The sequence below is a fragment of the Phyllobates terribilis genome, unplaced genomic scaffold, assembly GCF_046119375.1.
Source record: "Phyllobates terribilis strain yellow unplaced genomic scaffold, ASM4611937v1 Scaffold_2__4_contigs__length_985480577, whole genome shotgun sequence".
Classification (NCBI taxonomy): domain Eukaryota; kingdom Metazoa; phylum Chordata; class Amphibia; order Anura; family Dendrobatidae; genus Phyllobates; species Phyllobates terribilis.
The window spans coordinates 541,653,372-541,725,460 of NW_027362762.1; the positions used below are offsets into that span (position 1 = coordinate 541,653,372).

At 43.3% G+C, this 72,089-nt stretch overlaps 1 protein-coding gene across 2 annotated transcripts; it reads left to right on the forward strand.

Moving 5' to 3' along the window:
• Nucleotides 1–5,897: 5,897 nt before the first annotated feature.
• On the forward strand, nucleotides 5,898–42,547 carry LOC141220401 (delta-type opioid receptor-like). 2 transcript variants are annotated; one of them, XM_073666334.1, is made up of 4 exons: nucleotides 6,380–6,512; nucleotides 7,896–7,981; nucleotides 26,362–26,714; nucleotides 36,778–42,547. In XM_073666334.1, exons 3-4 carry the CDS (start codon nucleotides 26,372–26,374, stop codon nucleotides 37,308–37,310), a joined length of 876 nt encoding a protein of 291 aa, XP_073522435.1. In that variant the 5' UTR covers nucleotides 6,380–6,512; nucleotides 7,896–7,981; nucleotides 26,362–26,371; the 3' UTR covers nucleotides 37,311–42,547. The 2 variants fall into 2 exon arrangements, with proteins under 2 accessions (XP_073522432.1, XP_073522435.1); XM_073666331.1 differs by lacking the exon at nucleotides 7,896–7,981 and having other exon boundaries at nucleotides 5,898–6,512.
• The last annotated feature ends 29,542 nt before the right edge of the window (nucleotides 42,548–72,089 follow it).

Sequence of the window (72,089 nt, forward strand, 5' to 3'; positions counted from 1 at the left end):
CTAGTGCGCTTACAGGTGATAGCCTCCCTCGTCACGCTGCGCTCATCGGGCAGGGGTTCAGTCCACCTTCAAGCAGCTTAGGGGTGCTTGGCAGAACCCCACTTTCAGATGTGCCTAACTTGACCTTCTTCACACTAGGTCCTTCTCACCGTTGCCCTACGCTGCCCACTCTCAGTCCCGCTCGGGTATGCTGAAGTACTTCCTGTACGTTGGATCCGGGACCAACCTGACCCCCTGGGGTTTCGAATGCGGCAAGCACGATCCCTCCTGTCTCCTGGCAGGAATGGGGCGTACGGGTGCCGTCCTGCACGCGCCGTACCCCCTGGGATCCTTTTAGTAGAATGGAGCCTACTCCCTGCTCCCCTCCAGGCCTCTATCCTGGGCCCTAACCTGTGGAGCAGAGCTCTGACTGAGCCTCTGCTCCCGAACTGTCCTGAACTGACTGAACACTAGACCTAATATGGCTTCCTATTATATACTTACTGTATATGTGCTCCGTGTAACAACTTCCTCCACCCACACCCACTATTGGTTCCCCCTACCTTTGGGTTCCCCCTACTCCAGCCAGGGCCAGGGCTCAGCAGAAAACTACATTGCGTCTTGCCCCTCCTGCTGGCCAGTGTAGTGTTGGATGTAGGTGGTTAGGGTTCTGTGCAGCACTCCCATCTTACCTGAGAGAAGGGAGACACCACACCTCGGGGTGAGGTGCAGTATCTCTGTGGCGACTGAACCCTCAGGGGCGCCACATTCTCCCCCGGTAAAACACAGCACGTCCTTGGGCTGGAACAAAGCAAAAGAGGGGTAAATGACTTGCAAAAATTTTATACAACATTTCTTCCCTTTATGGGAGGTATACTTTCTTTAAACGTTACATTGCAAAAATACTTTTCTCATAAAACATTATAAGAGCATTTTTCAAGAAAGTTCCTGCACCAGGGTGCAACAGTAGTAGCATGAGGGACCTGCTCCAAACCCTCAACGTAGGCCCTGGGCGTGGCTGCAGGGCATAGATGATCCAGATACTGGACCTCGTCTTCAGCCACGCCAAATGGGCTTTTGTTCTGAGGTATATTTGTTTCAAATATAAAACCAGTAGGGTGCACTTAAAGAAGTGCTAACTATGTACAATGTTAATGTCAGGCTGCTCACAGTCCTCAGCCTGTGTACCCTGACGGGTATTTATAGAAAACTTCACACTGTGAAAAATATTATTTTAAAGTCAACCTGGCAAACTTAGCAAAAAGAAAACAACACAGCACCCGAACAGGTGGCTTTAAACAGTTATTTGTAGTCCCAGTACTAAGCCTAGTACTGGGGACCCCTCCTGGGGTATTCTTGGCGCTTCCCTGACCCAGCCGGGTCACGGGGGACTTCCTGCAGGGGATCATCCTCAGGGACGCGGTACCCCTGCAGGGCATACCAGCGACGTTCACCATGATGCCGGGTGAATGTGACGTGATCCCCAGGGTAGAGGTTCCGGTCGGGATGGCCTTCTTCCAACTCAGGCTCCACATCTCGTCGGTTCACAAAAATGTCTCTATTAAATTCAGGGCTGCGAATGAAGCCCCATCCAGCCTGGAGATTGAACTTTACAATTAGGCCTTCCTCAAGGGGACTGGGGTTGGCTGTCTCCGCCTGACGGGTCTGCGCCTTGGCGGCCTTGTCTCGAGCCTCCAGGCGCTCACTGCGAGCCGCCAGCGCGCGTCGCTCCCTCTCAAGCTGCCGGAGCTCCCGCCGGCAGAACTCCTCCCTCTGCCGGGCGGCGGACTCTGTTTCCTGGGAGAACCCCATCAGGTCCCCCCCCCCAGTTGTCCCAGCATATCTCTTCTCCGCCGGGGCAGGCAACCGGGGGCGCTGGCATCGGCAGAAGTGGACAGGGCTGCTGGTCTTCATACCGTGCGGACCAGTCGAAGACCGGCGCGCCATAGATCCAGGCCAGAGCCGGAGGTGGCGGGAGGGTTTCTAATAGGGGGCCCGCAGCTTCAGCGTCCGAGACTAAAGATTCCGGAGGGGCGCTGTATAGGTCTTCTTCCGGTGTTGCGCCTGGGAGTGGCAGTTCCGGGACGGCTCCATGTGGGTGGCCTTTTGGTTCCGTGCCCGGGGTCGAAGGTTCCAGGCTGCACACTCGTTCCCACCAGGGCACGGCGGCATATGGCGAGGGCGGGGGAAGGAGACCCAGGAGCAGGTCGGCGCTGGCAGCGCCTGGGGCTGGGGATTCTTTCCTACCTGCTCCTGGACTCTGCGCGGCCTCCTGGTCTTCAGCGAGCTCCGCCGGGGCTGGTGTGCGGCTGCTGGTATCCGGTCTGGCATCCGGCCTCGCTTTCCGGCGGGCTGCCAGTTTTTCCAGCAGCTCACTTTTCCACCGGGCGACCGCTGCCTGCTGGGCTCGCTCAACTTGCTGGCCCAGCTCGAGAATCTCACTCCCGAGGAACTCCACATCCTCCAAGGACAGCTTCTCCATATTTTCCTCCATGGTGCGGGGGGTCACCTGTTGCAGCGGCAGGCCTGAGGCGGAGGCTGGGCTTCCGTGTGCTTCCATCTCGGCTGCCGGGCGCGGTCTGGCGAGACAGGTAAAGACCACCCCCTGTCTCCATTATTTCTCTCCTCCTCCTTTCTTCTTTTGGGGCCGGCCCCATGGCAACTTGCTGTCGGTCACTCCCCGTGACGGCCTCCCCGCTTTGACGGACACATCTATGTGGACAGTCATTGTTGCATGGGGTAGGGCCTGCTTTTGGCGCCATTCTGGGACCCGGCCCACGATGGGAGGCTCCATTTTGTTGCCTTTTGGCATGCAGACAATGGCGCCCGTTCTTCTGGGGCGGGCGCCACATTTAGTGCAGAAAACACTTCTTTAGGCACATAATACCCGCTGATAGCGGGCTGGTCACGCATCCTGTTCGTGACGCCAGATCTAACTCGCCCCCAGGGCCGTGGGGTACTCGGAAGCCGGGCCTCTAGACACCGGTTGGCGGGGAAATCACGGTGGCTGGCCCGGTCCGTGACCCAGGGCGGTCAGTACAAAAAGAGAGGATGAAATAAAATGTATAAAAAAGTTTGTGACGCCACCTGTGGATTCTGGCAAGAGGTTACCAGTGCTGCGACAGTCCACTGAGGCCGGTGTTAGGGGCAGCTTTGATGGGACAGCTCCCCACTGGTGGAGCAGGCCTCAGGGCAGTGTAGAATGAATGGAGGTGGGTGCGCTGGGCGTTGTGGTGCGGTGAGGAAAGTTGGCGCCACTAAAGAAACAGACAGAGGCACTTCATGCAGTCATCCAGGGCTTTACTTACAGTTCTTTAAGGCAATTCACTAGTGCGCTTACAGGTGATAGCCTCCCTCGTCGCGCTGCGCTCACCGGGCAGGGGTTCAGTCTTCCTTCAAGCAGCTTAGGGGTGCTTGGCAGAACCCCACTTTCAGATGTGCCTAACTTGACCTTCGTCACACTAGGTCCTTCTCACCGTTGCCCTACGCTGCCCACTCTCAGTCCCACTCGAGTATGCTGAAGTCCTTCCTGTACGTCGGATCCGGGACCAACCTGATCCCCTGGGGTTTCGAATGCGGCAAGCACGATCCCTCCTGTCTCCTGGCAGGAGCGGGGCATACGGGTGCCGTCCTGCACGCGCCGTACCCCCTGGGATTCTTTTAGTAGAATGGAGCCTACTCCCTGCTCCCCTCCAGGCCTCTATCCTGGGCCCTAACCTGTGGAGCAGAGCTCTGACTGAGCTTCTGCTCCCAAACTGTCCTGAACTGACTGAACACTAGACCTAATATGGCTTCCTATTATATACTTACTGTATATGTGCTCCGTGTAACAACTTCCTCCACCCACACTCACTATTGGTTCCCCCTACCTTTGGGTTCCCCCCTACTCCAGCCAGGGCCAGGGCTCAGCAGAAAACTACATTGCGTCTTGCCCCTCCTGCTGGCCTGTAGCGTTGTAGTGTTGGATGTAGGTGGTTAGGGTTCTGTGCAGCACTCCCATCTTACCTGAGAAAAGGGAGACACCACACCTTGGGGTGAGGTGCAGTATCTCTGTGGCGACTGAACCCTCAGGGGCGCCACACAACTAAAATGCCCAGTGATATACAGACATTCTCTTAATTCTTGGAGTTAAGGAGCATAAAGGTCCCGATTCATTAAAATCAGCATTTTTTTCACCAGTCTTAATAAAGGTGTACTGGAATAAGATGCTACAAATTCATTAAAAGGCGCATGCCAATTTCAAAGAATTTGGAGCATCTTTGAGGCACGTGTGCCTCTGTGCGCCTCGCGAGAAATGTTACTCCAGTTGAGGTCTTGAGTAATATTTATGGCATAAGAAATACTGAATTTGAAAGTGTTTTATGCCAGTTTTGTTTTTACTTGGATAAATCAGTGCCATAGTGTGCAGAGTGGCTTGGAAAACCGCATTTGAGGAAATAGAGTGAAAGAATTAATGTCCTTGTAATGTATCATGACGTTTGTAGCTTCTTTTTACTTAAAGAGAACCTGTCAGTACTGTAATGACGCTCTAATACTGATTAAATTCATACTCTTGGTGAGGAAATTCGCTTTATTGTTTGTCTCTAATCCCTATTTGAAGTTTTCTGCTAATTAGATTTAGGTGCACAGGGGATGGACTGTGCACTTGGTCTTCCCGGTCTGCGCTTCCCTAGCCCCCCTGGTTGCCTACCTTCTTTAAATAACAGGTCAATGCTTTTTCAGTGTCCGGCCTCCTCTGAAATCTCCTCTTCAAACAGAAGAGGCAGGCGGGAAGGAGAAGAACCAGTGCACAGTCCAGTAACTAACATAAATTTCAAATGGTGATTAAAGAAGAATCACAAAAACGGATTTCTTGGCCAAATGTATCAATTTATTCAGTATTACAGCACTAGTACAGCCATGTCTATACTGTACATTACAAAATGGTGCTGACAGCTTCTCTGTAATGTCTAAACGTACCTGGAGTTTCATTTAAAGAAAGATCTGATGGACTGTTCTTTCTGTGGAAAGCACCAGATACTACAGGTAAAGGCTGGAGTCTTTCCAAGAATATTAAGCTGGGTGTTCAATGAGTATGTGCTCTTGATTAAATACCTAAATAAGGGAAACTATAATAGCTCTTTCCATAACTCATATAGAAGTGAATGAAGACAAATACACACATCCGCCTCCATTCATGCATTCTTTTTCCACCTTGACGCAGCAGCCAGATCATCAAGCAGGACTGGATTCAGAGAGCTATTTTCAACATAGGAATAGATCCCAGAGAAGGGATCTGCCTCTATCAGACATTTATGATACAGCTTTTGAATATGCCATTAATATCTGCAATGGGAATACTGTTGAAAGTCTTAGGTGCTGCACAACAAGGATTTACTATAAGTGAATACTGCAATACAAGAGGCTGTAATACAGGGTTGAAAAGATAACATGAATGTAGAAATTCTGATGCTCTGTATAAACATTAGCAGGTAGACACTTAAAATGTAGAATGGAGAGAGATACACTTAAATAATGGGGGTAAAAGACTTTTTAGCAATGACATGTAGGAAACTGCAGATATTCATCAGATACGTGTCTGTGCCCTATGACTATGTTTTACATGTACAGTAGTAGAAGTTTACAGACACAAGCTCTACATTTTGAGCTCACACTAAGGTTGTTTAAAATAAGCGTTTAAAACCATTTCGGATTCGTCAGATACTGGTAGTGAATGGTGCAATCTCTGTCTACACAAAGCATTAAAGAAATGAGAGCGTAGTATAGGAGAATGTGCATTCAAGCTCAATGCAGACAAGCAAGCAAGGTGTGACTGTACTGAAATGAGGTGAAACTAATGCAATACATGGAGACAAGTGAGCAAAATGACATACGTAGAAGACATTTCAGCACAGCTCAGGTGGCATGAAATAAAGGATATGGAGGATGAACTGCAGATATTCAGGCTCCTGCATGTCTAAGTGAGAAGCACAGCTACATCAAGGTGTGCCAGAGACATACATACAGGAAAAATGATTAGCTGTAAGAAATAATAGGTGGTTGAAGGATAGGGGGAATGTCTATGGGGATTGAAGAAATGGAGTAGGAGGAGTGACGGTTTGAGGGAGAAATGATAAGGGAAAGGATGGTAAAAGAAGATCTGCATGTATGAGAGGAGCAGTTTTCTTCCTTCTACTCCCTCCTTTCCTTTCAGTTGCTGAGGATCCAGCATCCCTTCTCAACATCCTTCCTGCTGTCTCCACGGCAACACAGACTCGGGTACCACTTGTCCCTGCAGGAGCAAGTATTAGCCCACTGCTGAATATGGAGCTGGAGCTGTCCACTTCCAGGCTGTACTCAGATGTCCTCTACTACAATGCCACACAGAATCTCTCTTCTTCTGCCCTTCCCAACATCACCTTCAGTGTCCCAGGCCAGGGGGTTTCCAGAAACCATGCTTCCATTATTATGGCTGTGGCCATCACTGCGCTATACTCTGTTGTCTGCGTTGTAGGGCTACTTGGAAATGTCTTGGTCATGTATGGGATTGTGAGGTACGGGATATATTCCAACTTCTCTATTAATATGATTATAGTTGCCTATGATAATGCATAGCTTTGCCTGGTAGATGCATGTAGAGCGTATTTCATGCATAGAAGAAACATTCATAAGGATAGTTGTCCATATGACAATTCATATATACTTGTGGAAAATGTAATATGCATTTGTGTGTAGCAATGCAAAAATCAACTCTAATTATCTGCATGTATGTCCATGTCTGTTTATATGGAGGCGAGAAAAACAATCTATGTCTGTACTTTTCATATCATATTAATATTGCAATTTGTTCTTGATTTAAAGTATATATATAATATATCAGTTTTGCCAGAGCTGTTAGTTCAGTATATTTCTTTCTAAGTATATGGTCAGGACATGTTAACAAAACCAGCAAAACTTACCCCAGGACATCAAGATTTTAATTATTCTGGAGTTTCAGGACTAATAATGAAGAATGGCAGTGCCCCTCATTGCCTTTATAAATAGAGCATAACCTAAAGTGTTTATCTCTCTCTCGCTCTCTCTTCCTTTTCTCTCTCCCTCTGTCGCTCTCTTCCTATCTCTTCCTCTTTCACTCTCTCTTCCTATCTCTCCTCTTTCTCTCTCATTTTCTTTCTCTCATGCTCTCTCTCCCTTTCTCTTTCCCTCTAACTCTCTCGCTTTCTCTCTATTCCACTTGTTCTATCTTCCTCTCTCATTTTCTCTCTCTCCCTCTTTCTCTCTCTCCCTCTGTCTCTCATTACTATCTCTCTCACATTGTAAGTATCAGTGTGTCTAGTATAACAGTAATACTCAATAGAATCCAACAATCTACATAATTTGACAAAATAAATATAAAATCCTGTAATAGCTTCCCAATGAATTGTATTTATATGGGACTCTTCCATTCTACATATCTGCTATAGCTCCTCCAAAATTTCTATATACGTTAATACCTGTGCCTTTCTACATGGTCACATAGCTCTATGTAACAGTTCAGGTTTCAGCATAGCATATGCCTATATACAATTCTTCCTCTTTCTTCACATAAGTGATTTCCCTAACTTTAACTCTCCGCATAACATGTCTCTATAAAATTGCTCCCATCTCCTCAAATAAGCTGGGGTATGTAGGAAGGGGGGTATGTAACCTATGCACCCATTTTGGTTGCTGGATGCCAGGGGCACCAAGCCCCTTGCTTTGGCTGGATTTAGATTAACAGCTGGAACAGTCAACTAAACTTTTTCCCACAGTGAAGGAAGATTAGCGACAGCTTTGCAAAAAAGTATTTTCTACCATATATCTGTTTTTTCATTTATCATCTTTTACATATCTTTCATACCCGTATAATAGATGGCTGACTGCTGTCCTGTTTTGTTTTTTTAAAAACTGCCCTGTAGCTCTTCCAATGATGCCATCATACCCAATTATCAGCAGACCCTTTATTTCTTCATAAGCGCCATCTACTGTAAAAGTTCTCTGAAAGGTATGCCTAACTGCCCAGTATTTTGTTATAGCACAAATTCCTAATAGAATATGTCTTCGCAATAATGCAAGTTATTCATATGCCGAAAAGTAGATATATCACATTGCTCATTTTGTCACATCTGCAAACCAAACCGCGAGCTCTCTCTGTTACTAATACATTGCTTTATAGCCTATTATGACTTGATTTGCTTGAAGCACAAACCATGTTGGGGTACTTGTAAATATATTCTACAGTCATAGGAGAGTTTCCTACTGTTTACACCAGTCATATTAATAACCACACTTGTGAATTAGTGGAGCTGTGGCAGAATAAACTATTGACGACCTATTGATGACACGCAGAACTCCCCCACTGATCAGCTGAGATCTGCTTTCTACAGCAGCTGGATGTAGGCTTAGATACATTCGCTTCAGAAACAGATATCAGCTGATCTGTACAGGTGTTGGGTGTCGGACCCCCACTAATCTAAGTCATCAATAGGTTAGTTCGGGACAACTGTTTAAGATTTGTTCTTCCAAAACTCCACTTTTTTAATTGGTCATTTTATAACCAATTTGGCATTGACTTACTTCTACAGGATGACAGCTGGCATCACTATCTAGGTTGGCACAAAACTTGGCTCTTGAATAATTTGAGGTCCTAGACAAACTGTTTTATTGCTATGTTTTATTCTAGCCCAAATACCTTCAGGGAATTTAATTGGTTTGTAATTGATGAACCATTTTGAAAATGTCATAATGATTAAGTGTTAAATACAAGACTTTCCATTTTTCATAACATTAGTGAAAAATTATTTACCGTAACCTTGTAAGTAGGTACTGGTTTAATAATAAAATCAATTGAAAATATTGGTAAACTAGATTGAGTCAATGAAATCTGAATAATTTAATACATTATTATTACATTAAAACATAATTAAGTAACAATGACTTACAACAACTGCATGACCTTTATAGTTGATCTCTTACCAACGTAGATTCTTTAATAATATATACATTCATCTTCAATGATCAAATAACCAAATAAAGCGATTCATTAAAAAAATTACATATTTATGAATAATCTTTCCATTTGCAGTATTTAAAAATAAATACTTCTCCCCAAGTCAATCAAAAAAACACACTGCACTACCTACAAAACATTGTGCGCAGGACGTCTCATCATTGCCTAATGCTGAATCAGAATTCTTTCAATTGCAAACAGCACTAAGAACATCTGCCAGTGAATCTAATACATTTGACAAATGTTAATTATAAAGTGGGACATTTCTGCCTAGAAATACTAGTTTTGGTTTCCGCTGGAATGTCCAATTTTGCTCAGACCTTTTACCCCTTAATTACAAGGTTTCAATCAATCTGAACATCACCCTTTTCAGAATCCTAGGAGTCAGTAGCTAACTCATCCAGTTCTCCCTTGCTAGGCTATATTAAGCACAAGTAAGGAGGACTTGGTGATTAGTAATACAGTAGCATGTCTTAGAGCATAGCTGCAGTGAAAATGAAGCAATTCTACAAATGATTGGGTCTTGACCTAGCAGAAAAGAAAGGTTGAAGAGATGATATATTTAGGTTCTTAGACCATTAGTGGACATCTCATAAATCAGAAAATGTACGCTGAAGGTATTGGCTTTTATTTTTATTATTAGGAAAATTTTATGACAGGTAGTTACCCCCCCAACTATAAAAGAGATTCATTTTGTTTTTGCACATCGTTTAATTACATGCCATTAACAGAATGTGCTTCAAATAGAGATATTGGGGCCGTTTCAGCATCTTGTTTTAGTTTTTTTGTAAGCGACTTTTCTGTCTTGTCTTGTGCGATTCTTTGACGGATTTTGCACCAAACACTTCAAAATGGTGCACATGGGTTTATGAATTATGTACAAAATAAAACATGCAGGTTTTTTTTGTCCTTACCTTTTTAATTTTTTTTAAGAGCAAAACATTGCAGGATCTTTTAAAATGCTGCACACTAGTCTTCAAAACAGAATAAAAAAAATTAGTACTCCACTAAGTTACTGAAGCACAATTTTAAATATAGAATAAAGTGCAAACATAAAAGTCACCTCCAGAACCATTTTTACTCCAGAAAAAAGGCACAAAGACAATGATAAATCTGGAGACCATTGTCCGCAACTGTGAACATCTTTCTCTTCTATCTTTTAGCCAAAGAGGTAAGCAGTAAAAAGATTGGACAGCTCATATGGATAACAATTTCTCCAGTAGTGGTGGGGTTGCAGGCATACTTGGCTGCTGGGTTCCCATTACAGATGAACATTGGATATATAAGCAGAGGGACTTGGCTTATTACTAAAGTACCCATCTCTATAATAAGGACTTTCCCAAAGTAGACAGACATTTTAAAGAAGTTAGTCAAGATTTTCAATTTTTAATGCTTTTACTGCTGTACAGAAAACTTTGATTCAGCTTGTGACTTGGTTATGGAGTAATAATGGCAAGTCCTACCACACCTTACTAATGTTACTTCTTGTCGATGTATATGTGTTCACTGTTGTCTTGTATGTAATCCAATGAATTGAATTTAGATCTTTAAGGCTGCGTGCCCACGATGCAGATTTAATGCGTTTCCGCGGCTGCATTTCCGCAGTGAAAACGCATTAAAACGCATGTTAAGTTGTCTGCCATGTTTCCCAATGATAATCTGCATGTGCTGTGCACATGCTGCTGACATTTCCGCTAAGGATTATCATTGCGAAAAAATCCGCAGCACGACCATTATTTTGTGGAATCACGGCGAAATCGTCGCCATTGACTTGCATTGGACCACATAACATCCGCATGACTACATGTACACATGCGGATATTATGTGATTCAATGCGCGGCTGGTACCCAGGTCTGGAGAAGAGGAGACTCTCCTCCAGACCGAGGTACTATAGTACCTGTAGTTAAAAAAGAATTAAAATAAAAAAACACATATACTTACCTTCTGATGGCCCCCTGTCTGCTGCCGGGGCTGCGTCTGGTGTCTTCGGCTGCTCGCGGTGGTAAAAGGACCTTCCATGACGTCATTTAGTCGTGTGACGTTAGCGGTCGCGTGACATGTCACATGACTAAATGACGTTATGGAAGGTCCTTTTACACCACTACGAGCAGCCGAAGACACCGGACGCACCGTAGAAGGAGACCTGGGGCCATCGGAAGGTGAGTATAATGGGTTTTTTTTTATATTTTTCACCATTTTTATTTTATTTTTTTAGGTTTTTTTTATTTTTCTTACTATTGATGCGGCATTTGCAGCATCGTAACTTGGTCACACAACATAAATCCATGCCGGTTGCATGGATTTATATAGTGTGACCAAGTTGTCAGGCACTTTTCCAAGTGATGCAAAAATCGCTTTGCAAAATAGCATGTTCAAAACACTTCACAAACGCTTCTACCTGGAAGAAAAAACGAATGTAAAATCTGCATGCGTTTTTTTCTGCCAGGGAGATGCAGAAATGCTCCGCAGCATTTCTGCATCGTGGGCACTTAACCTAATATTAGCTGTTACAACTAGATGGCTCTTTTATAGAAGACACCTGTCAGAGGTGATATAAGGAGGTCATACCAGGAAGTAAATCAGTGTGCGAAATGCAAAGGTCCCTTGTACTGATGAAGGAGGAGAACTAGGTCTTAAACAGAGTGATTCCCAAATGAGGGTGGTGGGTTGTCAAAGTCTAGGCTTCTGAGGAGACTTAAGAATGCTGCAGCTTTGTAAGGGGATGAAGGAGTGAAGAGATAAACACAATAGTGCTTAAGCTAAGTATCTGCAAATAAACATGCCATCTGCTAACAAAAGACGCTACAGAAAGTGAAAGCAGAAATAACTGGATTAGTAGGAACCCAATGGTGAAGTGCATGTCCCCTCATGAAAGAGATTGGAGAAAACACCAGGTCAGGTGACACCTGTGGAGCAGTTAGTAATTATAAAAGTTCCAGGAGGAAAATGAAGTGGAGGAGTTGGCACCTGAACCTGCAGCATGACAGACATGCCTGGCAGTGGAGTTGGCTTATAGCTGCCATTACGAGTAATCAGTAGCGAGTGGAGGACTGAGCACCCAGCTCTGGGAGAAAGAACGAGTAATGAGATCTGGGTGACCAGAGACTAGGGCTGAGAGACTCAAATCAAGTTAACAGAGCCAGAGTTGACCAGACCGCGGAGAGGGACATTTGTGTGAGCCGTTAGTTCCAGTGTAGACGTACGGTACAGCGTGTGGGCCGGGACCGTGCTTCAGGGAACAAAGACGGCCAGTGTAATGAACATACTACATACCAAGTAACTTACCAATCCGGGACTTGTGGCCTAGCGGGAAATACTGGTGACCCCCATTAGGGCTGTGTGACGTTTTGAGCCGTGTAGAGAAAAGGCAACGGTACTGGCTCAGTAGGGAGAGTGACGCCTGTTAGGTTGGGGCATTAGGACTAGGCATTACTGATAAACAGTCCTTTAATTGCAAAATATAGAGGACAATATAATATATATATATATATATATCATTGAATAGATATTCTGCTTTGTTGCATTGCTGTGTCATAACTCATTATACTGTTATAGTCTAGTGTTACCCATGATTCCGTGCCAACATAAAGACATACTCGTGTTAGTCAAATAAATATTTGTTAAGTACCACTGTCTCCTTATTGTCTGTGATGTTGCATCCGTGTACTTGTAAAGAGTTTCACAGAAATATGAGGACAGCGGGCTACAGTGCATGTGGAAGATTTATGCAATGAGTTAATTGGGTTCTTTGGATCTAGGGCAGGTTAATACATTTTTCTTCTCTAAATACATGAACCTGTTTAGCGTTTGTGCAGTGATACTGTAGTGTGGGGCAGTAGCCGTGGGTGAGGCACTCGTCTGTGGCATCCCGTCACGTTACATGAAAGTGGAGGTCCTGGCTGGGTGTGGACTTGTGCTTTGAGGGCATTACGCCCATGCAGGCCGCATATAACTGCTGTTGCCGGTTTGCCAGGTCCAGATGTTTCACAGTTCAATCAGGGAGACCACCATTCACAAATAAACTCTTTACTGAACAGTAACTTGGTAAGGTTTACATACAAGTCTTATGCAGGTTTCCTTTGCAACTTTAAGCATTTAAGCACTTTCCACAGAGTCTCCATTTTTCCACCCAGCTTTAACACTACAATCCTGATCAACAAACATCCTTCATTTGTTCTGCGGTTCCGCGTCCTCTTTCCACTACTGACGCCCTGGAACTTACACTTTGTACCCTTCACTAGTCTCCCACACTCAGTCCTGTTTAGACCCATTATCTTCAGTGTTATAAACTCACTCAGGGATTCATGGCTAGGTGTCCCCTCTTAGGACCCTTCTCTGGAAGGCCACTGTCTCTTATCCTCAGGATCTCGCTATCCCTTCTCTCTGGTCTCCTATCATCTAGGGTCATCCTAGAATGCAGTACTGTACACCTTGGACCTTGTGGTCCACTCACTACGCACTTTAGGCTCTATCTGCCTTCCCATCAGGAAACAGTCATTTTCCTTTACGCTATCCTCTCCCACTGTGGGCTAGTCCCAAACATTAACTCTGATTGTTCCTACAAACGAACTACACATAGCTATTGCACATCACAATACACAACACAGTTCACATTATATATCATTAACTCATAACACATGAGATTACACTTTACATCACACTAACGCCAGTGGTGTCTTCAAGGAAAGGAATGCAACTACAGCAGTCCACCTCATTAAAATACAACACATGGAACCTGAGGTACCTTATTTCGGTCTGTGGGGAGCAAAACTAAGGGTGTCCACTGAGTAGTGTGATGGTCGGCTAGATAGCTGTGGTCAGTGGAAGCAAGTCATGGTAATCCTGACAGAAAGCTGTGCAGTGCATCCTTAGCATTACAGTTCAGAGACTGTTGAGATGACATATGTGACATGCAGAAGTAGTGCTGTTGCTTCAAAAGCATCCAGCAACTATAAGAGTTAACACAGTCTCAGGAGACAGGGAGTGGTTAGCACAGCCCTAGGGGGATTGTGGGGGAGTTGTTTCATGGTCTGGCTGGAGCTGTAGAAAAAGGTGGTGTGTGCTCTGTATCTCACAGAAGACAAGGGAACAGAATTCAGGTCAGGAGGGAAGCTAAACACAGGTAAGCTAGACTCCCTGAGCTAACAGTGTGGAGTATTATCGAGCAGAAAGATAAGGACTGGAAGGAATCGAGTCATAGGGGTCCTCTCCCTCATCAAACCCTCCCCCCTCCATCTCCAAGCAGGATAAAGAATGCTGTGTACTAGTGAGTCCTTGTAAAGGAAAAGCCTGCTGTTTATGCATAGAAGTGTGCTGCCAAGAGATATAATCTGTGCTGAATTATGCTAGTGAAGAGACTGACGTTACTGTGCCTGCTTTATGAGACTGTACTGTAATGAAGATTGTTGCTGTAATATTCCTGAATTGCACTGGCTGTGCTTCAGATTATATTCCACTGTTAAACTGTTGAAAAAGACTCTTGTCAGATGTGTCTGGTCAGCAACTGAATCTATAGTGTGCCTGAGAGAAGCTGCTGCCTATGGTCGCCCTGAGTAACGGTTTCCAACGAATTTATGTAACCTGTCTCACCCTATCTGAACCTAGTGGCGTGCATGTAACACATAGAAACAGAGACAAAGAAGTCCTACATTGCCAGTGTGTCATGTAGCAGGAACATCCACAGTAGATGATTTATCTACAAGGTGCTGTATTTTACACTGCGTGGGCTATGAGAGGCTTCAATCCTGAGGGAAATAGTAGCTAAAACAACATTGGCTTTGTGAGACTTCACTCCTTTGGAAAGTCAAAACTATGTGGGCTGTTAGATACCTCAGTGATGAGAGAAGCGGCAGCTGGATTAGAATAGTGAGACTCCAGCCTTGAGACACATAGTGGCCTGAGGATTGTTGGAGATTGTTGCCTGTAAAGTAGCCTGCTTTATCCAGTCCTATTATGCTAGTGAACTAGTTAATGACAGAATGAATGAATATCCATCCACCTGAATAAAGAGAAAAAACGTGGCTTACATTAGTTAAAAAAAAAATCAGTTTACCAGATACAGTGTGAGAAGACTGCTATGTGAGCCAGAAGCCACCTTGGGTGCCTCATGACTCTAGGTGAATTTTTGGGGTATCGCACAGTTATAATTTCCAAAAGTGAATAAAAGAGTTAAGTATCATGCTTATTTTGCCACTTGATGTTAACAGTAACCATTAAAGAGCAGTTTGGGGGACAAATGTGCACACACATGGAGTAGCATCACCTGGTAAGGATAGTGAAAGAATGGAGCATGCGCTCATACAGCAATGTTGTGTGAAGACACAAGACCTGTAGACTCATGTAACTGCTGCTGCGGTCCAGTGACTGGAGGAGAAAAACTTCTTCCAGATGAATAATAGTAAACGAGGAAGATATTATGTTGAACAAGCTGTGTTGCAATAAATGTGATGGCTTTTGTACTTCAAAATAATATTTCATTGTCCCAACGTGTTTCGGTGTTGAACCAGCACTTTTCTCAAAGTAAAAAAACACAGAAGCATTATCTCTTTTACCATCACATCCTGATATATATAAAAAAGTGCCATGTTACGCAGAAAATTTTATGCAAATAATTTTATGCCTCAAAAAAGCAAAAGTTTTCTAGGAGTGACACCTATATTGGCTAAACAGTAAAATTATATTTGCATGCTTTCGGAGGATAGTGGCCCTTTCTTCAGGCAAGCTTACAAATGAATGCAGTCGTTTTTTAAGACCCATCTGTGTTTGGTACATTGAGCATCTTCCACTATTATGATGTACAATAACAAATTATATCATGGTACTGTGTGAGCCAGAAAAATCTATGTAAATACTTTTATCCCCAAAAAAAGAGGAGCCTTCACCTACCAGCTATCCTCTAAAAAGATAAATGAAATTCTGTACCTTTTGGGAAATTAATTTTGTGGAAAAAATATTAGACTCAAACTAAAAAGGTCTTTTTTCCTCCTAAAGCACCCAGAGACTCATGTAGGACCAATGATAACCTAAGGCTTAATTCATGCTTCCATATCATGGCACTGCATAAAAGTCACATATTATTCACAATCAAATTAGATCAGCTTTGAAGAAAATCTTTTGAGGAATCCAGCATTTTCATTCATTTTTTTTGTATGGTATACAAGAATACTGCTGTTTCTTTAGCTGTCAAACTTATAGCTATATTTTTTAGTGAGAGTCTTAGGGGAATATTGTATATACAATGGCATGTAAGAGTTTGGGCACCCCTGGTCAAAATTAATGTTTTTGTCAACAGTTAAGGAAGTTGAAGATGAAATCATCTCTAAAAAGCCTAAAGTTAAAGATGACTCATTTTCTTTGTATTTAAAGCAATATTTAATTTAATATATATTTATTTATTTTTTTCATCTTTTAAATTTAAAAAAATTACGAAAAGGAAAATGGGCCAATGCTAAAGTTTGGGCACCCTGCGTGGTTATTACCTAGCAGCACCCCTTTTGAAAGTATCACAGCTTGTAAATGCTTTTTGTAGAAAGACAAGTCTTTCAATTCTTGTTTGAGGGATTTTCATTCATTTATTCATTCATTTATTCATTCATTTTCCTTTGGAATATTCTGTGAGATTCCTGGGTCGTCTTGCATTCACTGCTATTTTGAGTTCTAGCCACAAATTTTCAATGATGTTCAGATCAGGTGACTGTGAGGCCATTGTAAAACCTTCAGCTTGCGCTGTTTGTGGTAGTCCATTGTGGATTTTGACATGTTTAGGATCCTTATCCATTAGTAGAAGCCATCCTCTTTTCAACTTTCAGCTTTTTTAACAGATGGTATTATGTTTGCATTAAGAATTTGTTGAAATTTCATTGAATCCATTCTTCCTTCTACCCGTGAAATTTTCCCTGCGCCATTGGCTGCAAAACAACACCAAAGCATGATTGAACCACCCCCATACTTAATGGTTGGTGAGATGTTCTTTTCCTAAAATTCTGTGCCATTTTTTCTTCACACATATCTTTGAATATTGTGACAAAAGAGTTCTATGTTAACCTCATCGGTCCACAGGACTTGTTTCCAAAATGTATCAGGCTTGTTTAGATGTTGTTTTGCATACTTCTGATGCTGAATTTTATGTTGAGGATGCAGGAGAGGTTTACTTCTCATGACTCTTCCGTGAAGGCCATATTTGTGCTGGTGTCTCTGAACAGTAGAACAATGTACCTCAACTCCAGAGTCTGCTAAATCTTTCTAAAGGTCTTTTGCAGTGAAGCGGGGGTTCTGATTTGCCTCTCCACCAATCCTACGAGCAACTCTCACTTAAAATTTGCTTGGTCTTCCAGAACTTATCTTGACCTCCACTGTTCCTGTTAGCTGCCATTTCTTAATTACATTTTGAACTGAGGAAAGGGCAACTTGAAAATGCTTTGGTATCTTATAGCCTACTCCTGCTTTGTGGGCCCCCACCATTTTCATTTTCAGAGTGCTAGGCAGCTGCTTAGAAGAACCCATGGCTGCTATTTTTTGGCACGAGGTTAGAGGAGGCTGGGTTTTTATAAAGCTGGGAAATGTGCATCACCTGGCCTTTCATAATGATGATAGTGAACAAGCCATAACCCTAACAGGCTAATTAAGGTCTGAAACCTTGGTCAAAGTTATATGATCACACAAATGTCCAAGGGTGCCCAAACTTTTGCATTGGCCCATTTTCCTTTTTGTAATTTTTAAAATGTAAAAGATGATAATATATTTTTGTGCCTAAAATACAAAGGAAATGTGTCATCTGTAACTTTAGGCCTTTTAGAGATCATTTCATCTTCAACTTGCTTAACTGTTCACAGTAACAGTAATTTTGACCAGTGGTGCCCAAACTTTTACACGCTACTGTATATTTTTTTTATTATGATTTTTTACCTCACATTTTGACATTGAACACATGAAAGCACATTAAGTTTCAATACAGGATGACAGCCCTAATGTACATTTTTTTGTATGCAGGTGTATGGTGAGAGCTCAAAGGCTGAGCCCACCCCATACCCAACAGACAATGGCTGCAATACACAGCCAAGATCGGCCTCTGTTAACCTGTCAATCTGTGACAGATGCATTTACAGTGCACTAGTAAGGGGTCTCGCCATTCCCCACACCCATCGCCCCCTCATGAGCTCCAGTGGGTTGTTATGACAGCCTGGGGTCTGCTGCAGATTTTTAATATACGGTATACAGCAATACTGTAGCATTGCTGCATATAGTACAAGCGTTCAAACTGCAGGTTGCAAGTCCCCAACTAACAAATACAGTAAAACGCAAAAAAATATAAAAAAATAAATCATAAAATCCAAATCCCCCCTCTGTTCCAATTAAAAATAAAATTATGAAAAAATGTAAAAAAAATTTAAAAAAAGTACATAGATTTGGTATCACTATGTTCATTAAAGTCAGATCTGTCAAAATGTAAAATTAACCTGACCGATAAACATATAAAATGTAAGAAAAAAATGCAAAAAACAGCAAAATTCAGTTTCTTTTAAAAAAAATATGAAGCTGTCAAAACTTCTTGTCTATATTAAAATTGTGTCAATAAAAACCATCTGCTCGCCCCGAAAAAAACAAGCAATCACACAGCACCATAGACCGAAAAATGAAAACGTTATGGGGCTCAGAAAATGGCAACATAAGCAAAAATGTGTACCATGAAAATAATAAAAAAAACTGAACAAATATGGTACCCTTGTTATCACACTGACTCGGAGAATCTTGATGCCAGATCATGTTACTGCACAATGAATGTCATAAAAACAAAACCCAAAAAAACTATGTCGGAATTGCGTGTTTTTTTTTGTAATTTCACCATACTTGGAATTTTTTTCCTGTTTTCCAGTACATTTTGTAGTAAAATGAATAAGTAAATGTTATGAAAGTTATGAAAATTATAACTTGTCCAGCAAAAAAGCAAACTCCCATGTGTCTGTGGATATAAAAATAAAAAAGTTAAAGCAGAAGGAGATTAAGGAATGAAAGCGTAAAGACGAAAATTAGATGTAACAGGAAGAGGTTAAAAAAAGTTGCAAAACGTTTCAACCTAAAATTCTACATGACATTTGTCTGTTTCTCCACTGACAGCAGTCCCCTTGCTTTGGGGTTGTACTCATTTCCACTTAAAATATGCAGAGCTGAATTAAGGGCACTGGAAAAATAGTGGGCCTCCTCCACCTCAGAATAGCCACAATTAAGAACCCAAGGGAGTGTAGTCAAATACACAAACACTTTCCAAATTCATACAGCCATATGTACATTTACATGTTCACTACAATTGAATTCTGCATTATGACAATATATAGAGTATGTTAAAGGGAATCTGTCACTAGGTTTTTGCTATGTAATCTGAGAGCAGCATTATTTAGGGGCAGAGACCCTGATTCCAGCAATGTGGCCCTTCCTTGTTTGTATGCTGTCATTTTGATACAATCGCGGTTTTCTCTATTGCAGATCTAGCAGTGCTCGGAATGCTGAGCCATGTATAACCCCACCCACACCACTGAATGTGTACACTGTACATTGAGCTGTTAATCAGTGGTTGGGAAGGGTTACACAGATGAGTGGACTAGCAGGCACGATACAACTAGTTCTGTAGTGACCCTCCTGCTACTAAAACACTGATTTTATTGAAACAGCAACACACAGTCCAGTAAGTGACACATTGCTGGAATCAGGGTCTTAGCCCCTACATCATGCTGCTCTCGGATTACATAGCACAAACTGGCTGACACATGCCCTTTAATGCCATAATAGTGCCATATGGTACATATTATATAGCATCATACAAGTACTTATGGAATGCCATAAAATGCCCATATACTAGATCCCCTTTTTTGAACATAGCTTGTTTTGTCCTCACCAAACTTACTATTTTATACAGTTTTTACATTAGAGTAGATCCACAAAATCTCTCTGGGCCTTGACTTACCACTCACCCATGAGGCAGGAGGATAATGGCATCACTGCTTCCTTTTTTACTTTGCCTGCCGTAGTCAAAATCACATATCATAACCAAAATTACATTTACAACTCAGGAGCCTGTGGGCACAAGATGCTCACTAGTAAAATTCTGATCAGCCGGTATTAATGTCACAGAGTCAGACTCCAGCACTCCAGGGATCTAGAGATGGCCAAACACTAGCCTAATCCACTATTCTTCTAGCAGCGCTTACATCACTATTAGTATAAAGCTCCAGTATTTAGTGGAGAAGATTGCGCCCACCCTCTCTATAAACCTGCCATGACGCTCAGCAGCAGACGCTCTTCTTGGATTATCTGGCTATGGCTTTAACTAGTCCAAAACAGGCGATCTTGGAATTCTAGTTTGTGAAGCAATAAAATATATGCAACATTTATAGATGGACAACACAGAGAAATGCACTACTCCTCTAAGCTTTACTGCAAGAATATTAAACAGGGGTGCCTTTACTTCACTGTCCTTACATTTTCTACTACAAAGTATAACAAATACCATATTCACGTGTGAAGTAATAGCATCTCCAGCAAAACCTCCTACAAACAGTAGTATCACTTTGCTTCTAGCAGCAATTGCCCTGAGATCATGCGATAAGGCAAGGTGGAAAAAAGCGTGAAGGTCATTATTATACAGAAACATGCGCAATTTCAATCAAAACTAAGGTGACACAGAAAAGCAAGCTACAGTACTGATATCTAGACTGGAAAGTGTGCACCATTTATCTACAAGGCAATAGATCACAGAGCACTTGAAAAGAATAGTTTGCATTACATCACTTTTAAACTCCATTTTATTGTGAAAAAGGAAAAAAATATGTTTCGGTTTATGAAAGTCACTGGAAGAGGCAAGGCACACCTATCCATAGCAGGCTTTCATAATCCGTTTTTTCCTATTATTCTTTTTCCTAGCTTACAGATTTTGTCAGATACATATTTCCATGAAATATACAGAAGTGAGATAAATGGATGAACAGAGAGAGACAGAGTGAGTGAGAGGGCAAAAGATTGAAGATACTCAAGAGTCACTAAGAGCCTAACCTTTTGCAACACCATTACCCATAATCATTTCTGTCATGTCCGTACATGCTTTTTTTTGCTTATTACCATATTTGTGGCATTTTTTCACAGCTTTTCTACCTGCATGCTGTTTTCTCAATAACTAAAACATTCTGTGTAGCACAAAATAATAATTAGTAGAGAGGGAAGGAGGGGGATGCAGCTGCAGTTTCTTAAGCAACATGAGGAGAAAGGAGGAGGAGCAGCCTCCAAGACACCTAATTGGCTCATAGCATATGTTGCAATTTTTATATCACACCAGGAAAGACCTTTCATTTATATGGCACTGAGCAAGGAAATGTGAAGTTATAGAAACCAACTAAAGGAAAGAAAAATATCCAAACCACGCAAGTTAGAGACAACATTTCTGGCTACACTACATCTAATAGCCAGCAACATCTGCCTAAGTGGCTGGAATATATTTATTAATGATGGACACATTAAGACAACCCATGTTCCTATACCCAATTTTGATATATGAACATCATAGATTAGGGTCCCTCGCTCAAGTCCTTACCTATAAAGAAGCTCTCTGTAAGTGCCAAAGGCTTACTATGGGAATGGGCCAATATCCACTTACATGGCGAGTATTGCCCACTGTGACTCGTTCCAGCCACAGAATTCCCAGCAGTATGTTCGCATTATGCCTATGCCTCCACTCCCTCTTTTATTTGTGCATAGACACCATTGGTGCGGCGGAGCATAGTCACAGCCATCAGCAATCACATGCAGGAAGAGCAGCTGCGATGCCTTGCCCAATGGGGAACAGATTACACCTGCATGCGGCCACTCTGCTGACATCAATGGAGTATTACACACAAAAGAAAGGGAAAACTGAGAATGTGACCTGAGTCAAAATGGAGACAACTTAAAAAACACAAGGACCAAAGCTGGGGCACAGAGGGGGACTATATCTTTGGAGGTATAGCGAGGGTCTCACTATTACCTTGAGGGGAGGCACATAGAGAAAGTATTACTTTGTGGGCACAATGGTAAATAATTAGTATACGGATATTATTACATGTGGAGACATTATTACTTTGTGATCCATTGGATCTAGCAGCAAGATGAGAGTCTGGGTCCAGATAGAGAAGACTTCACTTGTGCTATTTTTCTGGGGGTGTATTTCTTGAGTCCTGGACCACTGATCTATTAAGACTCTAGGAATGCTCCTAAATGCCAGTGTTGCATTGATGGGTTACTTAGGAGCTGAAAGCCGCAGACAGACCACGGCTGGCGGTAAAGTGAGATTATGTGGGAGAAGGGGGGCTCAAGCTGACGTTTTGCAGCAGGGCCAATGAGAATTCAGTTACGCCTCTTTACCACTACTACGTTTCTGGAGAGCTGCACCTGTCTATGTGATGAGAAAGCCTCCAGAATACAGTACATATGCTAAATAAAGAGGACAGATTATGCAAGGCAATATTACTGAATTCAGCACAAGTAGGAGGTGCAATATGTCCTGCAAATATTAGAAAACAATGACAATCAGTGCAATCTGCTTTCTTTCCTAGAAATCAGGACTGGCTAATGAATAATGAATGTGGGATGTAATATGCACCAGGAGAAGCAGAATGAATCTACAGATCTACAGGCATGTCTTCGCTACATTACCCTGCATAACGTTTTCTGCATTCTTGGGCTTTTTATTGATTCGTACAAAGGCAATTCTCCTGACACTAGTGACTTTTAGCTCCATGACCGGAAGCCCAATTAGACACAGTCATGAGCACTAAAACGAGGCCTAGCCGAAGGAAAACAGGGACCGCCACAGAACTGTAACAAAAACACAACAAATGGATTTCTGTGGTTACAGCAGGGCTGGAGATTGGACCTGCTATATTCAGCTTCCAGGAATCACCAATTCCCCTCACTACACAGACAAATGACACTAGCTCCAGTGCTTTATCCTCTGACTTTAATACAGTTATATTAAAAAGTTTGGACACCCCTATTAATCTTAAGCTTAATGTTTTATAAAAATTGGTGTTTTTGTAACAGCTATTTCAGTTTGATATATGTAATAACTGTTGGACACAGTAATGTTTCTGCCTTGAAATGAGGTTTATTGTACTAACAGAAAATGTGCAATCTGCATTCAAACAAAATTTGACAGGTGCATAAGTATGGGCACCTCACCAAAAAAGTGACATTAATATTTAGTAGATCCTCCTTTTGCAAAAATAACAGCCTCTAGTCGCTTCCTGTAGCTTTTAATGATCTCCTGGATCCTGGATGAAGGTATTTGTGACCATTCCTCTTTACAAAACAATTCCAGTTCAGTTAAGTTTGTTGGTCGCCGAGCATGGACAGCCCTCTTCAAATGATCCCACAGATGTTCAATGATATTCAGGTCTGGGGACTGGGATGGCCATTCCAGAACATTGTAATTGTTCCTCTGCATGAATGCCTGAGTAGATTTGGAGCGGTGTTTTGGATCATTGTCTTGCTGAAAGATTCATCCCCTGCGTAACTTCAACTTTATCACTGATTCTTGAACATTATTGTCAAGAATCTGCTGATACTGAGTGGAATCCATGCGTCCCTCAACTTTAACAAGATTCCCGGTGCCGGCATTGGCCACACAGCCCCAAAGCATGATGGAACCTCCAACAAATTTTACTGTGGGTAACAAGTGTTTTTCTTGGAATGTTGTGTTTTTTTGCCGCCATGCATAACGCCTTTTTGTATGACCAAACAACTCAATCTTGGTTTCATCAGTCCACAGGACCTTCTTCCAAAAAGAAATTGGCTTCTCCAAATGTGCTTTTGCATACCTCAGCCGACTCGGTTTGTGGCGTGCTTGCAGAAACGGCTTCTTTCGCATCACTCTCCCATACAGCTTCTCCTTGTGCAAAGTGCGTTGTATAGTTGACCGATGCACAGTGACACCATCTGCAGCAAGTTGATGCTGCAGCTCTCTGGAGGTGGTCTGAGGATTGTCCTTGACTGATCTCACCATTCTTCTTCTCTGCCTTTCTGATGTTTTTCTTGGCCGGCCACTTCTGGCCTTAACAAGAACTGTCCCTGTGTTCTTCCATTTCCTTACTATGTTCCTCACAGTGGAAACTGACAGGTTAAATCTCTGAGACAGCTTTTTGTATCCTTCCCCTGAACAACTATGTTGAATAATCTTTGTTTTCAGATCATTTGACAGTTGTTTTGAGGAGCCCATGATGCCACTCTTCAGAGGAGATTCAAACAGGAGAACAACTTGCAAGTGGCCACTTTAAGTAGCTTTTCTCATGATTGCATACACCTGGCTCTGAAGTTCAAAGCTCAATGAGGTTACAAAACCAAAAAAAGTGCTTTAGTAAGTCAGTAAAAAGTAGGTAGGAGTATTTAAAACAAGAAAATGATAAGGGTGCCCATACTTATGCACCTGTCAAATTTTGTTTGAATGCAGATTGCACATTTTCTGTTAGTACAATAAACCTCATTTCAAGGCAGAAACATTACTGTGTCCAACAGTTATTACATATATCAAACTGAAATAGCTGTTGCAAAAACACCAATTTTTATAAAACATTAAGCTTAAGATTAATAGGGGTGCCCAAACTTTTTCATATAACTGTATTTGTACCTTTATATTCTTGTAGACAGGGCCAAGTCTATAGAAAATGGGGCATTGTCGTCCACCCTTCTTACACTTCTCATTTTAAATAGTTTTCTTCAAAATCTAGTGCAGTAAATGGATTAATTGTAAAGTACTTGTTGTCTAAGGTTTTCCATGGAGACTGCAGTTTGCCATGTTCTAAATACAAATTATTGCTTATGAGCTCATCAGTACGTGGTTCACCTCAGCGAACAAGCCAGGGGGATCAGTAGTAGAGGTTGCCTGTCATACAAACGTGTTTCTCTTGGGCAAAGGTCAGCAAATACAATGCTATGCTGCTTACATTTAACTTATGTCTGCCCACAGTGGAAATGTGTATGAGATTTTTTTGGACATCGACTATAGATACTAGTATTGTGTGGATGCTAGAACCAGAATTATATCACTGAACTTTATTGCAGAATATATTGGCTATGAAAAAACTTTCTAAGACATATATAGTATATATCATAACCATAATCACATTTTAATACAAATAAAAAAAGCGCACTATTTTTTTCTCAAAATGTACATGACATCAACATAGTCCATATCGCTGCACAAAGTATAAGACTCAATCATCAACAAATGATAATAGTACCCCTTGTCCTCATGTGATATCAGCAACTGCAGGCAGGGAGAAGACTGAGGTAGACAGCATTAAAGGGAATCTGTCAGTAGGACCTATCCTCATAAGCCATCTATACTGACATGTAGGTCAAAGAAAGAAAACTGACTTAATAATATCTTGATATCTGTGATCCAATGTCTTCCTTAGAAATCCACGTTTTTCTTAACATGTAAATGGGCTGTTAAGATCTATGGGCCAGGCAATCTGCCTATTCAAAGTGAAAGGGGACATTTGCAGTGTGAGACATGTAATGAATGACAGTCTGCTCTTCTGATCTACATGTCCCACATTGATAACACACACAGGCTTTGGAGGCAGATCCTCATGCAGATCTGTGTCCTGTCCATAGATCTTAACAGCTCATTTACATATTAAGAAAAATGTGGATTTTTAAGGCATTGGATCACAGATATCAAGGTATCATTTTATTCAATTTTCTATGGCCTACATGTCCATATAGATGGTTTAGGAGGGTTGATTGAATGATCCTGCTGACAGATTCCCTTTAAACATATATGAGGCAGTCAGAAAATTTGCTATCACAGTGACCAGTGCAAGCTTTTTGAATGATCTGGCACATCATTGGCACACAGACTCTGTTTTTTTTAACACTACCTCTTTGATGGTATATTTTATACTAGTATCTTGCGCCTAAAAAATTTTGCATGCTGGAATTTTGTGCAACAGTTATAGCAACTCTGACCCATTATGTTTAATATGAGCTTAGTCACAATTCTATATTCTCACAATTGCAGTAATACAAAAAGCTTAGGAAATGCATCTATACAGTAAAATTGGCTTGATTGCAGTACTTGTAACCAATTAATGATATAGATGGGACATTTAGTGTATTCTGCAACAAAGAAGGTAGTTGTTTGGCAACCAGGGGCACAAACGTGGGAGGTGCATGGGGGCAACCAAGTAACGCTTTGCTTCATAAGAAGACAGCAATACTATAAATAGTACATAATCAAAAAGCAATTGTGTCCATTTCTGTACTCTAATATTTTGCTTGCTCCGATGAGTCAACTTGAAGTGTTAATAATGTAGCGTATTACCCAGATGTTCAATCTCCTTATATCTTATAGATACACCAAAATGAAGACAGCCACCAACATTTACATCTTCAATTTGGCGTTGGCAGATGCCCTAGCTACTAGTACCTTACCTTTCCAGAGTGCCAAGTACCTTATGGAGACGTGGCCATTTGGAGAAATCCTCTGCAAGATAGTTCTGTCAATAGACTACTACAACATGTTTACCAGTATTTTTACCTTAACTATGATGAGTGTTGATCGCTACATTGCCGTCTGCCACCCTGTACGTGCTCTGGACTTTCGCACCCCATCTAAGGCAAAAGCTATAAATGTATGCATCTGGATTTTATCATCTGTTATCGGGGTGCCCATTATGGTTATGGCAGTTACCAGGACAAATAAAGGTAAGTGGGTGCGAGGAATTATGTCCTATATATATTACCTAGAAGCTAAGAAATAAGTGTTACACAAAGATGTAGGCACTATAGGAATTAGAGTGACTCAGAAGATTGTGAATCACTGGCCTTTTCTAAGTAAATGGTTATGCGGTTCAAGAAACAGCTACCGTTCAAGTGTTATTTTGCAGCCATTTATTATGCATAAGCATGGCATGACCTTTTCACAGTACAGATAAAGATGCACTAAGCTAAAAGAACACTGAATATTAAACTAGTTGTTAATATCATTCACACATATTTGGAAATGAGGAATAGTGTTAGACTCGGGTGCCTAGGGTATTACGATTTATCTGATTCAGGGCCCCAACCTTAAACTATATTTTTCATTGGACTAGGGATGTTTTTCGGCAAGAGCTAAATTAGACATATACAGTACAATGTCATACCAAAGCATAGGCTAATGCAGGATTGAATTATACAATTACACCACTATAACCAATAATACCAACATACAGTGACCATATAATGGATAGATACCAGTATATCAGATAGTACTGATCAGTCAGAGGCAGAATATATAGCAAATAGAAGTCCTGTCTGTCCTGCTGACATGTCCGTTTCAGTAAATCCATGTTCACCCCAAAAAGTATGATTCTATGTGCCCATGATGCAGAAATGCTCCGGATTTTTCCTGAGTATTTCTGCATCTCCCTGGCAGAAAAAACGCATACGGATTGTACATGCGGATTGTACATGCGGATTGTACATGCGGATTGTACATGTGGATTGTACATGCGGATTGTACATGCATTTTTCCTGCCAGGGACAAGCGGAAGTGAAGCTTTCTTCACATGCATTTCCGCATGCGGGTTGACAAGCGCTTTCCAAGCGATTTTAGCATCATTTGGAAAGAGCTTGACAACTTGGTCACACTATATAAATCCATGCAAACGGCATGGATTTATATAGTGTGACCGAAAGAATGGTAAAAAATAAAAAAATAAATCTATATTTACCTTCTGATGGCCCCCGGTGTCCTTGTCTTGGTTGCCAGCAGCTCACGGTAGATTAAAGTACCTGCCGACGTCAGCGGTCGCATAACCCGTCACATGACTAAATGACGTCACCGCAGGTTATTTTAGTCTACAGCGAGCTGCCGGCAAGCCTAGACAAGGACAATGGGGGACATCAGAAGTTAAGTATAATATTTATTTTTTATTTTATTCTTTTTTTTTTACGGGTACTGTGGTACCCGGGTCCAGAGGAGAGTCTCATCTTCTCCAAACCCAGGTACCATCTGCACATTGAAACGCATGGAATGCGCATGTACAGATGCAGTGATGCGGATTCCATGCGTTCCAATGCAAGTCAATGGCAGCGAAAACGCCGCACTTCCGCAAAATAATTGGTAGTGCTGCGGATTTTTCAGCAATGCTAATCCTCAGCCAAAATTTCCGCAGCATGTGCACAGCATATGCAGATTATCATTGGGGAACATGGCAGACCTTCTACCAAGTATTTTTTAAGCATTTCTGCAGCGGAATTGCCGCTGCAGAAACACTTAGAAAACGCATAGTGGGTACAAAGCCTGAAACATGTTTTCTTCGAACTCAACATTGTGCTGTTCCTCTATTATTTCAAGTATAAATATATGAATAAATGTTATCATCTCTCTTGTTAAGGGGCTGCGTCTCTATACAGTCAGACAATGTACATTCATCATAGAGAAAAATGGAAAGTTTGTGGTCTATATCCACGCTGCCAGCTGATGAAGAAATGTCAAATGCTGGGGATAATATAAAGTAGGCATTAGACCTACCGGTAATAGGGTTTCCTGGAGTCCCTCATGACAGCACCATCAGGAGGTCGTCCTTCATATCCTTGATAGGTACAGGAAACACACAAGAGGTTAAAAGGCCCCTCCCTCCACCCTCACTCCAGTGATTTTCCAAGTACCACACCAGGATGGATGCAACTCTATTTTATTTGCCTTTCAACAATCTATGTTAATTTCACATAGCCGTTTAGGAATATTTAGGGAGGGAATATAATGGGTGCTGTCATGATGGACTCCTGGAAACCCTATTACCAGTATGTCTAATGCCTATTTTCCAGGACGTCCCTCCTGACAGCACCATCAGGAGAATACCAGAGTATACATTTAGGTGGGGTCCACTGCCTGGAGGACCTTCCTTCCGAAGGCCATCTTTTGGCCTGATAGAATGTCCAATTTATAATGTTTACAGAAGGTGTTCAGATTTGTCCAGGTTGCCGCTCTGCAGATCTGGTCCACAGACGCCCCTGCTCTTTCTGCCCATGATAAGGACATAACTCTGGTAGAATGGGCTCTAATATTTTCTGGAGGGGACTTCCCCTCGGCTAAATAGGCTAGACTAATTACTGATCTGACCCATCTTGCTAATGTAGATTTTGTTGCTTTTTTCCCCCTATTTTTTCCCCCAAACTGTATAAATAGATTGGAATCTATACGCCAGTCCTTCGTGACCTCTAGGTATTGTAGAACTACTCTCCTGACATCAAGTGAGTGGAAAGTTAGTTCCTGATCATTCTTATAGTCCTGACAAAAAGAGGGTAGAACTACCTCCTGATTCATATGGAAAGGGGTAACTACTTTTGGCAAAAAAGCTGGGTCTACCTTAGGATAATACAATCGTCTAGGCATTTCAAGTATGGGTCTCTGATTGAGAATGCTTGAATTTCCCCTATCCTCCTCGCTGTGGTTATTGCGACTAGGAACACTGTCTTAAGTGAGAGGAATTTTATGTTTGATTCTATGAGAGGCTCGAAGGGTTTGTTGCATAGGCTCTTTAGGACCATATTCAAGTCCCATGGTGGGATATGGGTTTTAATTGTTGGTCTTAACCTTGTTGTAGCCTTAACAAATCTTTCTACCAATGGATGGTGAGCTAGTGGGTAATCCATGAAAGCACTCAATGCAGCGATTTGTACTTTTAATGTGCTGGGCCATAGACCTTTTTAAAACCCTGTCTGCAAGAATTCTAATATTTTGGGGAAGTCTGGAACGGAACTCTCAGATGCTGTTTGGTACTGTAAACAGAATCTCTTCCAGATTTTTGTATAGCTAGCCGATGTTACCGGTTTCCTACTATTTTGCATGGTTAAGATTACTGCGTCTGATAGGCCTCTAGATCTCAGGATCTGCCTTTCAGGGTCCATGCCGAAAGCTGGAGAAATTTCACATCGGGATGGAATATCGGGCGCTGAAACAGCAAGTCCTGCCTCTCCGGAAGGATTATTGGATCCTCCAGGGCCATTTTCTTCAGTAAGGGGAACCAACTTCTCTTGGGCCAGAAAGGTAGGATTATTATCACCCTGGCTCGGTCTTCCTGAATCTTCTTTAGCACCCACGGTATCAAGGGTATAGGAGGGAATGCATATGCTAGATCCATGTTCCATTTCTGAGATAACGCATCTATCCCTTCTGGTCTGTCTTCCGGATTGAGGGAGAAGAATTTTCCTGCCCCCGAGTAGCGAAAAGATCCCATTGTGGAATGCCCCATCGATGTGTTACCTGATGAAACACCTCCCAGTTCAATTCCCATTCTGACTGTAGAACAGTTTATCGACTGAGGAAGTCTGCTACTGTATTTTGAGAGCCCATTAGATGTACTGCAGATATTGAAAGGACCGAACTTTCTGCCCACTGGAAGATTTTGCCCGCCAAGGATTGTAGAAGGTGGTGACGAGGACCTCCCTGATGTTTGAGGAAGGCTACTGATGTCATGTTGTCTGTTAATACTCTGACATGTTGACCTTTTAGATGTTTTTGACCCTTTTTCAACGCCTCCCAAACGGCCTGAAGCTCTCTTAGATTTGATGATCTGGGACGATCCTGCGTTCGCCAGGTACCTTGTAAATATTGATCGTTTACGTGAGCCCCCCAGCCTCTGCTGCTCGCATCGGTAGTGAGAGTCATGAATGGGGTCAAACTCCACATGACTCCTTCCTGTAGGTTGGCTTTGGAGGTATACCAAGTCAATGATCTCTTGGTTACCTTTGATAAGGAAACCTTTTTGTCCAGATCGACCATTTTCCGATTCCAGGTTGATAGAATTTGTTGTTGCAACTTTCTTGAATGGAATTGGCTCCACCTGACTCCCGGTATGGAAGCTGTCATGAGACCCAGGATTTTCATACATTCCCGAATGTTAACTTCTGTGTTCCTCATGAATTTCTTGATCCTGACGCTGAGCTCTGTCTGTTTCTTTTCCAGCAGAAAGGACATTTGTTGTTCTGAGTCTAGAAGGATTCCCAAAAAAATCTTTCTTCTTTCTGGTACAAGATGCGATTTTTCCCAGTTTATAATCCATCCTAAATTTTTCAGGGTCAGGATGGTTGATGTTAGGTTAGTCTTTAGCTGCTGTGGAGAGTCTGCCAATACCAGGAAGTCGTCTAGATACTGAATAATTAATATTCCTTGTTCCCTGAGGAACGCCATAACTTCGGCCATCAGTTTGGTAAAGATACGTGGAGCTGAAGATAGGCCAAACGGAAGACAAGTAAACTGGTAATGTAGAATGGTGTCTCCTTCTTTTAGAGCAAACCGTAGGAATTTTTGACTGTGGCGGTGAATTGGGACATGATAATAAGCCTCTTTGAGATCTATTGTACACATCACCAGGTTGTGTCCGATTAAGGGAATTGTCGACCTGATTGATTCCATTTTGAATTTTTTGTAAACGACTGATTTGTTTAGAGATTTCAGATTTATTATTGTGCGATAATCACCCCCGGGTTTCTTTATTGAAAAAAGACCAGAGTAAAAGCCCAGGAACTGTTCTGCTTTTGGTACTGGTATTACTGCTCCCGATTTTATTAGTTTCCTCAAGTCTGTTAGCCGCCTTTTGGAGACCTGGGCGGAATGGGTTGTTGTCAGGTGAAACCTTCCCTGCGGAATCTGTCCAAATTCTATCTTGTAGCCCTCTGCGATAGACTGGAGAATCCATGGGCTGTTGGTAATCTTCATCCAAGCTCCATAGAAAAGTTGGAGTCTTCCTCCCACTTTCCTGGCGTCATCTTCTACGTGTGTTAGCACTTGTAGAGGGAAGGGGATTCCTCGAGATACCTCCCTTCTGGTAGCTCCATCTACCTGACTTCCCTTTCCCGGAATATTCTGGCTTTTGCTGGTAACGAGGTTTTCGAAAGGAGGACACCTTCTTAGGTTTCTCCTCCGCAAAACCCTTTTTTTCATCTGAGGCCTTCTCCAGTATTTCATCCAGTACTGGACCAAACACCCGGAGGCCTGAAAAGGGAATGGCACATAATTTACTTTTAGAATGACTGTCATCTGACCCAGGTTTTTAGCCATATTGCTCTTCTGTATACAGTAGAAAGGGCCCCATTCCGAGCAGCAAATCTTATTGATTCTGCCGAGGCATCGGCGACGAACCCTGTTGCCATCTTAAGTAGTGGAATAGAGTCGAGGATCTCCTCTCTGGATGTCTTCCTCCTCAGTTGGTCTTCCAGTTGTTCCAGCCATATACTCATGGATCTTGCAACTGAAGTGGATGCGATATTGACTTTTATTATTGCTGCAGATGTTTCCCAGGTCTTTTTAAGGAGACTGTCTGCTTTCCTATCCATTGCATCCTTTAGAGATGATGAATCCTCAAACGGGATGGATGTTTTTTTCGCTACCCTGGCAATCGGGATATCAATTTTTGGGGTTTCCTCCCATAATTTTATATCTTCTGGTTCGAATGGTAGGCGAGTTCTGAAGCTTCTGGGAATTATTAGCTTCTTCTCTGTGTCCTCCCACTTTTCCAGAATCATTGCCTTAATGTGATTATTCACGGGAATAACCTTATTCCTGCGGGTTCTCAACCCCCCAAACATCTCATCCTGCACTGATGATGGTTGGTAAGTGTCTTCTATCTGCATAGTGTTTCTTACTGCAGTTAACAGTGTATCGGTATCTTCCCAGGAGAAGAGATATTTTTTCTTCTCTTCTGGAGGGTTAATGATAGAATCTTCCCTGTCCTGATCGGGGGCAGAAAAATCCGACAACTCTTCTTCCCTAGAACTGGACTCCAGCTCCTGATGTGGCCTCTTGAGACGGGGCGCACCCTGAGGAACTTGTGGAACGACTAAGTCTGTGACAGTACTCTGCACTTCCTCTCTTACTATGGCTCTTAAGTCTGACATGAAGGAGGAATGTTCTTCTTTGACAATTTTTGCAATACAGGTAGAGCATAACTGTTTTCCATATGTATCCGGTTGTTTCTTGTTACAGATGGCGCATCTCCTTTTCTTATGAGCTGATGTCATTGAGTCTTTTTTAGGTGTCTCCTTGTCCTAAAAAGACAAGGAGCACAAGACTTTTACTATCGTATACCAATGGGAATGAGGTGAGAAGAAAAGAAGTACCCAGTAAACTTACTTGGGCTGGAGGCTCAGTCAGAGTGTCAGAACGACCAGTGGTTTCATCTGCCATTGCTGGGGTGCTGGTTGACTGATGACCTTAGTCCCATCCCCCCTTAAATAGATCTCACCTGTCTTCCATCTGAATCATCAGAAAAAAGGGCGTTTCTCCTTTAATTTTTAGTTTGGCGCCATTTTTTTCAAATTTTCTGGAAGTGCGTTCCACCGTGGAACGCACGCCGGTTCCTAGAGGTTCGCGTATCGCTCCCTCTGTAACCGGAAGTGCCGTCTCCGCCATCTTGCACACGCTGGAGTATGCAGGGCTGCAGCAGCCGGAACCAAGAGCCCCCTTTGCGGGGAAGATGGTTCCACTCCCACCGGAACAAAGGCTGAGGGACCCCTCGATTCAGCGGGGTGTCAGACTCCGAACCCTGGCAGGAGGGAGGGGAGGAGAGCGAGGACCCCGGCCCGATCTTCCTGCGCCCGGCTTCAGGAACTCCTGCTCCCGGTATGTAACCTCTTCTGTGTCCGTCCCTGATAGGGACAGGAAAAACACTGGAGTGAGGGTGGAGGGAGGGGCCTTTTAACCTCATGTGTGTTTCCTGTCCCTATCAAGGATATGAAGGACGACCTCCTGATGGTGCTGTCAGGAGGGACGTCCTGGAAAATAACATTTTTTATTTTTTTTTAATTTTTATATGCGTTTCCAAGTGTAACCCATTTCTTCTTCTGGAAACATGCATACACAGAGTTTACAGAGGTTTATATGGACGAAGGGCGCCAAAGGAGACTCATGATAGTGTGTGATGTGTCAGAGTTCATAGGGTGTGTTTCAAAAGAAAAAAATAATAATAATAATATACACACACACAGTGAGGGAAATTAGTATTAAATACCCACCTATAAAGAACGGAGAGGTCTGTAATTTTTATTGTAGGTACACTTCAACTGTGAGAGACAGAATCTAAAAATAAAAAACAGAAAATCACATTGTATGATTTTTAAATAATTTAATTGCATTTTATTGCATGAAATAAGTATTTGATCACCTACCAACTAGCAAGAATTCTGGCTCACAGATCTGAGCTTAATTGCACCTGGTTGAACTCGTTATCTGTATAAAAGACACCTGTCTACACACTCAATCACACTCTTACCTCTCTACCATGGCCAGGACCTAAGAACTATCTAAGGACATCAGGGACAAAATTGAAGACCTGCACGGGATGGGCAACGGGACAATAGGCAAGCAGCTTGGTGAGAAGGCAACAACAACTGTTGAAGCTCATCAAGAGAATGCCAAGAGTGTGCAAAGCAGTCATCAAAGAAAAAGGTGGCTACTTTGAAGAACCTATAATATAAGACATATTTTCAGTTGTTTCACACTTTTTTTTAAGTATATAATTCCACATGTGTTAATTCATAGATTTGATGCCTTCAGTGTGAATGTACAATTTTCATAGTCATGAAAATACAAAAAAATCTTTAAATGAGAAGGTGTGTCCAAACTTTTGGTCTGTACTGTATATACCAGGATGAGAGATATTAGTACAGAATTGGGGAACATTACCCCTATAGCAGTGTCAGTAGCAGATCCCCACCCATAACAGTGCGTCATGACCAATATTTTTTTTTCTATTTTCCTCCTTTAAAATCCAGGTGCTTCTTATGGTCCAGTGCGTCTTCTAGTCCAAAAAATACAGTAATAAATGTTGTTGTTTCCTAAAGAAGAAATGGGTTACACTTCGAAACGCGTAGAAAAAAAAAAAAATATTTTATATTATCTCTGGCGTCTGGTAACGCGGATTTAGACCATAAACTTTCCATTTTTTTCTATGTTTCTTTGTTGAAATCACCCATGGATCTGCAGCAGCCATACAACCTTGGATCAGGTCAGCATATGTTGATACTATCTTTGATAATTTTTACTGGATAAGACCCTATTTTTGCGCTATTTTTTTGCTCAGCTTTTTTTAATTAATATACATTTATCGCCATCAGCATCAGACTGTGTAAGGACACAAACTATTAACAATGAAAAATGGTAACACCCAATTGTCAATTAGGCCTTGGATGCTCACAGACTTTCTGTAAGGCCGGTTTCACACGTCCATATATTTCCGGTACCGGAGATATCCATGTCCCGTGTGTCCGTGTGTGTCACACGTGTGGCAACCGTGTGCCGCATCAGGATCACACGTACCGGTGCCTGGGAATCAGTGAACAGTTAGCGCTGTTCCCAAGCGCTGGGTGCTGAACGCTGTCCTCATCATGGTTCCTGCCGGCGTTGCGATCAGCACCAGCAGGGACAATGATGAGGGTAGCAGTGTCTGCTCCCGCAGTGTCCCTGTGTAAAAATAGGATTTAAATAATAAAATCCTTATACTCACCTGTCCTAAGTGTCTCCCGCGGTAATCCTCTGACCGCTGACGCCGAGAAGCCGGGGGAAATGAGCCGCTCCAGCGAGTGGGCCCCGGAGCTGAGCTCAGGAGCGGTGTCCTGTCACTCACTGAGCGCAGCTCCAGGCCCTGCTCGCTGGAGCAGCTCATCGGCGTCAGCGGTCAGAGGATTACACCGGGGGACACTTAGGACAGGTGAGTATAAGGATTTTATTAATTTAAATCTTATTTTCTACACACTTCATCTAATAGCTGACCTATATACCATATACACTACATCTGTGTGGCTCTTTTTAGAAGTCTGAGTTGCTGACTCAGCTCCATAACTCCCATAGACTTTAGTAGCTCAAACACTTACAAGGATGCAATAGGATGTCTGGCAGGATTGGGTCTCAATCTGATTTATATGGTGCTAGTTTCAAATGAAGCATAGTACAAGGCTAATTGCTTCAATTGTCCATGTAGTGAGTCTGCACAATTAAAGGGATGAATCTTATGCACTCACACTTCCATCACAAATTGATATGATAGTCTTACTGTGAAATGATGTAGTACTGTAGCTTTGGTATCAGACACTTTGGCAATGGAGTGGACCAGACTCCTACTCATCTGTGCATTGAATATTATCCAAAATTGATTTCTCCATTATGTGTTCCAATTGAGTTTTTTGTAAATGTTGGACTAGCACAAGATATGTGTTTTTTATTGTGAAGTCACAGAAATTGTGAGTTGTTGCCATTACCTTGCGGTAAATCTGTCAGGCCAGTCATTTGTTATAGTATTTAACATTTTTCAATGTATTCTCACTTAGGTGATGAATCCCATTATAGTTCAACAGTGTTCAAGAGCCTTGGAAATCACTTTGTAACAATTTACAGATTAAAATGATTAGAAGCGGTAAAATGACTATATATATCTCCTCTCCTACTTTCATGGTACAGTTAAAATTTATTAATAACACAAAAGAATATATAGAGGTCAATTATTTTGGAATTGCTGCTACTAAAGTTAGTGTAACCATTATTAAGTGAGCAGTTACTCTTTCACCTGAGTGATACAGATATTTTGCAGTAATCATTCAGACACTGCGTTATGTGTGTTTATGCATGTTCCTTTTATAAAGAACCAATACAGAGTGACCCTTCTGCAATAACAGGATATATTTTGAAGGAAACTGAGAACTTTTTCATAGCATTGCTTTTTTCTACAATCGGTACAATATACCACTAATATTACTGCATTAATATTGTTTTCCTTACTCTTTACAGCTGGCGCAGTTGTTTGTACTCTTCAGTTTCCTCGCCCAGACTGGTACTGGGATACTGTTACTAAAATCTGTGTCTTCATTTTCGCTTTTGTGGTGCCAGTCATGGTGATCACAGTATGCTATGGTTTGATGATTCTCCGACTTCGTAGTGTTCGCCTTCTGTCTGGCTCAAGAGAGAAAGATCGTAACCTTAGACGCATAACCCGTATGGTTTTAGTTGTGGTGGCTGCATTTATCATCTGCTGGACACCCATCCATATATTTGTAATTGTGTGGACAATGGTGGAAATTGACAAAAAGAACCCCTATGTGATAGCCAGCTGGCATTTTTGTATTGCCTTGGGATACACCAATAGTAGTTTGAATCCAGTTCTCTATGCCTTCTTAGATGAAAACTTTAAGAGATGCTTCAGAGAATTCTGCCTTCCCTTCCGATCCCATTCTGAGCAGAGCAGCTTCAGCCGAGCCCGTAACACCACCCGTGATCAAGTGTCTACCTGTGCTCAGTCACATGCACCAGACAAGCCGGTATGACTAGACATGGATGGCCGAAGGAGAGGATCCCGAGGTCGAAGGGGAGAAGATCTAAACTCAGAAGTTACTCAGGTTACTAGTACGACAGAATTTTAGCAGGAAGGATCACTGGTTATTTCTGAAAAAAGTTCTCTTGAGTACTAGGCTGTCATATTACACAGATCCATTGTCCTTGGAACTGAATACGACTACCAATAGTTTTGACAATCAAACCTTCCACAAATGGATCCTAAGTGACTAAGATATGTGTTGCAGCTGGGGGACTAAATCTCTGGGTACTATGGATATCGATACCTATGAATCTTCCAAAAGTTGAAAACTATTTGTTGAACTTACCTGGCTTTCTGAATAAAGAGAAACCTAATTTTTGGGTCTAGTGGTAATGTTTGGTCTAATGACCCTCATTTCGTTTTAGTGTAGTGTATATTTTCCATAGCTACAAAGAGAAAGATTATTTAATATTTCATATTGCTTATGACTTGTACAGTATAAGAAAAGACAATGGATTTCGTCATGTGTTTGTCCATTACAATTAACATAAGCCTGCTACGTTTGCCATATTTCAAGGAGAACACTGGAAGCCAGACAATGAAGAAGTGCATGTTTGACAAATCATAAGATAAAAACAGTACAGTAAGTTCATCAGGTTTGGGGCACATATCCAATGATTTCTCAGAAAAGAAGCAATAATCAACTTTAGAAACAAAGATGGCCATTTGATGAATAAAAAAAAAAACTTTTCAGAAATCTGAAGACTGTCTGCCATACAAGTCTGTATAAAAAAAAAAGTTGGAATATTGAGATATGTCAAATGATAGATCTTTATCGTCCATAGGTTTACAGAGGACACTTTTAAGGTGTTTTGTAAGAAAAGTATAACACTAGGTTTGATTACTAAGGTCTGGTACTTGGTGATCTGTATTGTGTCCCTTAAAGGGATATTCTTTGGATATGTTGGTGCTTGTTTATGTATATAGAGATGCTATAATTTGTGTATATTTCCAGTACATACACACATATATTTGCAATATCTACTGACATTTGATGATGTTATGGTACCTTGACAACAATGACTGCATATACTTTGTATAAAACCTTACAGAGTGCATTTAAATCTATGGAAGTAAAGCAACTTTGCTTTTTCATATCTTACACACGCCAAAATAAACTGTAAATAACTTCTATATAAATCAGGTTCCTAAATGATCAATGTGGTTTAGCTATGTACAACCTTAAGAAAAAGAGACCAAAACTAGCTTGCTATTCTACCATCTGCAGTATATTTGCTTGCTGATCAAAGTAGCAGCAAAGGGCTTTTAAAAAACATGGACACAGTTACATTTATATGAAAGATATATGAAAATAAAGTGACAAAAGGATAGTTTTGAGATAAAGCAGTATATCTGGATTCATATACGTTGCCTGATTGTCAGAATATTTTGCTTTGACTGTACTTCAGTTGGGGATCTAGACACATGTATATGAGCTAGTGCTTCCAGCGCTACTGTAAAAGGTCAAAATACAATAATTAAAAAATGCATTTTAAATGGACTATTCAATGTTGTAGGGGAAGATATAGCCCCTATTAAAACCATACCAGCACTTTACCTGTTACTGGTACAGTTCCTAAAAAAATAACTTTTACATTTTATGCAAATGAAGAGGCTTCCATGCACCCTTGGCGCGGCCAGAGTTTGGTGCACCAATACACCTCTTCATTTGCATATTAGGAGTAGTGTTGAGAGAATTTGTTCGGCATTTCAAATTCGGGTTCGTGTTCAGGGTTCCGGCTTGTTCGCGCCAAAAAAAAAAAATCGTCTCCGCCCATGAACATCCCTGATTTGCCACACTGTTACGCAGATAACATCTGCCGAACAATGAACAAATGCGCTCAACACTAATTAGGAGCAGTCTCCCACTACTAATTGACAGTGCTCATTTCCCAGAGCGAGCGCTGTTAGAATGCTGCCTGTGTGTGCTCATGCGCACCGGCTGTGCCCACCGGCTCATACAGTAGCCGGGTGCATTCTCCTTTCATTCTCCTTTCTTGTGACGCCATTCGCTACACTAATACACCCGGAAGTGCAGTAGTCACGTCAGAAGAGAGTAAACTGTGAGGAGAGCGCACCAGGACACTGCATGCGTGCACAGTAGCACACAAGCCAGCAGCATTCAGACAGTGATAGCCATGGGAAGCGAACAACAGAAGCAGGGCAGGGGAAGACCCCTAATATGCAAATGAGAAGGCATAACGGTGCACCAAACTCATGGCCATGCCAAGGGAGCATGGAAGCCTGCTCATTTGCATACAAATTAAAAGCTATTTTCTTAGGCACTGTACCAGTAACAGGTACAGTGCTAGGATGGTTTTATAGGGGCTGAGTCAACTAAATCACTGTATAGCCCATTTAAAATGCATTTTAGTGGTGACAGACTCCTGTTAAGGAAGCTACAAGTTGATTCTTATAGGCATACATCATATAGACAGTACATGGGCTCACCTAGACACAATTCAAATGGGTAATTATTCCAAAGATCGGTAGACTCCCATAAAAGTAGAAATAAACTTTTATACAACTTTTTTCCTTTGTCAATCCCTAAAACATTGGTATATTATTCTATATTATTAAAAAATATATATAATATTTGATTTCTTTTAAAATTATCTTTATAAAATATGTACATTTGAAAAGACTAAAAAAATTTATTTAACATAAAAACATATTTTATAGAGAAATATCTACTTCTAATGAGACATTTTTTATCCGATGCCTATACAAATAGTTATGGAAGAATACTGACTGACTTACTTATGTAAAAAGAAAAATTATGTAAAGATTTTATTTAAGTTTCTGATAAATGCATGACAAGGACATTTACATGTTGTATGATATCACTATTCATCATAGTAAACATATCCAAACCAATTATCAATAATTGGAAAGATACTGGCATCAGTGAATATAAAACATTTTCTGCATCTTTTTGTTCCATCTTGAAGGGGTTGTCTTACAAATTAAATAAATTTAAAAAATGCTTACAGTGGTTAAATATTGCTGTTGCATACTTGTATTGGCCCCACCCTGGTGTCCCCTCTCAGAATTTCCACAACTAGGTAAAGTGCTGGTGATCAGACATGTTCAGTAGCTCAGTCCTTATACCCGCAGTAGGTACAATGCTACTGCTCATATTAGCCATCATAGCCATAGTAAGTATGTACAATTACAATATCTTGAAATATTTTAATCTAATGTTATTTTTGAATGAGTAAATTAATATACTGTATAATCATTGAACAATCTGTACAACTGGGAGTATTATCACCTTTTACCTGGTGGTTTGGTGAGGGACCCATCCGGAGACTTTCCCCTATTCTGCTTGGCCAAGCTGCTAGTGGTAGAGACATCTGAGGGAGAAATAAACAGGGAGGTGGCTGCTCATTCAAGTCTATGAGAAATAGGGAGGTATGCACAAGGATGTCCAGCTCCCTAGGTATCTGTCACCATCAGCAACCAAACAGTTCTGAGCAGTCTAGCACTCGGATGAGGTAAAACACTTCTAGAAAGCAGACGCACCATCTGTGAGCCTTCCTGCCATTATCACTCTACTCCTCCTCTTTCTTCCCTTCTCCATAGACTTCAATGAGTGGTTGTAAATGGATTTTGCCTGATAACGTGCATGATGAGCTCAGAAGGCAGGAGGAGGATAAAAAGCAGCTCATGAATAGAGAAAGACGCTAATTTCTCTAATAAAGATATGTTACAAAGTTTCGTATGTTTGCTTATAGAAGTACTCTCTTATCAAATACTTCTTAAAATATACATTGTATGTAAAACAACATAAGTAAGACAAAGAATACTTAGTAATATATCTTTATCAGGGAAATAGGCTTATTTTCTCTTTTTTCTCCTCCCCTTCCTACTGAAGTCATTATTCACTTTAAAAGCTGCTAACAAAATCAAAAAGTTGTAGATTCCATTTTTGCACCTTTAAAATTAGTTTTCTGACTAAATGTCATTATTACTCTGCAAATGGAAGTTAAACCTTAATTGTGTGCCATCTATACTGAATAAATATAACACTCTATTTAAGATCACTTGTGTAATATATTGTCTTATATAGAAATCACAATAATATACATATATTTTTATATTCTATATCAATATATTTATAGAAAAGCTATAAAAGAGAACTTCTAACATTTTTGGTGGACACAAGACAGAAAATAATTCCACTACAGATGAGCAAACTTTTATGCTTGATACACACCAATTCATCTGATTTGCCATTTCACAGATTCACCAGTTGAAATAATACAATGACCATTCATTTGCCTTTAATTTTCCTCAATTTGCAAATAGTAAAGCTTAACCCTGCCCCAGTGTATTTTAATGACTGAAACTCAGATTGGACAAAAAATGTGTTCATCTCTTATGGCCACTGTTAAATATGAAAAAAGTTTACAGAAACCAACCTTGATTTTGCATATAACGTATATAATTCTTATTTTCATTCAATGTGATTTCAGGTAGGCTGTTGTACTATGTCATTGTTCTAAAGTCAAACATTCCTTTCAAAGGAAGACATACACTACAGCTTATACTGTACTATTTTTGCTCAAATTCATTCAATCGCTCAAAATATTATTATTGCTATCAATAATAAGAAGGATAAATGTTATAAGGCAGCTTCTGCAGCCTTGCAGTGCTGGGGTCCTGGGTTCAAATCCCACCAAGGACAACATCTACAAGGAGTTTGTATGTTCTCCCTGTGTTTGCATGGGTTTCCTCCGGGTTCTCCGGTTTCTTCCACACAACAAAGACATACTGATAGGGAATGTAGATTGTGAGCCCCAATGGGGACAGTGCCCATAATGTCTGTAAAGTGCCGAGGAATAAATGGCGCTATATAAGTGAGTAAAATAAATAAATAATAGAGCCAGTCTCACACAATGCCATGTTCTTCATATTAAAGCAATCCTACAAACCAAGGAGTCATAAAGTATATTTGCCACTTATATAAAAATACAAAATTAATTAGAGAAAAGTATAATAATAAAGACATACATATATTAAATCGGTAATTTTATTACCATATTAATGGTGGTTAAGACCAATGCTTATGTCCTACCACTATACTATGCAGCTTGACTTCACTTGATGTGATGTACTTGACATTCATATAGATATACTTTTAGTTCAAATTGCTGCCTTCATTTGCCCCTCTGTACTTTATGTCACTAACCACAGTACGGTCAGCTTGAGTTCTCACCTTGATCCGGATTTAATATACACACATGGTCAAAATTGTTGGTACCCCTCGTTTAAAGAAAGAAAAACGCACAATGGTCACAGAAATACCTTGAATCTGACAAAAGTAATAATAAATTAAAAATCTATGAAAATGAACAAATGAAAGTCAGTCATTGCTTTTCAACCCTGCTTCCACAGAATTAAAAAAAAATTAAACTCATGAAACAGGCCTGGACAGAAATGATGGTTCTTCTTAACTTAATATTTTGTTGAACAACCTTTTGAGGCAATCACTGCAATCAAACGATTCCTGTAACTGTCAATGAGACTTCTGCACCTCTCGACAGGTATTTTGGCCCACTCCTCATGAGCAAACTGCTCCAGTTGTCTCGTGTTTGAAGGTTGCTTTTTCCAGACGGCATGTTTCAGCTCTTTCCAAAGATGCTCAATAGGATTTAGGTCAGGGCTCATAGAAGGCCACTTCAGAATAGTCCAATGTTTTCCTCTTAGCCATTCTTGGGTGTTTTTAGCTGTGTGTTTTGGGTCATTATCCTGTTGCAAGACCCATGACCTGCGACTGAGACCAAGCTGTCTGACACTGGGCAGCACATTTCTCTCTAGAATCCCTTGATAGTCTTGAGATTTCATTGTACCCTGCACATATTTAAGTCACCCTGTGCCAGATGCAGCAAAGCAGCCCCAGAATATAACACAGCCTCCTTCATGTTTCACAGTAGGGACAGTGTTCTTTTCTTAATATGCTTCATTTTTCCGTCTGTCAACATAGATCTGATGTGCCCTGCCAAAAACTTCCATTTTTGTCTCATCTGTCCATAGGACATTTTCCCAGTAGCTTTGTGGCTTGTCAACATGTAGTTTGGCAAATTCCAGTCTGGCTTTTTTATGATTTTTTTTTCAACAACGGTGTTCTCCTTGGTCGTCTCCCATGAAGTCCACTTTGGATCAAACAACGACGCATGGTGCAATCTGACACTGATGTTCCTTGAGCTTGAAGTTCACCTTTAATCTCTTTAGAAGTTATCCTGGGCTCTTTTGTTACCATTTGTATTATCCGTCTCTTTGATTTGTCATCAATTTTCCTCCTGTGGCCATGTCCAGGGAGGTTGGCTACAGTCCCATGGATCTTAAATTTCTTAATAATATGTGCAACCGTAGTCACAATAACATCAAGCTGCTTGGAGATGGTCTTATAACCTTTACCTTTAACATGCTTGTCTATAATTTTCTTTCTAATCTCCTGAGACAACTCTTTCCTTTGCTTCCTCTGGTCCATGTTGAGTGTGGTACACACCATGTCACCAAACAGTACAGTGAGTATCTGTAGCCCTATATACAGGCCCACCGACTGATTACAAGATTGTAGACACCTGTGATGCTAATTAGTGGACACAACATGATTTAATATGTCCCTTTTGTCACATTATTTTCAGGGGCAACATCATTTCTATCCAGGCCTATTTCAGGAGTTTAATTTTTTTTAAAATTCAGTGGAAGCAGGGTAGAAAAGCAATGACTGACTTTCATTTGTTCATTTTCATAGATTTTTAATTTATTATTACTTTTGTCAGATTCAAGTTATTTCTGTGACCATTGTGGGTTTTTCTTTCATTAAACGAGGGGTACCAACAATTTTGACCACGTGTGTATGTATGTCTTTGTTATTGTACTTTTCTAGAATTAAATTTGTATTTTTATATAATTGGTGGATATATGACTACTTCTTTTTCTAGGATTGCATTGTTGTTTGGAGTCTCTGCCCCTTACCTATTGGTGTTATTGTGTCCTGGTCTATGACCCTCTAATAACAGGTTTTGATTGACCTTCTCAGTTCAGATGTTATTGAATGTTCTTCATATTAAAGTTGCAACTATTTTACTGCCAATGCTGGCAGTTTTTCTTTTCTTGCTTGTTTTTCATTTAATTTGCTATGCGGTTCCATAAATATTAGCCTTTTTATTTAGTGATAATTTATTATGGTCTTTACCAAAGGGGTGTTGGTCACAGGATATTATTGCAGAGCAACATTAAGACACGTCCACAATGAATCCAGTAAGCAACGTTCCTTGCCAAAGTCCATAAAAATCTGCACCAAATAAAAGCCCCATATCTCTGGGAATATATGGTGTATTTAAGAAAAATAAAAAATAAAACTCAGGGGTGCACCAGAAATAAAATAAGAGCAAAATCTGACCAATTTTGACCTGGTGACAGGTCTTTTTTAAATTAAACTCACGGAAGTCAATGTAACTGTTGTAAAACCATAGACTTGCATTGATGTCTTGTGCAATAGACCTACAGATCTACTATAATTGACATCAGAACGAGACATAGTCTGCACATAGCAGACATAGTTTTTAATTTCTGCCACATGTGTGCCTCTCAATTAATTGGGTTTATTTTACTCTAATGTATGTGGTTTAAGACTGGCGCATGAAACAATAACATAGAAAATTTCTCCTTTATGTGCACAGTATGGGACTTAGCAGGCTATGCGCCGTGTATTACACATGCACATCCATAAGATCCTTGGTACGTGTCCGTGTGCCCATAGCCTGCATTAGTCTCATACAGTCAATTGGAAGTCATTTGGCCAATTTCCAAATTCATTAGTGTCATCTGTTTTGTGGACAAAATTCAGCTAAATAGCATATACGCCCATCCATTATGTGGATGAGCACATGAAGGTGCACACAGACCTACTCCTCCACTTGTCAATGTGACTTGGCAGAGAATTCATATGCATTTGTGAACTCTGTCTTACATAGTGGCGGACATGAGTCATCATGTTATATCTACTATGGATGTATTATGGTCAGTAAGTACTACCCATACAAAACAGCTTTCTAGCATGGCTGTCTTCACATAAGAGTAAACACAACACTTTCAAGCCATAAAAAAGGAATACGGATGCAAGTATTGCAACAGGATAATAAAAAGGTTGTCCGGTTTAGATACAGTGGGGAAAATAAGTATTTGATACACTGACGGTTTTGCAAGTTTTCCCACCTACAAAGAATGGAGAGGTCTGTAATTTTTATCATAGGTACACTTCACCTGTGAGAGACAGAATCTAAAACTAAAAACCAGAAAATCACATTGTATGATTTTTACATAATTAAATTGCATTTTATTGCATGAAATAAATATTTGATCACCTATCAAAGAAGCAAGAATTCTTGCTCTCACAGACCTGTCAGTGTTTCTTTAGGAAGCCCTCCAACTCTGCATTCATTACCTGTATAAATTGCACATGTTTGAACTCCTTTCCTTTTAAAAGACACTTGTCCCCACACTCAATCACACTCCAACCTCTCCACCATGGCCAAGACCAAAGAGCTGTCTAAAGGACACGAGGGTCAAAACTGTAGACCTGCCAAGGCTGGGATGGGCTACAGAACAATAGGTAAGCAGTTTGTTGGGAAAGCAACAACTGCTGGCGCAACTATTAGAAAATGGAAGAAACACAAGATGACTGTCAAACTTCCTCAGTCTGTAGCTCAGGGGGTAAAGATGATTCTGAGAAAGGTTAGGCATGAGCCTAGGACTACACAGGAGGACCTGGCCAATGACCTAAAGTGAGTTGGGACCAAATTCTCAAACATTACCATTATTAACATACTACGCCGTCATGGATTAAAACCCTGCAGGGTACACAAGGTTCTCCTGCTCATGCCAGCATATGTCCAGGTCCATTTGAAGTTTGCGAATGACCATCTGGATGATCCAGAGGAGGCATGGGAGAAGGTAATGTGGTCAGATGAGACCAAAATATGACTTTTTGGTATCAACTCCACTCGCCGTGTTTGGAGAAAGAAGAAGGTGAAGTACAACCCAAGAACACCATTCCAACCATGAAGCATGGTGGGGGAAATATCATACTTTGGGGGTGATTTTCTGCAAATGGGACAGGATGACTGCACCATATTGAAGGGAGGCTGCATGGGGTCATGTATCGTGAGATTTTGGCCAAGAACTTCCTTCCCTCAGTAAGACCATTGAAAATGGGTCATGGATGGGTCTTCCACCATGACAATGACCTGAAACACACAGCCTGGGCAACTAAGGAGTGGCTTCGTAAGAAGCATTTCAAGGTCCTGGAGTGGCCTAGCCAGTCTCCAGAACTGAACCCAATAGAAAATCTTTGAAAGGAGCTGAAACTCCATGTTGCCCAGAGACAGCACTGAAACCTGAAAGATCTGGAGAAGATCTGTATGGAGGAGTGGGCCAAAATCCTTGTTGCAGTGTGTGCAAACTTGGTCAAGAACTACAGGATACATCTGATCTCTATAATTGCAAACAAAGGTCTCTGTACCAAATATTAAGTTCTGTTTTTCTGTTGCATCAAATGCTTATTTCATGCAATAAAATGAAAATGAATTAATTATGTAAAATTCATACAATATGGTTTTCAAGATTTTTTTTTTTTTTTTAACATTCTGTCTCTCACAGGTGACGTATACCAGACCTCTCAATTTATTTGTAGGTGGGAAAACTTGCAAAATCGGCAGTGTATCAGATATTTATTTTCTGTAAGTTAACATTTATCCAGAAGACAGGGTATAACGTATAGATTGGTGCGGGTCCCAATGGTCAGACCCTTACCAATTAGCAGAACGGATCACTTAGAATCACAATTATCCCCATTTAGAATGGAACGACAATGCATATACTCAAGTGCCACTCCATTCATCACCTCTGGGTGTGCCAAGTGATGCACTCAGCTTATTCTGGCAATTTATAGACAATGAATGTAGTGGTGGTCAGACATTCTAAAAGGGATAAATTGCCTTGTTCTGACGATAGGTGGGGTCCCAGTAGTCGAACCCACACCAATTTCTAAGTTATCATCTATCCTAGGGTTTGGAGTTAAACGTATCCTCACTGGACAATCCCTTTAATGACGCTCACTAGCACTGTAGAAATGAACATGTGATAGGCAGGCAAAATTGACAGTGGAATCACAAATAAGAAAGAATGCTGTTAGGAAGTAAGGTACGTAAAGTTTTTAGTTCAGTATAAAGGTCTGAGTACATTGTAGACAATGTGTTTGTGAATACTTATGCTGTGTTTTAGCTTTTTGTCTCTTAATTCTGCAGGGTATCACTGTGGATCCCCTCCACTCCTGTTGATAAATTCATTGCTATTCTGTATTTACTTTTGTAGTACTTAATAAAGTGAATAAAGCAGAAGAACCTTGTTATTGCCTAAAATGAAAACTTGCTTTACATTTATGTTAATAGGAGGAATGTAACTTCAGGCTAATTGCATGAATTCACTTATTAAAACATTTAACAAGACGCAGAGGGGGAAATAAATGAGACATTTGTTGACTCTGGAATTAAATGAGATGTAACCATTAAACTTCTATGCATTACTGTTCTCATAGATAAAAGATAAAAAGGACTGCCACCAGGAATTTCAGGGCCCCATACTGGCAATATTTTTGGGCCCCCGTGAGACTCCACCCAGGCTCCACCCAAGCTCCGCTTCCATCCCTCGAACCTTCCACAGACCCACTGCCCACTCTTGGTAAAAATCCGACCATTGGAAACCGCACCGATCAGAAAACTGGGGAACAGGTGGGATGTCTGTCTGCAGGTCCACTCATACTCTGAAGCTTCCAGGAAAAGCCAAGTGCAGCGTGCAGACACTTAGGGAATGAATAGATCAGTGGTCGAGTCGCACATGAGCTCCATTCTAATGGGGATAAAAGCTCCACATACTGCCAATAGATGCGGGTTCCAGCAGTCAGACCCCCGACCAATCAATAACTTACCACTTATTCTCAGTCCACGTTCACATGTTCAGTATTTTACATCACTTATTGGTAAGCCAAAGTCAGCGGAAAAGTATAGTAATAGAAACATGTCACCACTTCTGTATTTATCACCCACTCCTGGTTTTGGCTTACACATACTGACGAAAAAAATTGACGAAATACTGAACGTGTGAATGTGTCCTTAGAATAGGTGAGTACTTGTTTTCACCAGAGTAAAGTATATAATTGCTACTGTCTAATGGTAACAGGACAAGGAGGGGTTAAACGTGCAAGTATTTAATCTCTATTGGAAATAAGGAATATTTCCCTTATTGATATCAGAGAGAACAAGTGACCTCTATACACAACACAATCCACTATACCAGTGATGGCGAACCTTTTACAGACCGAGTGCCCAAACTGCAACCCAAAACCCACTTATTTATAGGTTTTAGTTTAGAAAAAACAACCTCATACAGAGAGCAGGCGAGGGGCTTAAGAGAGCAGACGAGGGCAGCATAAAGTAGCCACAAAAAGGAGCAGGGGTATGAGAAATAAAGAATGTGCTCACCCCCATCTTGGTATATGCCCCCAATCCATGTATGTACAGTGTTTACGGAAAGTATTCAGACTCTTTAAATTTGTCACTCTTTGTTTCATTGCAGTTCATTTTTTTTCAGTTTTTCCTTAATAAATTTGCAAAAATTTCTACATTTCTGTTTTTTTTTTCAGGCAAAATGGGGTGCAGAGTGTACTTTAATGAGAAAAAAAATGAACTTTTTAGAATTTACCAAATGGCTGCAATAAAACAAAGAGTGAAAAATTGAAAGGGGTCTGAATACTTTCCGAACCCACTGTATGCTGTCCCCAATCCATGTATATATGTATGCTGCCTCCAAATCCATGAATATATGCTGCCCCCAATCCATGTATGTATGTCTGCCTCCCCCAATCCTTGTATGTATGCTGCCCCCAATCCAAGCATATGCTCCCCCCCGCCGGCACCGCTGTTCATCGCATATAGAAAAAAAAACTCCTACTCACCTTCCTTCCTATCCTGCCCTGCATCCTGTCCTGTAGCCGGCAGCAGATTTCAGCGTCCTAGCGATGGGGGAACATGGCGTCACTGTTATGCGCCCAGTTGCATGTATGCTGTGGCTGATTGGCCAGCAGCGTGTATTGCGGCGCACGGGCCTTGCATTTCGTGCGCTACAATACACTTCAGCTAGATGTGTGTCAGAGAATGGAGAGAAGAGGGGAGAGGGGTGGCACCACCAATACTAATGCTAAATAAAAGAGGGGGGTGCTACGTTATGTAGAGAAGAGACACATGTTTTAATGGAAAAGAAGAAAGCACTACATAATAGACGAGCACACCTCCAATATAGAACAGTGTAAGAAAAAGTTTATTGGACCACAAAAATTAAAGGCATTTAAAAAAAGGGCCATAATTGGCATACAAACTGCTCTCCACATGGCAGATCTCAAAATAATCAATCAGTAATATAGGCCCCCCCAAAATATATCCAGCTATAGTAGTAGGTGGTGAATAATGCTCAATCAATGTAATAGTACATGATTCAAGGGATCCCCACAATATGCATAAAAGAGGCACATGAATGAATATGCACAAAAAAATGTATAGAATTTAGTCAAATTTGCACTCATTGCTCTGCGGCTGCATATATATGAATTAATATATAGCATAAATAAGTGTCACTGCCAACCAAGATGAGATAACCTTCATAATAAAAGTGCTATGAAGCCTCAAGTGGTATCCCATTCAAAGGTGGGAGATAACCCACACTACAAGAGGGTATGTACAAATAAACGTCCTGTCAGGACACTAGATGATTATGTGACGCCCCGCTGTGCTTGGTATCACAAATCCTAGAAGAGTGTATTGAAGGATTCCTCCACAAGAGGCCCCCATAACCATTCACACATCTCCACCTTCCACCTCAGACCACCAGAGGGAGCTCCTTAAGGAGATATAAAAGGGAAGGTGGAGCCTGGCAGTTAGTCTGTTGGAGTCTTGAGACTACAGTCTGTGTGAGCAGTCAGTCTATTCTGTTATAGCAGTGAGTCTAGTACAGCCTGAGAGGAGTTACCTCAGAGGACAGAAGCCTGTTCAGCTCCTGCAATTGCTATCGTGCAGTGGAGCTTATCCAGATCCAGACTCTGTGTAGCTCAGAGAGGTGAGCTTTAGGTGTGCCGGCGCCATAAGATCGGTGAAAAGCGGCACGCTGCCGTTAGTGTGAGTAGCCTATTGAGTAGGCCGAAGGCAAAAGAGTAGAGAGTTAGTTCATAGGGGGCAGAGGAGCTTAACTAGCTCACCTCGAAGAAGTAGTTACCGGACATCGGGTCCGAAGCTTGCCGGGATCTCCACGACCCAGTAAGATAAACCAGAATCCCTGGAGAACTACAAGTCCCAGGATCGCTAAAGTGCTGATACGTACCAGAGCCAGGAGACTCATAGGCCTCGTAGGTCGGGAGCGTGCACTCCAAGAGAAGGCCCTACCACAAAGTCAGCCAGCGCAGGACAGAGACAAAGTTAGGCCGAGCTCCAGGCAGATCAGAAACTTACGCAGCAGCAAGAACCAGGAGGCCCAAAACCTGCTCATTGGGGAGGATCCGGACATACACCCTTCACCCTACAGTGCTCCGGGGAGTGCCTGAATTTCCATCAGTAAAAGGTACTGAAGTGACTTTTGTGTCCGTCCCTGTTCTTGCTCTGGCCCGGTGTAGTCTCTTTGTCCTGCATCCCCGTCCTTATACTGCCCTGAGGCCCAGCTCCACCTGTGGGTAGCTATACCATCAAGCTGCCTTATCACCGGCCTCAGTGGACTGCGCAGCGCTGGTGATCCTCACCAGAAGCCACAGGTGGCGTCACGAACTCTTTCTTTTATAAACTTAACATTGATTAACGCCTTTTTAAAAGAGAGACCCCAGAGTACGGGCCCGGGAGCCGACCACCGCGACCTCCTTAAGGCTAAAGGCCCGGGTAACAGAGTCACCCCCCATTCCCTGGGCTTGTCAGTTACCTAAGGCGCCAGCCTGTGTGGAGATAACAGGGGCCTGGATAACGTCAAGTGGAGAGCAGAAAGAAAGAAGCCCCAGAAAGAAAGATTCCCCTGACGAAGCCACGTGGGTCACAGGGATACGCGTGGGGCTTCTTTCTTTCTGCTCTTCACTTGACGTTATCCAGGCCCCTGTTATCTCCACACAGGCTGGCGCCTTAGGTAACCATCTAGTGTCCTGACAGGACGTTTATTTGTACATACCCTCTTGTAGTGTGGGTTATCTCCCACCTTTGAATGGGATACCACTTGAGGCTTCATAGCACTTTTATTATGAAGGTTATCTCATCTTGGTTGGCAGTGACACTTATTTATGCTATATATTAATTCATATATATGCAGCAGCTGAGCAATGAGTGCAAATTTGACTAAATTCTATACATTTTTTTGTGCATATTCATTCATGTGCCTCTTTTATGCATATTGTGGGGATCCCTTGAATCATGTACTATTACATTGATTGAGCATTATTCACCACCTACTACTATAGCTGGATATATTTTGGGGAGGGGCTATATTACTGATTGATTATTTTGAGATCTGCCATGTGGAGAGCAGTTTGTATGCCAATTATGGCCCTTTTTTAAATGCTTTTAATTTTTGTGGTCCAATAAACTTTTTCTTACACTGTTCTATATTGGAGGTGTGCTCGTCTATTATGTAGTGCTTTCTTCTTTTCCATCAAAAGATGTATGTCAGAGAACACACATCTAGCTGAAGTAGGGGCTGGCATCGGCACTCAACGGGTTCAGAGTACACACCCGCCAGGCCCGACACAGGAGCGCAAGAGCTGCGGCGATGGCGCGAGTGCCCTTAGGGAGGGTTCTGCATGCCCCCTCTGGCACATGTGCCATAGGTTCGCCAGTACTGCACTATACCAAGACCAATAATACCACATACAAGAGAATACTGCCACACCATGACAAGACCAAAAATTACCACCACATAGTAGCCGAATAATACCACATACACATTTTCCTGCCACAGGACACGTTTTTGGTGCAGAAATGTCTTCAGCAAATTTTTAATGTGTGCACATACCCATACACATGCTATTTCACACACACAAATTTAGATGTATGCCTTATATAGTATATACCCAAATGCACACATATAGGAATTGCAGTGTACAAACACACAGACACAAGCATGTATTACACACATGGCACATTTATTAGATATACACATTACATGTACTGTGCATATATTATACACATGTACACTTTGTGTAGAGGACATGGAATCATGCATCCTCAGTCTCATGCAATGGGAAGGGGAGGGCACAGGACAGGACCCTCACTAAGCTCTCCATGTGCAGCTCTGTGCACAGCGGACTGCTCTCCCCTCCTCCTGTTTGCCGACTACTAGCTGTTCTGGAAGGGGAACTATAATGGTTTGCTGTGAGGTTGCTGAGAAGCAAGAGTGGCAAATAGGAGGCAGGGGGACTAGTATCCCGATCCTGTTGTAAGAACAAACCTGTGGGCCAGCAGAGAGGAGGCCTTTTCGGCCTGGAGGCAGCAGTCTGCTCTGCTCTGCAGGTGGCTCGGGGGAGTGGACGGAACCTACACTGTCTGAAGATTGCAGCAGCCAGAGCAGGGCACTGAGTGCAGCAGCAGAGCAATGCGTGCAGCACTGCAGCCCCTCCTGGCTCTTGTGTAGCTCCTCTCCTGAGTGGAGTACAGACATTTGCAGGAGCGGTCACGTGTGTGTTGTGCTACCATGTTCAGGAGAGGTGTCAGGAAATGCAGCCTTCTGCGTCAGGCTGCTCTGGAAGAATATGCCCTCAGGAGGTTTGGGGCATCAAGCTTTTGATATGGGGCTCAGGTGCCGAATGTAACTGGCTATCAACCCCCCTGCCCTGGGGCCTGGTGAGCAGAAGCAAAAAGGGGTGGCCCAGCTGGTAAGACACACTGCCAGCATGTCTCCTCCAGTCCAGGCCCCACCTCTTTGCTTCTGCTCACTGGGCCCCATACACCAGTAATTCCCTAAAGGCGGCTCTAAAGATAGATGTTGGACAGCTCTGAGACCCAAATTCATCAAATTGTTGACACCAGAATAATGCTGTAATACACTAGAAATAGTGATGAGCGAGCACTAAAATGCTCGGGTACTCGTTGCTCGAGTCGAGCAAATTGTAATGCAAGGGTGCTCGACCCGAGTAACGAGCCCAATGTAAGTCTATGGGAAACTTGAGCATTTTTCCAGCGGCCCCCCCAAAGGTCTGCAGGGGGCCTAAAAATTGCTGAAATCTATGGGTACTGTGCTGAAATTACATGGGGACAGCATTGGGAAGACCCCTGGAAGCATCTCTGACTCCAAGGTCACTGCTGTCAACAACGTTGTCAGAGGTATTAAGCTACTTTTACGGACTCACAATAAAGCATACAAAAACGAAACCAAAATGGATTTTCCTGGGAAAAATGTTAAGGAACATCCTTTCCAGGTTAATTACTTGTATATAAGGTAAAATAAATAACCAAAAAGGCTCCTCCACACTTTGGGCTACGTTCACATGTAGCGTTTTTGATGCGGTTTTGCACTTTTGCATTGCTTTCAACCAAGACAAATGTATTCACTGAGAAATGTCACAACCTTATCTGGCCATGTGGTGTGTGAGACACATTCATACTGTGACCCTCAGCTGCGCTTGGTATCACAGATCCTAGAAGAGTGCATTGATGGATTCCTCCACAAGAGGCCCCCATAAACATTCACACATCTCCACCTTCCACCTCAGACCAGCAGAGGGAGCCCGTTAGGGATATAAATAGGGAAGGTGAAGCCAGGCAGTTTGGTCTGAAGTCGACAGAGAGCCAAGTCGGTTGGGAGAGTTCCTGCAGTAGAGAAGCCTGAGAGAGGTTAGCCTGCAGTGGAGCACAGTCCAGACTCAGTAGAAGCTCAGAATAGGGAGCTTAAGGTGTGCCGGCGCCATAAGATCGGTGAAGCACGGCAAGCTGCCGTTAGTGTGAGTAGCCTAGTGAGGGCCCGAGTAGGCCGAAGGCGAGTGGAGAGTTAGTACATAGGGGGCAGAGGAGCTTAACTAGCTCACCCCGAAGAAGTTACCGGACACCGGGTCCGAAGCTTACCGGGATCTCTATGACCCAGTAAGGCATAACCGGAATCCCTGGAGAACTACAAGTCCCAGGATCGCTAAAGTGCTGATACGTAACAGAGCCAGGAGACACATAGGTCCCGCAAGCTGAGGAGCGTGCATTCCAAGAAAAGGCCCTACCACAAGGTCAGCCAGCGCAGGACAGAGACAAAGTTAGGCCTAGCTCCAGGCAGGTCAGAAACTTACTACGCAGAGGCAAGTAACAGGAGGCCCTACACCTGCTCATTGGGGAGGATCCTGACATGTACCCTTCACCCTACAGTGCTCCGGGACGTGCCTGAATTTCCATCAGTAAAAGGTACTGAAGTGACTATCATGTCTGTTCCTGTTCTTGCTCTGACCCGCCTGGGTCTCGCCTGTCCTGCATCCCCCTTTCCGTACGCTGCACTGAGGCCTAGCTCCACCTGTGGGGAGCTATACCATCGAGCTGCCTTATCATCGGCCTCAGTGGACTGCGCAGCGCTGGTGATTCTCACCAGAAGCCACGGGTGGCGTCACGAACTTTTAATAAAAATAACAAACCTATTATCCCAGTATAATATCCACGCCTTTTTAAAGAGGGACCCCAGGGTACGGGCACGGGAGCCGTCCACCGCGACATCCCTAAAGCTAAAGGCCCGGGTAACCGAGTAATCCCCATTCCCCTGGGCTGGTCAATACCATGCTGAAAAGACATGGGAGCAGCATGGGGAAGACCCCTGGAAGCATATATGACTCCAAGGTCCAAGATGCCTAAAAGTGTGGTCATCTCATCAGACGTGATCCTATATTACTGCGGTAATAATACAGACATTTTTGGCATCGTAACAAATCTTAAACTCCATTTAAAATGGGCAAGATGTGTGTCAAGGGACGGAGAAGTGGATGTTATGGTGATGGTGAAAATGCACGCCAAGGCCTCGGCTGTGGGCAAGATAAAACTGTGCCTGCTGAGAGAGCACAACAAACACCCACATCATGTCGAACTACCTTCCTGTCCCAATTTGTAGGGGGCGGCGGAACACCACTACTGAAGTGTGAAAAAGTTGTTGGTTGATAGCAGATAATGCTTCCAGTCAGTTTGCCACCACCACCCTGTCTTCCACAAGGTCCAGTCTCAGTAGCTGTGAGTCTGAACCACATTATTATTACTTTAGCGCCATTTATTCCATGGCGCTTTACATGTGAAAAAGGGGTATACATCGCAAAAACAATTACAATAATCTTGAACAAAAATGTGACAGCAACTGGTACAGGAGAGGAGAGGACCCTGCCCACGAGGGCTCACGGTCTACAAGGGATGGGTGAGGATACAGTAGGTGAGGATAGAGCTAGTCGTGCAGCGGTACAGTGGAACGAGGGTTACTGCAGGTTGTACGCTTGTCGGAACAGGTGGGTCTTTAGGTGCCTTTTGAAGGTTTCAACAATAGGCGAGAGTCAGAAATGTTGGGGTAGAGAGTTCCAGAGAAGGGGGGGATGCACAGGAGAAATCTTGTATGCGCTTGTGGGAAGAGGAGATAAGAGGAGAGCAGAGAAGGAGATCTTGTGAGGGTCGGAGGTTGCGTGCAGGTAAGTATCGGGAGACTAGGTCACAGATGTATGGAGGAGACAGGTTGTGGATGGCTTTGCATGCCAAGGTTACGGTTTTGAACTGGAGTCTCTAGGCAATGAGGAGCCAGTGAAGGGATTGACAGAGAGGAGAGGCCAGGGAATAGCGAGTGGATAGGTGGATTAGTCGGGCAACAGAGTTTAGGATAGATTGGATGAATGCAAGAGTGTTAGAAGGGAGGCCACAGAGTAGGAGGTTGCAGTCGTCAAGACGGGAGATAACGAGGGCGTCAGGCCTGGATTGCTAATCTGGCCCACGAGGCATTTTCCCGGTGGGCTGCGCATGTGTGCATATATAGTGGGACACGGGGCGCGCTGGTCCGGCCGCCGGCCCGTTTTTCCGGCCGCTGGCCCCTTAATTCTGCAGGCACAGGCGGGATTAGGGGTGCACTGCGCACACACGCAAGGTTCAGTATCTGCAGCAGCTCTGCTCCTACCTGTGCGCCAGGCCCGGTGAGTGCTGTGTGGCAGCCTGTGTGAAAAAGATCTTTGTTTTTAAATATTTAATGATTCCCTAAGCTTTCTCTGGTGCAGAACTGACTTATGGGGCCGGGGGCTTGCTTGTGGGGCTGTATATATACACACACTGCACGGTACCACTCCTCCTGTCCTGTATACATACACTGCACAGTACCACTCCTCCTGTCCTGTATATATACACTGCACAGTACCACTCCTCCTGTCCTGTATACACCGCGTGCAGAATTATTAGGCAAATGCGTATTTTGATCGCTTTGATACTTTTTATACATGTTGTCCTACTCCAAGCTGGATAGGCTTGAGAGCCAACTACCAATTAAGTAAATCTGGTGATGTGCATCTCTGTAATGAGGTGGGGTGTTGACTAATGACATCAACACCCTATATAAGGTGTGCTTAATTATTAGGCAACTTCCTTTCCTTTGGCAAAATGGGTCAGAAGAGAGGTTTGACGGGCTCTGAAAAGTCCAAAATTGTGAGATGTCTTGCAGAGGGATGCAGCAGTTTTGAAATTTCCAAACTTTTGAAGCGTGATCATGGAACAATCAAGCATTTCATGGCAAATAGCCAACAGGATCGCAAGAAGCGTGTTGGCCAAAAAAGGCGCAAAATAACTGCCCATGAATTGAGGAAAATCAAGCGTGAAGCTGCCAAGATGCCATTCGCCACCAGCTTTGCCATATTTCAGAGCTGCAACGTTACTGGAGTATCAAAAAGCACAAGGTATGCGATACTCAGGGACATGGCCAAGGAAAGGAAGGCTGAAAAACGACCACCTTTGAACAAGAAACATATGATAAAATGTCAACAATGGGTCAAGAAATATCTTAAGACTGATTTTTCAAAGGTTTTATGGACTGATGAAATGAGCGTGACTCTTGATGGGCCAGATGGATGGGCCAGAGGCTGGATCAGTAAAGGGCAGAGAGCTCCACTCCGACTCAGACGCCAGCAAGTTGGAGGTGGGGTACTGGTATGGGCTGGTATCATCAAAGATTAACTTGTGGGACCTTTTCGGGTTGAGGATGGAGTGAAGCTCAACTCCCAGACCTACTGCCAGTTTCTGGAAGACAACTTCTTCAAGCAGTGGTACAGGAAGAAGTCGGTATCGTTCAAGAAAAACATGATTTTCATGCAGGACAATGCTCCATCACATGCATCCAACTACTCCACAGCGTGGCTGGCCAGTAAAGGTCTAAAAGAAGAAAAAATAATGACATGGCCCCCTTGTTCACCTGATCTGAACCCCATAGAGAACCTGTGTTCCATCATAAAATGTGAGATCTACAGGGAGGGAAAACAGTTCACCTCTCGGAACAGTGTCTGGGAGGCTGTGGTGGCTGCTGCACGCAATGTTGATCGAAAACAGATCAAGAAACTGACAGAATCTATGGATGGAAGGCTGTTGAGTGTCATCATAAAGAAAGGTGGTTATATTCATCACTAATTTTTTTGGTTTTTGTTTTTTGCATGTCAGAAATGTTTATTTCTAAATTTTGTGCACTGATATTGGTTTACCTGGTGAAAATAAACAAGTGAGATGGGATTATATTTGGTTTTTATTAAGTTGCCTAATAATTCTGCAAAGTAATAGTTACCTGCACAAACAGATATCCTCCTAAGATAGCCAAATCTAAAAATAACCCACTCCAACTTCCAAAAATATTAAGCTTGGATACTTATGAGTCTTTTCAGTTGATTGAGAACAATGTTGCACGCAATGTTGATTGAAAACAGATCAAGCAAGTACTTTTATACTTTTATATTATGTGCAGTTTGTAATGTTAAAGGAGAAGTGCCTCCCATATTGGGAAGATTGTTTACTGTTATCAAAAATATAAAAAGACTGTACCAGGTTTTGCTCTCTTTGCAGCCCGCGGATGTACTGTGTTTCACCAGGGGGGAATGTGGCGCCCCTGAGGGTTCGACCGCCACAGGGATGCTGCACCTTTTCAATGGGGTGTGGTGTTCCTCCTTCGAGGTAAGAACGGTGCAATGATCAGGACCCCACCTCCACATCCAACACCACACTTCTTCCACCAGAGGGGGCTAGTAGGCACTAGAGTGCTGCCCCTACTGGAAAAAGGGAGACTGTGGAAGCAAAAGATAGGGGGAACCATGTAGAAGGTGAGGGTGGAGGATTCACATTTTAGTGACACTTAATATTTCATATTTAATAAACAGCCATCTTGGGCTCATGGTTCTTTGATTGTGATCTCCACCCCTGAACGTGGCTTCTGGATGAACCTGCAGCGGATGGAGACACGGCCCTCGTACCCTGGCCTTGAGTCGAGGGGCAGGTTGGAGTAAACGAATGTCTCAAAGTTGCATCAAGTTGCCAGTAGGGTGTTGATGTCATTAGTCAACACCCCTCCTCATTACAGAGATGCACATCACCAGATTTACTTAATTGGTAGTTGGCTTTCAAGCCTATGCAGCTTGGAGTAGGACAACATGTATAAAAAGTATCAAAGTGATCAAAATACTCATTTGCCTAATAATTCTGCACGCGGTGAAGACCCGATGATGCTGTGCGGCCAATGCCATAACCAACATGGTTACAGCATTAGAGTGCATGAAAAGCAATCCCTGCATGTTCATTGGCTCTCTAAAGGGCGCCAAACATGCAGGGCGGAGACCCGAGCTCTCGCCCAAGCAACCCAGAAATACTCGCCGAACAGGGTGATGCTCGGGCGAGTACCGAGCAGTGGCCAGCACGCTCGTTCATCACTAACTAGAAAGTCACAAATTTTTTGTGCAACGTGAAGTATACAAAAGAAATGGGAATAGCACAGTGAGGCTCACTCAATTGCTGTACTAATGACTGATTTTAACGATTAAATCAATGCAAAAGACAAAAGCAATACAATAATGCTTGCCATCTTGTGAATCCAGCAGTCACTCAATAGCTAAAGGGAACCTGTCAAATTATTTATTCTGCCCAAACCATGGCCAGCATGAATTTCAGCCTGACAATTGCAGTCACATATATTATTCCTTGAAAAACCCCAAGGTTTCACAGAAAATATACTTTGAAGATCCAGCAGGGGACCATAGCTGGAGCCAAGACTTAAAAGCAAGAAAATGGGCGCTCAGAAGTAAATAGTAATCTTCACCGATGGAGAAAACTTTGGCACACCAGTAATTATGAAGAGAATTTATTACTTGACCCAAATGAAAAACAGATAATAGCAACCACCAACATTTCAGCCTGTAAAAGGCCTTTCTCAATGGATATCTGAATAAGTAAACAATAAAAGAAACAAAATTAATATCAATCTAAAAAAAAGATACAAAAATAACAGAGTCATTTATGAAATTAAATTTGGTACAATGATACTATATGTGTAAGTTTTGAACACTATAATATATATATTGAACACTATAATATGAGAAAACACACAAAAGGATATAGGAGATTTAAATGTTAAGCAAGAGGACTGCAACCTGTCAATCGGTGTGCAGTTGTACTCAAAAGTTTACAAACCCCAGCAGAATTTTTCCTTTCTTGGCCTTGTTTCAGAAAATATGAATGATAACAAAAAATCTTTTTCTCCACTCATGGTAATTGGTTGGGTGAAGCCATTTATTGTCAAATTACTGTGTTTTCTCTTTTTAAATCTTAATGACAACCAAAAACATCCAAATGAACCTGATCAAAAGTTCATATACCCTGGTGATTTTGGCCTCATAACATGCACAGAATTTGACACAAATGGGTTGGAATGGCTACTAAAGGTAACATCCTCACCTTTGAACCTGTTTGTAATCAGTGTGTGTGCATAAAAGCTGAGTGAGTTTCTGGTATCCAGACAGACGCTTGCCTCTTTTATCCAGCCACTGACGTTTCTGGATTGTGAGTCATGGGGAAAGCAAAAGAATCGCCAATGGATCTATGGGAAAAGGTAGTTGAACTGTTTTCAAGATGCACAATAAGGAGGCACTTGAAGAAAAATGGGTTGCATGGTCGAGTCGCCAGAAGAAAGCCATTACTGCGCAAATGCCACAAAGAATCTCACCCATAATATGCCAAACAGCACAGGGGCAAGCCTCAAAACTTCTGGAACAAGGTAATTTAGAGTGATGATACCAAAATTGAACTTTTTGGCCACAATCATAAAAGTTACATTTGGAGAGAGGTCAACAAGGCCTATGATGAAAAGAACACCATTCCTACAATAAAGCACAGAGGTGGATCGCTGATGTTTTTGGGATGTGTGAGCTACAAAGGCTCACATGACAAGGCCAAGTCGACCTGTCATTGGCTACAGCAGAACAAAGTGAAGGTTCTGCAGTGGCCATCTCAGTCTCCTGACCTCAATATCATTGAGCCACTCTGGGGAGATCTCAAACACGCAGTTCATGCTAGACAGCCAAGGAATTTACAGGAACTGGAGGCTTTTTGCCAAGAAGAATGGGCAGGTTTACCATCTGAGAAAATAAAGAACCTCATCCACAACGACCAGAAAAGACTTCAAGCTGTCATTGATGTTAGAGGGGGCAATACACGGTATTAAAAACTGGGGTATGTAATCTTTTGATCAGGGTCATTCGGATATTTTTGGTTGTCATTAAGATTTAATAAGAGTAAACATAGTAGTTTGACAATAAATGGCTTCACCAAACCAATAACCATGAATGGAGAAGAAGTTTTTTTTACTATCATTCATATTCTCTGAAAAAGGCCAAGAAAGGAAAAATTCTACCGGAGTATGTAAACTTTTGAGCACAACTGTTTACATCTGTTCGAAGATGATCCCCTGTTGTGCTCCAATTGCAGGGCATTGTGTAATATATGTATCACAGTTAAATATGAAAAATAAGAGAAAAGGGTCCCCGGTCACAAAAAGATCCCTTAAGAAAAAAAAAAAGTGTATTTAGAGGCTTAAACATCAGAGAGACATAAGATAAGTAAAAAATATACTTGGAACAAGAGAGAAAATGAACACAAAATGTCTGTGAACTATAAGGCTGTGTTCATACATGTTGAGTCTTTTCAGCATCACAAATCTGCAGCAAAACCCAACTCTGGCATGAGATCAGCTGCGTCAAAAACGCAGGTTTTGCTGCGTTTTTCTTCACTGTCCTTCTGTCTCTATTTATGCATGTACATAAAGTTCTGTGGAAAAAAAAATCTCATTCTGTCTTTGGCATAGTGGGGGAGGTGAATTGTTCAGGAATAGTTTAGACACTGGCAATGCACTGAGTTTGTATGACACCATTTACTTTCAAACTATGGTCTGCCATTCACTTGCACAGGCACTGTTCAATCTCACAATTAGCTCAGCTAATGTTTAGACTTTACACATCACTAATTTAATTAAACTCTCCTAATACAAACAATCATCTCAATGACCAAGACAAGATGGTAAAAAAAAAAAAAATCACAAAAATAAATGAGTTTCACATACTGCTGTACTTGCTTATTTTTACTACAAACTTAGCAAAACCTAATAACTATGTTCACTCATCTAGGTTTTTTCATCGTTTTTCACTACCTAACGCTGAAAAAAAACTCTGAAAGAAGTGACATGCTCTACTTTCCAAAAACCCAACCAAGGCACAAAATTCGTAAAAAAAAAAACAAAAAACAAAAAAAAACATGATGTGAACAGAGAATTCTGGTTTCTCATAGACTTTGCTGGTACTGCAAAACACAGCTGAAAATTTGCATAAAAATCTGCAGCAAAAAAACGCTGAAAAACCCAACATGTGTGAACATAAAGGACTAGATCCTCTCTAGGAGGTATTGAACCAAAAGGAACCAGCCACAGACGCAGGAAAAGGAATCTAAAACAGATTACCTATAAAGAAATAGGGTTCGGGGAGACAGGATTTTGGTACAAGACGTGCCGTGGTGTTCACTGATTGCCAGGTGGCGTGCTTTAAATCCGTGAGGGGCCGGACCGCAAGCCACTTCTGATAAAGGGGCCTGATTGCGCGCTCTTTCTGGTGACATATCTGACTGTTACCGTGTGTAGCGCACATGCGCGAGCTGAATGTTAATGAAAAAAGCCGAGGATTAGTGCGGAAATGCGCAGAAGGAAACAGCACGCAGGGGGAAAGGTATGTGGTACCAATATTCAAAATAACGGCAAATAATAGCCTGGAAATTATAGGCCAGTGAATTTAACCTCTATTGTGGGCAAAATCTTTGATGGTTTTCTAAGAGATGTTATCTTGGAGTATCTCAATAAAAATAACCTCATGTCCCTTCACCAACATGGGTTTATGAGGGATCTGACCTGTCAAACTAATATAATCTTTGAAGAGGTAAGTTCCAGACTGGACCAGGATATTGCCATGGATGTTCTCTGACTGGACTTTTCAGAAGCATTTGATACAGTGCTACTTAAAAGGTTGGTATTTAAAATATGAGCTATGCAACAAGGGGAATATATGTCTAATTTTGTTAACAACTGGCTGCAACAGAGGAAACAGAGGATGGTTATTAATAGAACATACTTTGTCACAATTAACAGTGGGTAATCTTTATTTTTATATAGCGCCAACATATTCCACAGCACGTTACATACATTATCATTGCTGTCCCCATTGGGGCTCACAATCTAAACTCCCTATCAAGATGTTTATGGAGTATGGGAGGAAACCAGAGAACCCGGAGGAAATCCACACAAACACAGGGAGAACATACAAACTCCGTGCAGATGTTGTCCTTGGTGGAATTTTCATCAGAAGATGCTCCTGTTAGGTGTTAACGTACGTGGATGTCTCTGTGAGATGGTTGCAGTTCATTCTTTGTTACATTTTTGTATCACTTTTGCTACAGTATTCTGACTGATAAGTAAAGCTTTTTATAAAACGCGTTTTGAAGGCGCACTGCCTTTTTCATCAGGTCATACAGATACAGTAAATGGCAAGAGTAACAGACAGTTAACGCTTTAAAATTTTGGTCCATGTACCTCCTCTATGGGTGGTGCATTTGACATCTCAAGAACATTTTTTTGGATCATCTCTGTAGCGCCAGCATCCAAGCATGCTGCCCCTCTCCCCTGGCAGGGATGCCAGCTTACTCACCTACACAGGTCCCGTCCCACACTTCCTCCTTCCTCTACGTCTGTTGCTGCCCAGGATGTGTGTGTGCATGCTTGCCAGTTGTTAGGTTCCCCTTGTCCGTCCAATAGCATATCTGCCCTGTACCTGCCTGCTCGTATCTGCCAGTGCTCATCTGTGTAACAGCCGGTCCAGTCCACACCCGCCAGTGCTCATCTGTGTAACAGCCGGTCCAGTCCACACCTGCCAGTGCTCATCTGTGCAACAGCCGGTCCAGTCCACACCTGCCAGTGCTCATCTGTGTAACAGCCGGTCCAGTCCACACCTGCCAGAGCTCATATGTGTAACAGCCGGTCCAGTCCACACCTGCCAGTGCTCATCTGTGCAACAGCCGGTCCAGTCCACACCTGCCAGTGCTCATCTGTGTAACAGCCGGTCCAGTCCACACCTGCCAGTGCTCATCTGTGTAACAGCCGGTCCAGTCCACACCTGCCAGAGCTCATATGTGTAACAGCCGGTCCAGTCCACACCTGCCAGTGCTCATCTGTGTAACAGCCGGTCCAGTCCACACCTGCCAGTGCTCATCTGTGCAACAGCCGGTCCAGTCCACACCTGCCAGTGCTCATCTGTGTAACAGCCGGTCCAGTCCACACCTGCCAGTGCTCATCTGTGTAACAGCCGGTCCAGTCCACACCTGCCAGTGCTCATCTGTGTAATAGCTGGTCCAGTCCACACCTGCCAGTGCTCATCTGTGTAACAGCCAGTCCAGTCCACATCTGCCAGTGCTCATCTGTGTAACAGCCGGTCCAGTTCACACCTGCCAGTGCTCATCTGTGTAACAGCCGGTCCAGTCCACACCTGCCAGTGCTCATCTGTGTAACAGCTGGTCCAGTCCACACCTGCCTGTGCTCATCTGTGTAACAGCCGGTCCAGTCCACATCTGCCAGTGCTTATCTGTGTAACAGCCGGTCCAGTCCACACCTGCCAGTGCTCATCTGTGTAACAGCCGGTCCAGTCCACACCTGCCAGTGCTCATCTGTGTAACAGCCGGTCCAGTCCACACCTGCCAGTGCTCATCTGTGTAATAGCTGGTCCAGTCCACACCTGCCAGTGCTCATCTGTGTAACAGCCGGTCCAGTCCACACCTGCCAGTGCTCATCTGTGTAATAGCTGGTCCAGTCCACACCTGCCAGTGCTCATCTGTGTAACAGCCAGTCCAGTCCACATCTGCCAGTGCTCATCTGTGTAACAGCCGGTCCAGTTCACACCTGCCAGTGCTCATCTGTGTAACAGCCGGTCCAGTCCACACCTGCCAGTGCTCATCTGTGTAACAGCTGGTCCAGTCCACACCTGCCTGTGCTCATCTGTGTAACAGCCGGTCCAGTCCACATCTGCCAGTGCTTATCTGTGTAACAGCCGGTCCAGTCCACACCTGCCAGTGCTCATCTGTGTAACAGCCGGTCCAGTCCACACCTGCCAGTGCTCATCTGTGTAACAGCCGGTCCAGTCCTCACCTGCCTGTGCTCATCTGTGTAACAGCCGGTCCAGTCCACACCTGCCAGTGCTCATCTGTGTAACAGCCGGTCCAGTCCACACCTGCCTGTGCTCATCTGTGTAACAGCCGGTCCAGTCCACACCTGCCAGTGCTCATCTGTGTAACAGCAGGTTCAGTCCGCACCTGCCAGTGCTCATCTGTGTAACAGCCGGTCCAGTCCACACCTGCCTGTGCTCATCTGTGTAACAGCAGGTTCAGTCCGCACCTGCCAGTGCTCATCTGTGTAACAGCCGGTCCAGTCCTCACCTGCCTGTGCTCATCTGTGTAACAGCCGGTCCAGTCCACACCTGCCTGTGCTCATCTGTGTAACAGCCGGTCCAGTCCACACCTGCCTGTGCTCATCTGTGTAACAGCCGGTCCAGTCCGCACCTGCCTGTGCTCATCTGTGTAACAGCCGGTCCAGTCCACACCTGCCTGTGCTCATCTGTGTAACAGCCGGTCCAGTCCGCACCTGCCAGTGCTCATCTGTGTAACAGCCGGTCCAGTCCACACCTGCCTGTGCTCATCTGTGTAACAGCCGGTCCAGTCCACACCTGCCTGTGCTCATCTGTGTAACAGCCGGTCCAGTCCACACCTGCCTGTGCTCATCTGTGTAACAGCCGGTCCAGTCCGCACCTGCCAGTGCTCATCTGTGTAACAGCCGGTCCAGTCCACACCTGCCTGTGCTCATCTGTGTAACAGCCGGTCCAGTCCACACCTGCCTGTGCTCATCTGTGTAACAGCCGGTCCAGTCCACACCTGCCTGTGCTCATCTGTGTAACAGCCGGTCCAGTCCACACCTGCCTGTGCTCTTCTGTACTTCGGCTGGACCAAGCTACATCGGTGGTCCCAGTGTTCTGACAGTGCCTGCCTGCATTTACTGTTCCCCCCTTCGGGCTATTCCTGCTACCTGTCTCTCTAACGGGTCAGTTGCCACCCTCCCGAGGTCAGTCCCGGGGTAGCTCCTGGTCCCACCTCCTTCGTCCCTCATGGTGTCGCCTGCTGTATGCATGAGCCGTAAATCTCTTTTACAGGGAAAGCCTATGGAGGCTCTTTCTGCCGTTCCATAGGCTTAAACTGTAAAAGCCACTTCCGGGTCATGCAGAGCGCAGTGTGACCTGGAAAGTCTGAAGAGCGGTGAAGTCAGTTAGAAGGTGACATACACATGTACAGATTTAGTGGGGGAAAAACTACATGGGAAGACTTTTACACTCTTTACACAGACTGACAAAGAATGATGGGGAAAAACAATCAGTAATAGATTGTTCCACCAGGTGATGTGCTGCTGAGAACGTTTTTTTGTTTCGACAATCACTTGATGAATGAACATTATTTTGCCATTTCCCTTGATGATTGCCAACAAGCTCTCATATTCAGTATCAGTGTATATAAATGTGGATGGTGCACATACTGCATGTTACATACACACCACAAACACACACTCTGTATGTTACAAATACACACACACACAAAATTGATGTAACACACACATCAGTATATAACACATGCATATCAGTATATAACACACACATCAGTATATAGTACACACACATCAGTATATAGTACACACACATCAGTATATAGTACACACACATACCAGTATATAACAAACACCAATATATAACAAACACCAATATATAACACACAGTAGAAAGGACTTACAATGCTCCCTCATCTTCAGAACATACTCCCAAAGGGTGAATGAACTTTGGACACATGACCTTGATCTCACCAAAGGTGCTTCTGCACATCTAGCCACGAAAACTACACTGAAAATGCTGGACTGGCATTGTCTGTGCATTTTCTGACTTTTAAAGCCTAGGGGGCAGAAACATATATAGCAGTAGCTGTGGCATGGTAACAGTATTCTTCTTAGTGCACCACATAATATTGCCCACCACTGTTCCACTTACAGTGACGAGCAAAAGGGTAACAATGTTTTGAACTTTTGCTCCTCACTGTATATAGTAAAATGCACCATTGTGCCCTTTAAATGGTAAAATTACCCCATTGAAAATAATAATGCTATGTGTGAGTGCCACTGAAAGTAACAATACGTACTCTTATTTTGCCTCCAGAAGTAATAATACCCCATCTGTGCCCCTTTGTGTCAGTTATAATGCAATTAGTGTCTCTATAATGTAATAATGACTCTTAAGTGCCCATTTAATATTGTCCCCTGAGCGCCCCTAAAAATAATATGTCCCTTGATGCCCTAACAGGCCACCCAAAGCAATGATGTCTCCACAACCTCCCACACGGTATGTATATATGTTTTGTAATAATGTCCCGAGTCCCCCATGTATAGCAATAATGTTCCCTGAGTCCTCCATTTAAACAACTTTCCTATACAAAATATGATAAGCCAACAGCTCTCCTATATACAGTATTAGACCCACATAGCTCCATATACACAGTGTGATAGCCCTATAGCTCCCTATATACAATATGATTGCCCCACAGCTCCCTATATAGGAGTATGTTCACTACTCAGCTTCTCTGTATACAGTATGATGGTCCCCACAGGCCCCTATACACAGTACCATGGCTGTACAGCACCTTTGTATACAGTGTCCCTATATACAGAATGATCACCCTGTCAGTTTCCTATATACAGTATAATGTGTCATAGTTCCTTATACACAATGTGATGGTCCCAAATCTCTTCTGGTGTACCAGTAACACTAGGTTACTGAGATTTACTCTTTATAAAATATTATAGCTCCACAACTCTCTATATAAACTACTATTGTGCCACAGCTCCTATATACATTATGATGCCCCCACAGCTCACCTATATACAGTATGATGTCCACCACAGTTCCCTATATATACACACTATGATGGCCCAACAGTTTGATGCTCTGGACACTGGATCCTGGAAAATCCGCCAGCACACTCAGTGCCTCAGCGCGGCAGAGTGACTCGGTGAAATCACAATGCCACATGCTCTGGGATGCTGACATCCTGTGCATGCCCCTGCCGTCTTTTGGACTGCAGGCCTAAAGCTCCCTGTGGTCTACAGAAAAGAGTGCGGTAGGGCATAGCTCCCTGCTCTACAGCAAAGTTTAAAGAAGTTGTCCGGTACTTTTTTAAAATTTCCCAATGTATTTAGCATGTATCTCTGTAAATACCTTGTGTTGCAGATAATGCCTGTGAGCGGCGCTATCAGTGGCCGCTCACAGGCATCACGTGACCCCATGCTGACGTCACGACAAGTGAGGCGTGACTCAGTGCTGCGGTCCCTGCGGTGGCTGCTGGGTTGTGGGCGGGGTTACCCCGCGTGTCACACCCAGCATCCACCACGCGCTTTTCCCAATGAATGGGGAGAGGGAGAGCCCGCAGTAGATCCCGGGTGTGACGCAGAGGAATAACCCCGCCCACAACCCATCAGCCACCGGTGGAACGCAGAACAGGGGCAGAGCAGCCGGCGGTCACGTGATGCCTGTGAGCGGCCAGTGATAGCGCCGCTCACAGGCATTATCTGCAACACAAGGTACTTACAGAGATACTTATACCCACATGCTGAATACAATGGGCAACTTAAAAAAAGTACCAGACAACTTCTTTAACTGTGCATACCAATGCAGTTATAAATGGCAGTTTCTCTGTGTGAGCCCTATCACTGTGGGACCTTGGGTGGATGGGGACCCAGAACAATTTCCCAGTTTTCCACCTTAGTGCCAGTCCTGGTCCAGTGGATTCAAGAGGAGAGAAACCACCCAGCGTTTGTCAGAACACAGTACAAAAGCCTGCATCTCTGAGGGTATGGGGGTGCATTAGTGCCTTTGGCATGGGCAGCTTACAATTTTGAAGGGCATTTGTGACGTCCTGCTGTGCATGGAGCCACAGATCCTGAAGGGGTGAATTTCAGGTTTTCTCCACAAGAGGCCCTCACAGCATACACACACCTCCACCTTCCACCTCAGACCACCAGAGGGAGCCCGATGGGGATATAAATAGGGAAGGTGGAGTGATTCAGCAGTTCCTGCTCATACACAGAAGGAGTCAGTCTGTGAGTTAGTTCTCCTCAGGAAGTGAGTGGAGACAGAACAGTCTGGAGTCCACTGCCAGTTCCTGCAGAGTGAGACACAGAGAAACAGGTCAGTCTGCAGTGGAGCTCAGTCAGACTCAAGCAGCTCGAGTTAAGTGAGCTAGGAGCGTTGCTGACGCTCAGAGAGCAGCAGAAGAGGCAGACACCTAACTGCCAGTGTGTATAGCCTAGTGAGGGCCCGAGTAGGCCAAAGGCTAGAGGAGTGAGTAGCATTGGGGGCAGAGGAGCTTTACCAGCTCACCCCAGAAACCATATACCGGACATTGGGTCCGAGTCTGCAGGGATTCTTTACACCCAGCAGAAGACAACCAGAACCCCTGGCAAACTACATGTCCCAGGAATACCAAACGCTGACTGTTATACCAGGGTCAGGAGTTACCGAGGCCCCATCTACCAGGGAGTGTGTACTCTAACAGAAGGCCCTACCACAGGATCAGCCGGTGCAGAACAGAGACTAAGTTAGGCCTAGCTCCAGGCAGGCCAGACACTAACACTAAGCGGCGAAGAAACAGGAGGCCCTACACCTGCTCACTGGGGAGAGTCTTGCAGTGCACCCCTCACCCTACAGTGGTCCGGGCGGTACCTGCATTTCCACCAGTAAAAGGTACAGAAGCAAACCGTGTGTGTGTGTCCCCTGTCCTTCCTTGGACCCGGCTGGGTCACCGCCATATCGTGCACCTCGTCAAACATCACTGCCCTGAGGCCTAGCTCCACCTGTGGGGAGCTACACCATCAAAGCTGCCGTAACACCGGCCTCAGTGGACTGCCGCAGTGCTGGTGATCCTCACCAGACACCACAGGTGGCGTCACGAACTTTGACATTTCATTTTCCCCTTTTTAAGAGAGACCCCAGGGTACGGGCCCGGGAGCCGACCACCGCGACATCACCCCAAGACCAGGCATTAAGGCCTGGGCGCTGAGTAGTCCCCATCCCCTGGGCGCCACATCCCTCTAACTGGTGTCACGAACAGGATAGCGTGCCCGTTGCCACCGGGTACTGTGCGCCTTAAGAAACTGTAAAACTCACAGTGGTGAAGCTTTTCCCGCCATTTTCTGGAGTTTCCCGTCACTGGCTGCCATCTTTCCGGTCGCCGCGCGGGAAGAAGAGGGGCATAACCGCTGGAAGCGCGCGAAGTTGAGGACACGCCCCACGCACTGACGCAGCGTCAGGTCCTGGCAGGAAGCCCCAGCTAATGCTCTGACGTGGAACGTAAGCGACGCAAGGGCCTACCAGAAGACTGTCACCTGCGGAGCTGTGGCCTACAGAAGGAAGGTAGGCCACGGTTCACTAGGGGGGTGCCAAGATGTTTCAGCAACAACCCGACGTCGCGGCCCAGGCTGACAGCCCCGATGATGCGGCCGCCGCCACGCAAGACGGAGCAGCCGCTCCATCACCAGGGCCTGTAGCCCTTATCGTACCATTGACTTTACCATACATGCCTGGAGCAAAGTGGCTCCCCCAGTACAGCGGCAAGCCAGACATCCTGTCTGGATTCAAGCGCAAAATATGAAGCATCCTGGACATGTATTCTATGACGGGCAAACAAAGAGCTGCAGTAGTTGTGGGACAATTGACTGGTGCTGCGGAGAGAGAAGTAGAGACTTGGTCGGCCGCAGACCAGGAATCAGTGTCTGCAATTTTCAAAAAGTTACAGACTGCCTTTGAGGACCGCACTGAAGCAGACCTCCGGATGAGGTTCTACCAATGCTCTCAGAAACCGGAGGACAGCGTTCGGGACTATGCCTGCCGTTTACAAGGGGCCCTGCAAGCTCTAAAACAGGTTAGTCCAATTAGCTTAATTAATGAGAGTAAAATGCTAAAAGAACCATTTGTCCGGGGGCTGAGGTCCCAAGCGGAGAGCAGGACTGTGCGTTGGTGGTCCTTGGATCATCCAGATGCTACCTTTGACACCCTTAAGGATATGGCTATAAGGGACTGCAACCCCTGGAGACGGCAGATACTGCAATCCAACGTTACCAGGGTGGGGCCACTCCAACGCCAGCAGCATCCACCTTTTCCCCGCTGGCTGCTGAAGCCAAAGTGCAGGCAGCGCCCCCTACTGAGCTGGACTATCTGCGCTCAGAAGTGTGCCAGCTGACCAAAAACCTGGCCACTGTGATGAGTGCCCTGCAGCTACGGATGGAGCCAGAGACGGAGGGAAAGATCCTGCTAGCCGACTGCCCTGAGGATGTCCCCTGGATGAACCGGAGGAGAAGGAGGACGTCGCCACCCCGGAGTAGGACATCGCCACCTGAGAGGAGGAAAATGCCGCCCCCAGGGAGGACCAACAACCAGCGCCATCCTCACCAAGAGTTCGTCTGCCACCGCTGCCAGAAGGCAGGTCACACAGTGCACCAGTGTCCTTTAAACAAGCAAACCCTGGGTCCGAGGGCCAGCACCCAGGAATAGACTCAGCAGGCCCCTCAGACTGGCACCGCAGGTTCGTGGGAGGAAGACCTTTCCTATCCATCATACTGGATGGCATTGCGATACCTGCCCTGCTGGACACCGGATCCCAGGTAACAATTATACCTTATATCCTTTATAGCAAATACTGGTCCATGGACAGTCTCCAACCACCAAACCCAGACTTTTCAGTATATGCCTCTAACGGCCTCCCTCTTGACCTACTTGGGGTTAAGAATGTAGCAGTAAAAGTGGGGAGAGTGGAGTTAAAGGACCAGGGACTCATTGTAGTGAAGACTGTCAATGAGGAAAATGGACTGAATGTGGTACTAGGCACTAACATTGTTGGTAACTGTTTGGAGGAGGTTGTGTTTTTACTCCAACAGCTCGCTCACGTTGCCAGACCAGGGCAGAAGAGAGCGATCCAGAGGGAGATCTGAGCCCTGATGTACCAGCAGCAAGTGAAGCTGACCGGAGGCG

Excerpts from the sequence above, each read along its gene's own strand:
- LOC141220401 (XM_073666331.1), top strand. The coding sequence starts at position 6,127 with ATGAGAGGAGCAGTTTTCTTCCTTCTACTCCCTCCTTTCCTTTCAGTT. Across the intron at positions 6,513-26,361 it reads GTCATGTATGGGATTGTGAG|ATACACCAAAATGAAGACAG; the intron begins GTACGGGATATA and ends TATATCTTATAG. Across the intron at positions 26,715-36,777 it reads AGTTACCAGGACAAATAAAG|CTGGCGCAGTTGTTTGTACT; the intron begins GTAAGTGGGTGC and ends TACTCTTTACAG.